General features: G+C 41.2%; 1 protein-coding gene across 1 annotated transcript; it reads left to right on the forward strand.

Moving 5' to 3' along the window:
* The first annotated feature begins 24,866 nt into the window (after positions 1-24,866).
* btg1 (B-cell translocation gene 1, anti-proliferative) lies at positions 24,867-32,257 on the forward strand. The gene is made up of 2 exons (XM_078242637.1): positions 24,867-25,329; positions 30,339-32,257. Exons 1-2 carry the CDS (start codon positions 25,185-25,187, stop codon positions 30,740-30,742), a joined length of 549 nt encoding a protein of 182 aa, XP_078098763.1. The 5' UTR covers positions 24,867-25,184; the 3' UTR covers positions 30,743-32,257.
* The last annotated feature ends 39,832 nt before the right edge of the window (positions 32,258-72,089 follow it).

A 72,089-nucleotide genomic window follows, 5' to 3' on the forward strand; every position in this document is an offset into this window, starting at 1 on the left:
TTTTAAAAGGTTGTGGGGCTTTCTGGCTGATTGGAGGCTAAAAATATTTTCATTGCACTTCAGGCTTGGACTGAAGCACCAATGTTTGTTTCTTTTGAATGAAGAAACTCAATGAAGAAAATGCAAAGTAGGCATAAAATGTAAAATCACACATTAGCGTACCCTTGGAAAGAAAGAGACACACGTGTAATAAGAAAGAGAAGCTAAATAAAGTGTGTGCAAGTGAGGATTTACTGCCTGTGATTTTTCAGTAGATTGTATTACCATTGCCTTATTCTCTCTATCCCTCTGTCACCACTACTGAGTGTAGTTCCATTTCTGTCTTTTCTGTGCAGTTGTATGTCCGTCCCTGTGTGTGTGTTCAGAGCGCTGGGTAACTCATCCAGGAGGAGCATGCCCAGCTCTATTCCCATCAATCCCAGGTCCATCTACTCTCCGTGCCCCAGGGGATCTGGTAAGAGCTTCTGCCAGAATGGGCACAACCACCTGCACTCTGCAGATACTCATCAAAGGTTTGATCTGCAGAATACTCAAAAAAACACCTCGGGTTATTGGTTAAGGTGTTGTAAACACCAACACAAAGCAACGTTTTGACTTGCTAGACATCAGATCAGATCATCAGATCATCAGAGTCTTGTTCAATGTGGTGTTTTGTTTTGTGAGAAAGAAATGTACTACACAGATCAGCGATATCCATATATTGGCGGATGTATCCATTGGTTGCCTGACAATCTCAAAGTACTGACAAGAATCCAGCATTAGCATTAGTGATGCCGATTGATCTATTTTGCCCTAGTTTCATATTTACCAGACAGATATGGGAGTGATATCACTCTTCTCATCTAATTTTTGGCAAGAAAGTGAATAAGCGCATTTCCCAAAATGTCAAACTATTCCTTTAATCTTCTTATTAGTTCTTGTAAGCCACACACAAACACCATAGCAGTGTAGTGCTATTTGTGGTCTTAACGCCCACTGCAGTTCTTTTCTTTTTTTTGTTGTTGCATCTTTTACCGTCAAAGTGCCAGGAAACAGTAGCACAAGGCAGTTGCTAATAATTGTGAAACATATATGTGTGCATCACGTTCATTTTTGTCTATTATGGTATTCATTTGAATGTCATAGTGACAAGAAGGTAATGCTGTAATTCCTTTGTCTGCACTAGCTGAGTTCCTGTGTGGCTCTGTAAATCCTTTTTTGTGTTTCTTTGCATTACATGTTTGGATCAATCTGTATGCATAGCTTTGATTGTTATCTGTGTGCACTCAGGAAAATTGTATTTTGTGTGTGTGTGTGTGTGTGTGTGTGTGTGTGTGTAGGTATTTGAAGTGGAAATCCCTTTTATAAGAGCCTCCCGGACAGTACAACTGGTGTGTGTATGTCTGTGTGTGTTTACTCATACTGGAATGATTAAAATGCTCTGACCATTCATCTCTCTGTCATATCTATCAAATATAACAAAGACACACAATCCCTTCTCTCGGTCTCTGTGGCTTTCCCATATGTCCGTTTGGTCAATATTTGTTTCTCTGCTTGCCATCTCTCACCTCTCCGTTTATTAATCTCCTGTCCTTTAAAATAGATGACATTTAATTATAAATGGATTAAGAATTCAGGTGACCATAGGGTATAGAAGAGGAAAGAAAATAGATCGAAGGCATCAAACATACCGTGACACAAGACGAATGAGCTCTGTGTAGGTTGTTTCCATTAAAGCCTAATGCAGACAAATTATGAAGAAAGATTGATTAGCTCTGGTCTGAATAGCGGTCACTGTAAATTCCATGGAGCCAGATGATTTCTTCCCAGAGCCAATGTGACTGAGACCAAGGCCTGTGTAGGACAGTGCGGTAGAATTACTGCCTGGTTTAAATTTGCTAGAGGAGCCTCTGGTAGCAAGAAGCCTCGATCATCTTGTTCTTCTTTTCATTTCCTCTTTTTTTCTCCCCTTCGCTGATTCAGATGCCGCATTAGAATTCCCATTCAAAGTAGGTCAGCGCCCCCTCTCTCTCTTTCTGTTCCCCATTCTCTCTCTGAGTCTCTCTACTTCTCTCTGTCTCCCTGGCAGAGTTCCCTATGTAATCCCTATCCAAAGCGCTTCTGTAAAAAGAAAGCTAGAGATGAGACTCTGGTGCTTTGATTCTACTTACTCCGCTTCAAGCTAATTTCTTCTTTCCCTTTGTGGCTTTCTTCACAGTCCTCCTCTTGATGTCTGCTTTGCTTTTCAGATCTCCCTAAAACCTTTCCTTTTTTCCTCTTTCTCTGTTCGTCAGACCGTCTTTTCTCCTCTTCACCCTGTCCTTGAGCTATCCATCACTGTCACTGAAATTATACATGAAGGTTGACTCAAACCTACATCTCTCTGATAGCTCGTATACAGCAGTTCATACTGTTTAGCTAATGCTCTTATTAATGTGGCACTTTGACAGGATCAGATGGCTGTTGCAGTGATTGAAAGTTAGTTATGGGGCTGTGTTTCTAACCACCCGGCTATCTTTTCATCCTATAGCTCTTTAGTATGTATAATTCAATGAATCTTGTGACCTTTACAATGACCGGGGCCACCTTGAAGCCAGTGTTGGACAGAAACACTACAGTAATGCACTGCGGAGTGCGGAGACTCCTTAAAGACAGCCAAGCGAGCTGTTTCCCCCTGTTTCTAGTGCTAAGCAAAGCTAACTGGCTGTTTGGTGTAGCTTCATAGTATCAATCAGATATGAGTGTGGTATCTTTCTTCCCATCAACTCTCGGCAAGAAAGCCATTATGTCTATTTTCTTAAAATGTCAAACCATTCCTTTAACCCTCCTGTTATCCTTGGGGTCAATATGACCCCAATCAATGTTTATGGTCTCTAAAAAAGTGCTTGTCATTAATTTTTTTGACAACTAGGTAAACATAAAATTAACATGATGATATTGTTGCAGTGTCCTGTATGCATTTTGTACGCATCGGTGTTGACCCCAGGCTGGTTTAGCTGTATAAAACATAGGAAATATGAACATTGTATGCATATTTGTTTAGGTTGTTTTGGCTGATATTAAGGTCACTATCACATACAATTTTAAAATCTTTAGGGCCCTAATCTGCAATAACCATACCCCACAACGTGAGGGAGGGGAAATATGGTTCCTGCGAGGACATTGATACTCCACACAACACAGGGGAGGGACAAACATAAAAGTTTGTACTGCAGCCTTTTCAAACCATTTCTCTTGGTGCTCTGTGGGCTCTCTCCTTATACTCTCTCCATTGAAAATGACCTCTAAGCTAAGTTTTTTTTTTTTGCCAATGAGGTTTTGTCACAGCTCTTCGACATAGAAAGTGACATGGAGGAGAATGTGTCTAAGAGTAAGGAATGTTGAGGAGGATCATGATTATGAGGCATCCTCCTCTGATGAGAATGAGACTATTGGGGTTGACTCTCCTGTTGTCTGTCAACCACCAGCAGATTCTGTTCTATCTTAGCCTCCAGTGGACACGTTACCCTTCCAAAAATGGAAAGTTATCATGGTCCCTCTCCCTACTTGAACTGTATTGGAATAATTGGAAAGACTTGGATGGGACCCACTTCCAAGGCTACATTGGGTTGCACATTTTGTCAAATGGTCAAAAGGTTAAACAACAGCAAAGGCAATATAAGACATTCAATGTTTCCTCCCGTGTCATACATTTTGTGACAAACTCCCAGTGATACACAATGTATGGGACAAGTGGGTCCAGCAATTGCTCATTCATTACAATCCAGGCCCCTACCATACTATGGATTATTACATGGCTTGGTAGCCAAGAGCCCATTTCCATTTTTTTCCAGATGGCAAGCAGCTTTTTGTTTACATTCAACATGATGGCCACCGAAGCGCAGCAATCCATTGATGCCGCTGTCGCTGCTACGTCACCCGGATTGTTGGTCTAATTGGTTGAAGGACTATCCAATGCACCCAGAGGCATTTGAGCGACGTCCGTTGGTGACGCCGCTTTGGAAATGGGCTGTGAATGAACCTTCCCCAGACGCACTCTCAGTTACAACTGAGAAGGGTCTGGTGTCAACCAGGCTAATGGCTTGGTTGAATTCTGTTATTTCTTGATAACAGACCGTTGTTAAGTATAACATACCGTTGCCATGCATAGCAGAGCGTTGCCATGGACGCAGTTCTGTTCACTCTGGAGGACAGCTATCAATCCGCTGAAAGAAGTCTGGATAATTTATCAGCTGTGGCAAAAAGTGGGGAAACTTGGATCAACTTCTGTCCTCCAATTCAAGCAATGACAGCAGATCTGGTGGGCGCCTATCGCTACATTTTTATATACGGTATATAATTTATATAATATGATCGCTTCGTAGTATCTTCAGCTGTAGGGACAACAAACGCTAATTAGTTAGCTTACATTGCAACATGTTTAACGTTACAGGTGTGCCAACTGCAGTGGCTGTGCAAAAAGGAAACAAGATGAATGAGGACATAAACATCAACATAAATATTCCCAAATAAGTCCCATTCACCTTGTCTTACTTCACCGTCAAACGGAAACGTTAAGTTTAATGTGAATTAGAGCAGCCGATAGCCCGCTAGCTCACTACAATGCTTCAGCTAATTCCTGCAGTGATTAAAATAGCAGCTGGGTAATTTGTCCACCTAGCTATAGCTAGCAATAGCACGGCAGCACCCCATAACAGCCCGACTCATAAAATATTCGGCTGCTACCACAGGGAAATCTAATGCGTGCCCGGACCGGTGGCTTTTGCCAGAAATGTATTCGCTGCAGGAGGGGGAGATACTGTGGTGTTGAGTGACAGACGCAGGATTCCAACCGTAGAAACGGAACAGACTATTTTCTTTAGCGGAAGCAATACAATCGTATTTAAATAAAAAAACTCCTTTTTAAATCAGTATTTTGTGTCAAATTATTGATTTATTTGGTAAGTAGCCATGTAATAAGCGGGACAATGTAAAGCGAGGCAGTTGTTATAGTGAATACAACCCCTTCAGGCACCCGATAATCCATTTTAATTACCAGGAACAAAAGCAAAACAGTCACTTCAAGGTGACGCTCTTCAAAGGGCCTGTCGCCATGGCAATAGCCATTGGCAGGACAGACCCCTGTGGCACACATCAGCCTGTGAGCCTCTGTCTGAGTGGCTAGGAGTGTTCAGATGCCATCAGATTTTGTGGTTAAAAACAAACAGGCCACTGTAAGTGAAACAGTATGAAATAGGCTATACTGTAATGTTTAACTTAGACTGACAAGTCACAGTTAAAAACAGACGCACAAGAGATTTCAAATATCCATAAAGAAATAAATGCATTTGGTCCATTGGTAATGTGACACATTTTCTTCACAGCCATCTCTTTGATGGTGAGCACAATTGCTCCCTGAAGGCAGCGGTACTACAAAACTAAGCTTTATCTTTTACAAACACATGCTGTCGTTTCTCTTTCCTACCGCCCCATATGGTTGGATTTTCTTGGTTGGCCAGACTAATGAAGGGTTGTGTGTTTGTGTGTGTGGTAATGTGTACAGGTACTATCATGCTCCTTTTATTATATAATCCATAAAAGAGCAGCTATCTTTCATAGACTCATATACCCATATAATTCCTGCAATTTGAAAAGTGTACGGTACTTTGTGCATACTGTAAAATACCTTTTAAAAGTAAAACTAGTTTTGATCTTTTGAACACAATAGCTAGAAAACAAGTTTGTTAATGAACACAAGAAATATCCTTTCAAGCAACTAACTTGTATCACTCTCTTATGGCACATTCCAGTGAAACTACATTATTTGTAATTGCTGGACTGTTGACCACACAGAACTATCCCGGAGTTAAACATTTACCAGATGACAGGTTAATGGTTGTTTTCCCAACATATCTCCAAAGTTAAACCTTTACCACATAATGGCAGCAATATTTTTTTTTATATATTCTTTTATTGCAACTTATAAATCCACAGGGGCCAGAAGTACACATGATAAACTCTGATATGCTTCTCTTCTTAGGAATGCCAAAGAATGGAGCTGCTAATAGAGAAAAAGTTGTTCTCATTTTTGATACAGTACAGAGAGTTTGACGAAAATGTGTATTTAATAGAGAACTCCTTAAATTGTGTATGTGTTATACAACATAGACATTCACTTGGATGTCTTACAGTAAAACACCAATTATTTGTTTACTTTCTCGTTTCCTTATCTAAGTATTAGATAATATGTCAAGTGTGGGCAGTTATATTCCTGATTAGCTGTTACATAATTAATTACACAATGAACTTATATTTAGGCCAATCCTTTTAAAGTTTTAGGACCTTGTGGGAGAATACTGTAAAGTCAGATTGGAAACTAGCGCTCCAGTGAAACAGTAAGTGTTTGCCTGTTTGGAAATATTGAAACACACTTGAATTCCCAGAATCAAAGAGCTTCTTGAGTCGATGCACTGGAATGCCACTGCCAATTACTATCAGCTGTCTCTCTTTTTCTCCACTTTAATTATCCACTTTTTGACACATGCTAAACCATACACACGTGCACCCTCACACTGACACAAACACACACTCATATTAGAGACAGCATGAACCTTTGCCTGCAAAATGTATAATTTTGATTATTCCAGTCATACTTACTGAGCTCAAATCCAAGTCCAGCAGCAAACAGTATGCTAATCTTCAAAGACCAGCTTTGTTATACATGAAGGGGGCATTTTACGCTCCACTAACCTGTCCCTGCCTTTACTTAATACCACATGGTAGGAAATACTGTCATAAATACAAAGGTCTCAGCTCTGGACGCAGGAACAAGGAACCCTGTTGTTGTGGGGCAAAGAGAGTTTTAGTCTAGACTGAACTTGTGTCTGGCTGCTGTGGCAGGTGTGTTTATGCTGTGAATGTAATGGTGTGTGTATGTAAGTGAGATTTTGTATGCAGCAAGCTTACAAATTAAGTTGTTGCAGGCTGTATTTATTACTAACCAGTCCTTCCTTTTCACCAGCAATTTTGCCCCAACTCCACCAACCACTGAACAATAACAAAACCCATTTGATAAGCCACTCAACCACGGCTAGACACTCACAGGCTCATGTATTACAGTGTCAAGATACATTACCACAATAACTATGTGGCTACTGAGATAATATGTCTCTTTAGCTCATTGTTTTTCAGATCATCTTCATGCAACATACACTTGTGGTGTGTGTCACACTTGGGAGGGTGTTAGAAGGACACAGACTGTGTAGAAAGGGGTCATTTTAAGATTTGAATTAAATGTGATCTCAGAGTTATGCGTGTGTTTTTGGCCTTAATAAAAGCTGCCCTGATTTTGATCCCAGCCTTACTAGGTTATTAGCCTGAGATAGCGTCACACACTCAGACAGAGCAATGTTCAACCCCTATTTTAATGACTCTAGGGACAGACATGCACACAAAAGCATGCATACTCTATATGCACGTACAGTACATATAATCACATATACATGTACGATTGAACAATAAACTACAGCACCCACAAACATGCAGAACACCCATACACATGCCGACAGTCTCCAGGTCAATGCTGGAAATGTTTCCCTACGAGGTCAAAGATTCAGTTGATGCAAATGATGCATGTCGACTAGAGCTGAACATAAATATGAGCAGACGCAGTTCGGACAGCTGCTGTAGCAAGAGCAGCGTGGCATGACACTGGCTGACAGGCATTGACCTGTACATGATACTCTGTGCCAAACCTGCCCTGTGTTTGCTTTTATTCATAACTCTACTGCCATTTGTATGCTAACCGTAAGGCTAATATGTCCCCTTTCTGCTCTCCGTATCTGCCTTCATTACCAGGCTATTAGACTTTCTTCTCCCTTTGATCTCACCTTTGTCCTTTTCTGTTCTCCTCCCCTAGAACTTGTTTAACAAGCCACTTACATTATTGTAGTTGTTTGCTGGCACTGCTGTGCATATCCCCTTTCACATCTAAAGCCCTTTCCATCTTTTTTTGCTATTTAGAATTAGCAATCACGAAGCAACCTTGACAGTTAATCATTCTTTTTGTCCACTGACTGATTTTACCACCAACATCTTTTTAAATGTATTCCGTTAAAAAATGAATATATTAAATAAACACTGTATCTTTTGTGTTGTGTATCTTCTTATCTGATGTTCGACCACCAATAACAATAGCAGAGGGTGGCCTGTTCGGATACCATCAGCAAATCCTCACAAAGGGCGGGTATGTCTTGCCTCCCAGGGCGTGCAGCATGCCAACGCCTGATCAACAGCCTTGCCATTGCAAGTAAAGAAGCCAATTAACTTTCTCTGTCACCTTCCAGCTAAGTGGAACCATTGCTGAAGGGTGTACAAATTGCAGCCATGAATCTAATTTCAGATGAACACACACCTCAGGCCCTTGAGAACAGCAAAAAAATCTAATCTGAAGAAACATAATGACTTGCACTTGCTGCCTAGTGTTTGGCTTGGCCCATCAAAATGGTGCAGGCTGGGCAGCTGCTCAGTGGGTGATGGAGAGAGTCTCAACCCAAAGCAGGTACTCGTTTAAACATTTTGGAAGATACACATCCAGTACAGTACAGAGGTTGGTCCATGAAATGTAAGGCTTGTGACTTTTAAGCTTAAGCATAAAACTTAATCACCAGCCTAGCTACATCAAATTTCCATAACTCACCTGGTTTGTTAGCTAATACGCTGAACTACTGTAGCTTATAGAGAACTTTTGTTCACGCTTCATGGTAGAGAGTTCAAAATACAAGGACGGGACTTAACTAGTTGTTGATCAAGAAATAGCTCCAACAAGTAGATGCTCATGAAATCACAATATCTTGTTCTTAAAGGCCCAGTGTGTAACGTGTTTAGTTGTTTATTATCAAAATCTGTGTTGCCCGTTCACAAACTTGTCCTTTTTCATGAATATTTACCATCACCATCAATTCCAAGTATTCCTTTTGGCTTGAAATTTTACATTTGCATTCGCATGAACTGGGGTAGACACTCCATATTCATGCGCTATCTTGAAATATGTTAGCCGGTAAGGGACATAAAGGACACACTGCTCCACTTTTCACGTTTTTGATGTCACATGATAAACTCACAGGTGCTGCTAATGCTGCTAATGGGTATCGCCGCTTCCTGGCCCTGGCAAGTTTGAAGAAGGAAACATGGAGGACCACACGTATTCAAAATCCAAATATTAGGAACAGGAGTCTTCTTCTTCGCCCAGAAAAAGAAAAATTATATTGAAAAGAGCAAGAGACTGGCTTTTTGAAGCGTGAAGGCTACCATAGCTGTAATATGTACTTTGAGCTGCGTGGCGCGAGAGAGTTGATTGCGATATATGATCTCAACGCTAGATGGGAAAAATTCCTACACACTGGACCTTTAAGTCTCTATTTCTAAATGTGTCAAAAGAATAGTTTTACATTTAGGAAAATTTGCTTTTTCACTTTCTTGTCATGTTTGTGTGTTATGTATAAAGCTAGAGCCAGGAGGTGCTTAGCACAGCTTAACATGAAAATTTGCAGCAGGAGAAAACAGCTAGCTGGGCTCTCTCCGAAGTTCAAAAATATGCCTACTAAAGCTTACTGATTCAGATGCTGTACAGTGTTTTTGTTATTCATCCACAAACAGAAATGTGAGTGTACAGCCATGCTAGCAGCTCTGTGAGGTTGTACTTAGGCCCACTGGTGCTTTGAGCTAAATGCTTATGTCAACTTGCTAACATTCTTACAATAAAAATTCTAACATGCTGATGTTTAGCAGGTTAGTGTTTACCACCTTGGTTTAGCATGTTAGTAACTGACAGTGTTAGCAACATTGCTAATAAGAGCCAAACAATGTACAGGTTAGGCTGATGGGAATGTCATTAGTTTTGCAGCTTATAAACCAAATTATTGGACTGGAAGTTAAATATTGTTGCCAGGCAATCAGCAGAGACGCTGCACAAGTGCTAGGAAAATGGATATCCTATTGTGTTGTCAAGAAATTGTTACAGCATGTGCAGTAACTCCCCCTGCATGAGATCCAGGGTGACTAAGAACATTTGAACTGCTGGAAGGTGTAATTTTACAAACACACTTCTCAAGATGTTGAATTCTTAAAACAGTATTTACTCTAGCAAGAGTTCAGAGGTGATCAATGGTTATGGCATTTATATGGCATTTATGTTTTTACTATTGCTTTCACTGCAGCTAAATGCCATCTGTGTCTCCTCTGACTCTCAAGGCCACACTTGCTGTCACCCTGACACAATATCACTTTCTCCTCTGCAGTTGTCTCACTAATTCTGCAATGACACCGGGTTGTTCTCACCATTACACAATCTTCACCTCACCCTTGTTCTCAAAGAATAAATTGACGGGAGCGTGGAAACACAACCCACAAGGCGCTTGCCTGCTGGGAAAATGACATCACTCCACTATTCTCCTTCTGTAGATGTGGAGGGGAGAGAGGAGAGATGCTGTGACATTCACACTTCCCTCGCTCATTTCCTCTCTAATCTTGACGGACATTTCACTCAAGCTCTTTGTGTCTTGATTTAGATTGTCTCTTTGTTGTCACTTTCTGCCACCTCTGTTTTCGTTCCCTCGTTTCTCTCAGTGCCCACTCTTCCCTGCATTTGCTCTATTTTCTACCTCACAGCCGCCGTCCTCTCTGCCTCCATCACCTGTACCCGCCTCCTGAAAACACTGACAGCAGAGAAAGAAGCTGCACAGGGCCAATTTCCTGAGTGCTGCTCACCACTGGCACTCATTTAATTACTGCAGAGACAGAGGTGGGAGGCAGGGCCTGTCAGAGCTTAAGCCTGAATCAGTGTAGTCCCTCACAACTCCTGCTGTCCTAGGGGATGGTGATGGGAGGGTGGTACCTGTCATATTCTATAGCTGCTATATGGGCCTTAGCTGACAACTACAGATTACCTTTCTTTGTTGCAGTCCTGAGAGGCTTGGTAGCCATATGGCCAGAATACAAGATGAATGCCTTGGAGTTTTTTAGTCTTTTAGCACACTCACTCACACACACACACACACACACACACACACACACACACACACACACACACACACACACACACACACACACCTGGACCATTTTTGTGGGTTTCTACTGGGATTAAAAATGGTGTCAAAGAGGAAGTGAAATATGTGTCAGTGCATCATGTGCAAGAATTTAGCATCAAAATGTGCCGGTAATTCATTCCCCATATGCTCTGAATCCATGTGTCTGTAATTTACCCAAATGAAAATGTGTATCCATGTTTGTATCCATTAGGTCCTACAAAAAAGTTTAGCATGGCTTAATTAAAGAATATTTTGTATTGTTCTTGTACAAATTGATTACTTTGCACTGGTGGCATGGTAAAATCGAGCACAAAAACAGGTCAGTAAAGGGGAAAAAAGTGTTTGTGTCTGTGTTTATGTGCTAAAGAAGACCTTAATCTATAATGTAAGTCATGGGGACAGAAATGTTAATGCCTGTTATAGGTGGGGGGCGGGGGGTGGATAGTAAGAAAATAAAAATGAAAATAAAATAAAAGCTTTACACAGAGAGAAGCTTATTAAAAAGCAGTTGTTGGGCTTTTTAGGATTTTTCAATCAACGTTTTAGTCTCAGGAGCCACATGACATTCATGAATATAGCCCCACATCCCGTTGTTGAGTCTGTACGCGATGACATTCATTCCCTCTGTGTGGTTTAATTTGTCCTCCCGCAGGAATGCTCTCTGTGACTGTTGTGCGTTTTAGCCCTGATGACTTGAGAGCAGAGTCGTTTCTGATGTTTGGATTGAACCCACACTCAGGAAGGGAGCACGATCTGTGGACATCTTCATAGCAACTGAGACCACATGTTCTCCCTATGAAAACACTAAAAACTGTGTTTGTTTCCTCTTTTAAAAAACATTTTAAATACAACAACACATAGTCTAGTTTTCAAGTATGTTGATGTTAAGCCGTGGTTTGACAGAGAAACTAAAGCTTCTGCTGTGTCTCTTTTTCTATTGTGAACTATTTGACATCAGAGTGGCCTGTTCACCTTGTCAGGGTTGGATCCAGCCTGTCAAGTCTTCACAATATTGTGTCATTGATGTTTCATGCTTGTTGCTCTGAGAAATTAAACAGGTTGAAGGAACCAGTAACGCCTCTTCAGTAGAGCTACACACTCTATACACACACACACACACACACACACACACACACACACACACACACACACACACACACACACGCACACACACACACACACACACACAGAGGTCCTGTTGGGCCAAGTCCCAGATTCAGCTCAACATGTCCTGACATAACTCCTCAACATAGCATCCTGTTAACTAGCAAGAACACAGCTTAAACTTGGGTTGAGTTCAGTATCACTTCTTCATACACATGCATGCTAAAGTCTATTTACAACTGGATATGAGAATATATCCGGACATATTGGATTTTTATACCTCCCAGAATCCTCCTATCTCTCCTTTTAGTTGCTAAGATCACAGTGTGGTCACGACCATTAAAGATGAAAGTGAAATCTGAGCTGAATTGCTTTATTCTCATTTACCACCCACTTTAACCCCAGCCGTCACACAGATTAACCATCAGTCTGGCAGGTCCTCTACATGTCCAGGCATTCCTCCTGACACTGAGTCAACCAGAAATAGCTTTAACTTTCATATGGTAAAGTATGATCGCCAAAGGGATTTATTTTTACGTGGTTGAAAACCCCCATATACGGTGGTAGTAACTTATGACAGCTTGTCTAGTTGTTATTTTAGTTTAAAGGATACAGTTGGTGATATTTTATATTTTTGTTATTGTCAGAAACTCTCATGAAAAGACTACCCATACAATGTGTTAGTCTGTCTCTACTTCCTAGTGAAGATGTAAATCTATAATAACAACAAATGTATGCTTTTATTTATTTCTTTGGTAAGTTGTTTCCTAAATCAGATGGATGGACTCTGTAGCAAAACGTTGCTAAAAAACAAAAATGAATTGTGTATTTATTGGGGACTATTTTCAAGGGACTATTGAGAGCTGAGCCAGAAGGCAAAGCTCTCAATCTACCGGTCAGTTTTTGTTCCTACCCTCACCTATGGTCATGAAGGCTGGGTCATGACCGAAAGAACAAGATCCAGGGTACAAGTGGCCGAAATGGGTTTCCTCAGGAGGGTAGCTGGCGTCTCCCTTAGAGATAGGGTGAGAAGCTCAGTTATCCGTGAGGAGCTCGGAGTAGAGCCGCTGCTCCTTCGCATCGAAAGGAGCCAGTTGAGGTGGTTCGGGCATCTGGTAAGGATGCCCCCTGGGCACCTCCCTAGGGAGGTGTTCCAGGCACGTCCAGCTGGGAGGAGGCCCCGGGGAAGACCCAGGACTAGGTGGAGGGATTATATCTCCAACCTGGCCTGGGAACGCCTCGGGATCCCCCAGTCGGAGCTGGTTAATGTGGCTCGGGAAAGGGAAGTTTGGGGTCCCCTGCTGGAGCTGCTACCCCCGCGACCCGACCCCGGATAAACGGACGAAGATGGATGGATGGATTAATACACATTTGGTGTACTAGTATTTACAGCAGGACAGTGTATGTGGGACTGACTCCAAATTGCAACACTGTGGTTCATTAATGTAATTATTTTCACCAACAATGGAGGCACAGAGGAATAAGCAATATCAGGCTTTAGCTACCCATACAGTACTAGTTTTGAGGATGATTTCATCATATGTTTTGTTGTTTTCGGAGGACTTGTTGACAGTAAGAAAAATATTGTTAAAAAAAAACCTTATCCTTTAAGTGTGTAAGGAGTGACAGAGTAGCAGTCAATTCTGATTGTCTTTTCCTGACAAGAGGCTTTGACAAACCACCAGACAGATTTTTATGCATGGATACTGTATCGTCCACAACACTGCATTTAGCTGAACAATGTTGCAGGAGCAGCTGCAACTTTGGAGTTCCTTTTAAATCAGGTATAGCTCCCTCTTATGATGCCTCCATGCTGACGTCTTTGCTTTCACTACTTTGATCCAAGTTAACGTTTGCCTGTCTCAGCTAAGAGGGTAATTCCGCAATCAATAACTGGTATTTTTTTTCCACACGTCATTGTTCAAAGTGCTCTCTGATATGCTGTGACAGGCAGCTGCTGGCTTAACAGCCCACAAAAGGGTCAAAAAGGTCTAAGGAAAGCCTACTGTATGCAGCTTTAATTATATGCTGTCACTAATTGTAGGTGAAGGAAAGCTACACTTCTTGCTGTCACGGTGTATAGGTGCATGAAATGACACTTTATTTGAGCAACCTGGTGTATAATCTATAATTTAGTAAAGAAATAGTTTGAATTGTATTTTTATTCACCCCATCTCATGGCCCATCCCTCATGGATGGGATTATTATAATCCCTTTCAATAAATGATTCAGTGATACTTTGCCCGGTCCTTTCAATAAATTCAAATTCAAATTCATGGGATTATAAAACACCTTAACAAAACATCAGTGTTTACAGTTATCATACAGGTTATACTGTAGCTTCTAACTGTCATAAATCAGTCATTATGCCAAAACAAATAGAAATAATACTAAATCACAGTAATAATCATCCACTCCTTACTGACACAATGTTTTCTTCCTTAACTCCCATGCATTCATGAAACAGCTTGTTAACTTGAAAGTCTTTCTTTTTTATCAAGTAAATAAGTATAATCATGAAGACCATTGCATTGTTTCTTAATAATTAGTGCAATGTGACGCAACACCAAAGGGAAAGGGTTCTGCAGAGTCCACTTCACATTTTTATAAATCTTATTATAGACAATAGAACATTTACTGTGTTCAATATTGTCATGGTAAACATACAAGTGCCCTGCATGCATGACTGCTATTGTCTACGAGTGTATGAGAGGCTCTATCTTAAGGACAAATTTGACCTTCGTAATGGTAGCAACAGAGAAACAGCATGGAAAATCCAACAAACACAAACCCAATAAGTCACAATAAGTAATCTTAGCTTCTAGATACGACAGCCCCTATTGCATGTTTGGAGTCTCTGCTTTTACTATATCTCTGCAGATCTGAAGGAGAGAGCTGTACGCTTTGGGTTCAGCCTGTCTGCACTAATGGCCGTGCCCTGTGTAACTATAGCTTGTGTCATGAATAGCAGCTGTCGATGAAATGACAGATTGCGTGGGCCCAGACTGGATTTGATCCCAAGCTGTTTGAGGCTGTTTAAAGCGTGAGTCATGTTGAGAGGTAGATAGCTCCGTCACTCTTGCTTTCTCTCTCTCTCTCTCTCTCTCTCTCTCTCTCTCTCTCTCTCTCGGTCTCTCTCGTTTGTAGTTCTGAGACAGGGTGGATCCAGGTTGGCAAGTTAAGACACAGTATACTGATGGGAGTCAATGATAAAACCTATCTGCATGTGTTATCATAAACGTTGAGAACACATAGCAGTGAAAAATGAACATGGTAACTCTGAAGGAACTTTGTTTTCTTCAGATCTTATAATTATAAGGTTATTCTGAAAAAGTTTCTTGGGAAAAGCTGAATGCAGAGTTTTTTAAGGACACGTGCAACATTTTGGGAAATGAGACTTAAATAAGAAGATTGACATTACTCTGATGTCTGTACTGTAAACATGAAGCTGCAACCAGTTAGCTTAGCTTAGCATAAAAAAGGGAAACGGGAGGAAACAGCTAGCCTGGCTCTGTCCCGAGGTAACAAAATCTGCCTTCCAGCACCCCTCAAGCTCACTAATCAACATGTTTTATCTCATTTTTTTTTATCAGGTTAAAAGAACTACACGTTGTGTGTTTTGTATTCTTAATATAGGGCCTCCATATTTATTTTCCACTGACTAGTTTACACAGTATACTCGTATAAGCGCATTTCCCAAAATGTCAAACTATTCCTAAAAATAAATATTGCTTTCTGTTGCATTGGTTGTAAATTTGAGCATGGGAACCTTTAAACACATTTAGTCAAGCCAGTGTAAAGCATGGTTACAATATACTTGAAAACTCAAACTTTCCTCACTATGGAATGGCACTTAAATACTTCCTTTGTAAGTATCCATGTCAGCAAAACTAAAAAAAAAAAAAATAGCAGGCTCTCTTCAACCAATCAGAATTAAATATTAACTTAGGGCATAATTTAATGTGTCAATCTAAGCTGAGCTGCAGCACACAGGATGCTATGGTCTAGTTCTTCACACAGCAGACTTACATTTAGTATGTGTGAAGACTGTCCCAGATAAAGTGAGAAGACCATGTATGTAATATTCATCGAAATGCTACATATTTATATCTCACACAAACCGTGCTGCAGTCAGACACTGTGTCTGCTCAGGCTGAATGTGGGGCTGTGTGTGCGTGTGTGTGTGTGTGTGTGTGTGTGTGTGTGTGTGTGTGTGTGTGTGTGTGTATAATGACTCAGCTGTAGGGCATTGAAACTTGGCCATTCCACCACGGAAAGTTAGTAAGTCACTGCACAAGACCAGTAACATGCCACATGCAAAATGCCACATACACACCAGCTAGTTGGCATGTGTGTGCTCTCTCTGCACTGATCATCCACACACAACATACAACATTTACAGAAATTATACACCCTTTAAATGGGGTTACATCTGTTTAAAGGCTCAAATGTTCGGGCAGAGGACTGAAGAAGTCACAGACTATGGTGCTAACAAACACTACCACAACCTGCCAGGAAAAGATGAAGCTGTTCAATCAATCTTAAGGGAATGCACCACCAGAAATTTGTTTTTGAGTATCAACTCTTGCAAGCAGCTCAGTGAGGCACAGTGGTGCTTTGAGCTAAATGCTAATGTCATTGTTATGATTCGGCTTTTAGGCCACAACTAATAGGAGACATACCATGATAAAGGTTTACAAAAATATACTTTATTAAACCAAATCAAATCAAATTAGACCATTAAGGCGTGGGGTGGGGTTGTCAGTATAGTAAGTGGTATAAGTGTGCATTAGTGATGGATGTGTGCATGTGAGTGTAAAGTGCAGACAAAGCATAAACATAAATAAACTAAGACAACATAACCAAACCAGAAGATAAAAGGGGAGAGCTGAAACAGCAGCAACCGCCAGACAGGCAGAGTGAGATCAGCGCTGCACTGCAGCCAGGCTAAAATAACCTGGGAACACTCAGGTGTTCCAGGTTACACTAATGATCCACCTGCAGAGTCAGCAGACAGCAAACACAAGACACCGCAGGGGTCGTCACAGTCAGCATGCTAACATACTCCCAATCAGTGGTGTAAGAAATATTCAGATCCTTTATTTAAGTAAAAGTACTAATACCACACTGTAGAAATACTCTGTTACAAGTAAAAGTCCTGCATTGAAAATGTTACGTAAGGAAAAGTATGTAAGTATCATCAGGAAAATATACTTAAAGTATTACAAGTACAGTAGCAGAAAAATCCTCACATTTTAGAAATGTGAAATTATCAAAACAGTTCTGTCAATAAACAAAGTGTTTGATCGTTTAATTATTTCAGCTGTACTTGTAGGCCTATATATTTTTGGGCAGTTTAATTTGAAAATCAAACATCGTATTTTATAAACAACATGTGTTTTATGTACAAAAATCTGAATTTGTAACTAGTAACTAAAGCTGTCAGATGGATGTAGTGGAGTAAAAAGTACAATATTTCTCTCTGAAATGTAGTGGAGTAGAAGTAGAAAGTGGCATGAAAAGAAAAGACTCAAGTAAAGTACAAGTACCTCACATTTGTACTTAAGTACAGTACTTGAGTAAATGTACTTAGTTCCATTCCACCACTGATCCGAATAACAATGCTAAAAGGCTGAAGCTTAGCAGGTATAACGTTTACCATGTTCCCAATCTAAGTTTAGCATGTTAGCATGCTAGCATTTGCTAACAGCTGATGTAAATGTCATTGGCTGCTAGTATTTGGTCATAAACCAAAGTAATAAATACAAATGAAGACCAGATGATGGTGCTATATTTAAGTAAGTAAGTAAGTAAAGTAAGTACAAATTTGTATAGCACTTATCACAGACAGATATGGAAAGTCAGGGGATCACCAAAGTTAAGGGAAATGTGAATACCTGTACCAAATTTCATAGCTAATACTTTTATTTTGACTACAAACTTTTCAGAGACACCTTTCAAGGCTACAGGCAGTGAGTATTTAAGCCTCAATAGATCAGCTTTTATTATTATGCAATGGCACAAGCTGAACATCCTTAAACGGCAATGTAGATCATCAGCAAATAAGTTATATGCAGCTAAGGTGTATCTTACATTATGGTCTTGCAGTTTGGAGCCCACGCGATTGGATCATGGCAAGGTTTGAACGTTTAACTGCTGGTAGGATACTTGTTACAATGACACCATGACACTCACACACACTTTGTGGCTTATATTTGAAGGTTGAGTTAAATTGGTTGGAGTTTGAAATCAAATGTATCACTTGAGCTGTTCAGTTCACTTTAGTGTTACCTGTGACTCGCAAACACATGTAGGTGTTGAAGGGAACATTTGGGAATCAGCTTTTAAAACTGGACACGACTGGCCATGGCAGGCCCTTCACTATCTCAAATGTCACTGCTATAAATACACGCAGACACACAGAGGCATACACACACACACTATACAGGGTTTGTATTGTTAAACTCATAGACGTGAAAAGACACAAAGTGTATGAGTCTTCTCTTCTTGTATGTGGCTTTAACATCCTGAAGAACTGAGTCACTTGGCATGGAGAGCATCAGGTATGAGTGGAAAAAGGAACTGAATAATTTGCACATCAATATGTACAGCTACAGACAAGTTTAATCATTCCAACTTAAAGCTGGTACATGCTGAACATTTTGTCTTGCCAAGTGCAGAACATGAATAACCCAATATGTTCTGGAGAGCTATGAGTGTGAAAAAGAATAATGGAATATAGCTACAGAAAAAAAGTCAGGGCAGCTTTGCTGGGAGGATCCATTTATTCTTAACCTCAAAATGAATTAGGTAAATAAAGAACGTTAAGCTGAATCAGATGTAGGAAAAAATATATTACAGGGAAGTCATTGTAGAAAAAAAAAGGATTCCTAAGGCATTCAGTATGCACGTTGCTCCATTTTTGTGAACGAGTCAAGGCTAAACCACAGCACACCAAGCAACAGTCCAGCGGTAAGGGAGGCTGGGACAGCTTCCTGCTTGAATTAACATAAGCAGAGAGAGAGAGAGAGAGAGAGAGAGAGAGAGAGAGTGTGAGTGAGTGAGTGAGTGAGTGAGTGAGTGAGCATCATGGAAAGTTTGTGGTTTTCTCAGATGAGTCTCTTCCTGATGACTGATGATCAAAGTGGGAAGGGCATAGAGAGTTTCCCCACCTTGTTTTTGTGAAAGGTGATTACCCCGTCTGAGCCACTCCCATACACTCACAGCACAGTGACATCACTCGTGTTTCAGACCTACGTTTCCATTTAGTATGCCGTTTTACATTCTTTGGGTGACATTTCACAAGTTGTTCTGTGTGAGAGTGAGAGTTATGTTGGTAATAAGCTGCTCTCTGCTCCCCAAACGTGGGGATATAATAATGATATTAGTATAGTAAAGTATTTATACTTTATAAAGTAGAATAATATAGAAATACTCAAGTAAAGCATGAACACCTCAAAACTGTACTTAAAGGTCCAATGTGTGGGAATTTCTCCCATCTAGCGTTGAGATCATATATCGCAATGAACTGTCTTGCGTCACGCAGTTCAAAGGAAGTATTACAGCTACAGTAGCCTTCACGCTTTTTTCAATATCCTTTTTCTTTTTCTGGGCGAAGAAGAAGACTCCTGTTCCTGAAACTTGCCGGGGCCGGGAAGCGACTATACCCATTAGCAGCATTAGCATCACCTGTGAGTTTATCTGTAAATGCGGAAGGCGGAGCAGTATGTCCTGTGTGTCCCTTACCGGCTAATGTATTTCAAGTTGGCGCATGAATATGGAGCGTCTACCCCAGTTCATGCAAACGCAAATGTAAAATTTCAAGCCAAAAGGAATACTTGGAATTGATGGTGGTGGTAAATATTAATGAAAAGAACAAGTTTGTGAATGGGCAACACAGATTTTGATAATGAACAACTAAACACGTTACACATTGGACCTAAATACTTAAATGTAAATGCTCATAGTTTCCACCACTGGCACTATATAATTGATGATTGAGGTATAATCAGGTTTTAGTGCAGTCGACGCAAACATGCAAAGGTTCAGGTAGTGAGAAATCCCAACTATTTAACTGCACAAAGGGACACACTGCTGACACTGAAAATGATCCTGCTCAACAATTATCTGTGAATGTGAAGGGAATGTTATTTAGATCTTTTATATGTGTTTATGAATGTTCTGGGAATGTCAAGGCGTTGTTTTGTCTCATGTCGGGATGAATGCAACCTGTTGGTTTAGCTTTTGTATGACCCGCAGATGTTGGTGTCTTTGCTGGTGTATGTGTGTGTGTGTGTGTGTGTGTGTGTGTGTGTATCTCTTTGTACCAAGCATGAGCATATACACCGTGTGTGTTCACCACCATGTTTGGAAAACTCTGCCCACGCTAGGGAGCAGCCAAGGTCTCTCTCTTCACTGCCGACCTGACATTCTTTCCTCCACTGTAGTTCACGTGCGGTTTCAAGATAAAGGCCTCCATTCATTAGTCTGACTGAGGGCCCAACCTAACGACAGGATACCCCACCCTTGTCTGGCAACAACCATGGCCATATTTTATCCGGTGGTGGCACTCACATTAAAAACAACCAGTGGTACAGGACATTTTCTGCAGTCTGTGTGTGTCTGTTTTAGGTACACATAGTCTCTGTCCACTGTTTGTCTTGTACTTTCAGTATCAAAACCACTAGGAAGGCTCTGGGGTTTTCCAGGTTTAATTACCCTTCACATGCTCGCTCTGCTCTTGCATCTACTTTTTTTCTCTTTCTCTTTTATGCTATTTGACTTTTATCTCCCCTGCCGAGCTGCCAAAACTCAATAACACACCCCTACACTCTGTCAGTAATGAGGCATTTGCCTGTTGTGTGTGGTACAGATGTGTGCTATCGTGCTTGCTTGCAAATCTCCTGCCCACTGCTGCTGCACTCCCAGGAGGGAAATACTGCAGGAGAAATGGGTCCAGAAGCTGACTTCCTTCAGCTGTTTGATGTTTGTGAAACATCTCCACACACTGCTGCCAACTTGTGTCACTTGAACATATTACGTTTAAAGTGATAATAAAAACCTGTCTTTTGAGAATCAAACACTCAACTCATGTTAAAATATGCACAGAGGCTTCACTTCTTCTAAAAACATCCTGAAAATGCACTTCTGGCTCTATCGTTAATAATTCTGTCTTGATTGCATGCCATTTAAGAAAACCAATTGTCTATAAACAATACAAGATACTATTGAGCTTACAGAGTTGTGTGTGAGGATAATGATAGATGTGCAATTACTGAAGACATATTTAGCCAAAAATATCAATGTTTGGAGCATGCAACAACATACTGATGGCGAGCAGAGAAGGGGATTCTGCTCATGGAATTATAGAGAGGTTTGTGTGGCTGTTTCTTTTTCTTTTTGGTTTACATGAATGTTAATAAATTAACTACTGAAGCCTTTTTTCCTACAAGTTGTAATAACAAAAAACATGATACGAAAGAACACCTTTCTGATATTCTCAAGTTGACTCAACTTTATTTATTGAACACAACACATCTGATCCAGAGTGCTTAACAGCACAAGCAGGAAACAGACCAAAAGAAAGGACACTAACAGTAGAAAAAACTACTAAATAAAATAAAGAAATAATAATATTAGTTTGTGTTGACCAACACATTTTTAAACGTGACTGAACCAATGCTATAACTTCATGAGGACTGACTGACTTCACTATGTCAGACTCAGCTACAACTCATTTGACGTTGCACTGCATTGGTTCACTGATACTTTGCCCGGACTTGAAAATATTTCACTCCACTGCTGTAAATATTAGAAGAGGAATGTGTGAGGAGTAATGTGAAAAGTCACAGCTTACATGTGAACATCTCTACATAAACCTAAACAGATGTGATTTGTAGAAAATGAAATTCTCAACAGTATTAATCCACATGTGCAAATGTAACAAATGGGGTATGTGTTTTCAAATGTACATTAGTAAAGCAGAGATGTCCAAGCCTTCTGTAGCACACCGAAACTCTCCATTATTTCAGAAAATAGCACGGCGGTGCGTAACTGTGGGTGAAACTGTGACTATGAATGTTTGGTGTGGGGGTTAACAGGTGTGAACTTGCCTGTGATTTGAGGATTTTCCTGTGCACATGAGAGGACCTTTATTGAACATGACCAGGGAGTGAGTCAGTTTTTGTGACAGCGGTTATGAAGAGACCATTGAAGGGTGGGACACTAATGCCAAATGTTACTACTGTTTTGCAGAATATAAAAAAAAAAATCCTATTTTAAAGAACCATTTATTATTTTTCCATATCGGATAAAACACAAACTGAACCGTAGCAAATAACAAACCTTTTAAATGTTACAATTATCTTCCTATATCTAAGAACTGTGTGGTGTATTTCCTTCTATATTATGTGACTGCACTTTGTTGGAAATAAACATGCACTTTTAAATTAAACAGTCCGATCATCATCTAATTATATATATATATATATATATATATATATATAAAAAATCAACTGATAGAATCAAAGCCAGGGGGATTTTATACAATAGACATGATGGACATATTTTCTTCTAAGAAATACCATCACAGTTTAAATATTTGACTGTGTCTGTCGACGGTTTTATCCAAATAATGTTAAAGTAACAACATGAATTCCTAAATTCCAACTGCTAGTTGGACATTATTTCCCATATTTTCAGTAGAAAAACCTACAGTGAAGTAGCAATCAAAAGGCACACTCTTATGCATCATGTCACTTTACTAAAGAGATCAAGACTCAAAATACTCTCAAGACAGTTGAGTGGTCAGAAAAGTGACAGCAGGTAAATAGGCTTACTGGAAAATATTAGAGTTGGCAGCGTGATTAAATCACTATCACACTGATGGTTATTGTGTGTGTTGCATACACACATGTCTACATTTCTGCACACCTTTAGGTCGGTAATTGAGCCAATCAATGTGGTCCGTGTCTGTTTGATTACATCATGATTGGAGCACTCAGCAGGTCATCGTGACTGTGTCTGCAACAACCAAAGCACAGAGGCCTGTACTTTTCCACTGATTCTAATGAGCACGTAGGGACTGGCCTCTGAAAAGAAAGGAGATTGCACTGCTTCCTGGCACAATGTTGCCTCCTCTGTGTTTGGCGTTGATCACACAAGATGTGCTTTTTCAGTTTATGGAGACTCTTCCTGTTTCATACAGTATGTGAATAAACACCCACAGAGCACAATCTTACACACACACACAAACGCACACACACGCACACACACACACACACACACACACACACACACACATGCACATACTGAGAAAGAGAGCAAGAAAGAACCAGGAAATGAGGTGATATGAACTAAGGTAATGTTAATGGTTTCTCTCTCTCTCATCCTGTCTCTGTCTTACAGACAAACACAAACACACACACACACACACACACACACACACCTGTTCTCTAGCCTGCCTACCATGGCCTGACCGTAAAATAAGCAGCAATTAAATCATGAATCCGATCCAAATTGAGATCTTGCAGTGTAAAAACTATTTTTATCACTTTAGTCCTCCTAACTAATACAGTAATTAATGTTTGACCCACACAGCTTGATCATCAATGCATTCTGATTATGGACAAGTGAAAGGGAAAAGGGAAAACTATGTATCGCCAAATACACAAGGATTTAGTGGTCATTTGTGGGCGAAAATTTAACCACTTCCTTAGCTAAATAAACCCTATTGGATTATTTGAAAAATAATGCATTGACACAAAGCTGAAAACAGGTCTTTCTTAGCTCCTGAACAGTTGACGGTTTGAAGTTACATGGTTTTTAATGGCAGCAACGACAAGGTAGGCTATATAGATTTGATTTTATACTCACATGCCCCTGAACTGGATAACTCAAGACTACATACTGAAGCATTACATGAGCTAAACAGTGTAATGTGTTTCTATTTTGGCTTCTTTGTCCTTGATAAGACACAGTGACAAGCTGAGATGAAAAGGAGGAATGGTATGGGGGATGGCATGAAACAAAGGCAGCTGGTCAGCATGTTAAACTCCTATAGGCCACCAGGCGACATGTTGGAATGTAGGTGAAGGAAAGCTACTGCAACCAAGAACCCTTCTTACATGTGTAAAGTCAAGTGAAGTCAATATTGGGGCAAGTCTTGTATATTCTGGAAGTTTATTCAAGCTCTGAGGTGCATTGTAACTACATGTTGTTTCTCCATGTTTAGTTTGTTAGTTAGTTAGCAGACTCCCAATCACGGGCGAAAAGACAATCAGAGATGTTCCTATACCATCGAGAAAAAAAATGGGTTTTTGATTAGGCAAATTAAATGTAAGTGCATAGGCCTACACTACATTTTCGGTCTCACGTTTCCATCTGTTGGTTACAGATTACATTTTAATAGAACACAAAATTAAAGTAGCATAGTTGTAGTTACTGCTCCAGCTTCCAACTTTCTTTGTTGTCGTTTGCTTTTGTTTCCTTTTCTGTTTTTTCTTTTTCTTCCTCCAGTATTTCCGACAGCCTGTGAACGCAGCGCGGTTTCATGCTGTGTATCTCTGTTTATTTTCAGAGCGGTGACGCGGATGTTGCACTCCTCCTATATGTGGCTCGTCAGACGGTGTCAGGACCAGGATTGGTGAGCTGTTGTTGCTGTAGCAGCTTGTGTCGGCCCTGTGGAGAGGGAGGGGGCGCTATAAAAACCCGCTCCCCCACTCTGTGAGCTTCACTCTGGAGGTGGAAAGTGAGTTCGGAGGGTTGGTCGACGTGGCACCAAGGGATCCAACCCCCCCCTGTATTTACCAACAACAGGCGTCTATTTCCCAACACTGTACCGTCCTAACACACGGACTCGCTCAGAGAAAATCTGTCCTCTACCTCGAAAAATAAATGCCAAGAAAAACAACACGAGAGCCAGCAGATAACGTTAAGGATCGCAGCTCTGAAGAAGTGGAGCGAAAGACCAACAGTCGGACAAACACGTAGAGAAAAACCGCAAAAGCGAACGGATCGTCGCCGTTGCCTTTCTCAATGCATACCCTTTGTGCCCGGGGAACGATGAAACCAGAGATCAACGCCGCCGTCGGATTTCTGTCGAGGTTTCTGCGGGTAAAAGGACACGTAAACGACCGACAGGTCCAAACATTCAACCAAAGCTTACAGGACATTTTGTCAGGTAAGGAAATCAGAAAATGATCCATTCGAGTCCACAAAATTACCGCTTTTAAATACTTTATATATTTTTAAGTACAACATCACACGTTTAGTTTGTTTTGTTGTAGCATTAAATGCTTAAATTCGGCTTTTAATTGGGTTAAGAATGATTCAGAAGAAGCCTTTCTTTGTTCTCGCGAGTATCACTAGCAGCACTACCAACGCGCACCACTGTTCGCGCAGGTCGGAGAGGGGAAAAACAACCAAGTATAAACCCAACGAGTGATATTAAGACGGTTTGTCGACGATTACATTGATACAATCGATTTTTTTCACCCACAAAGATACAAAACGAGGTAGTTGGCTTAGTTACTTTGTTATGAAGGAGGGGGGAAAAAAGAGGAGGGGGATGGAAAGAGGCTCGAACAAGGAAGTGCGCCTCGGTCGATAAAGCTCTCAGAGAACTGAGCAAAACAGCCCCCAGTGAGGCTGCTCAATTACGTAATGCATTTGACAAAATGGGTTTATAATGTAAACACGTCCAATGTCAAACCGTCAATCTAGTACTGGAACAAATAAAATAAATTTGTATATAGTTATAGCACAATATCTTTAATACAAAAACATCACAGTGTGCTACTTTTGTGCGTTCCCAATGGTAAGTTAGTGATCTTGTTACACTCGTTTTGGTATTTTTTTTTTTTTTTTTTGTTGGGACATATACATTTTGACCATGCAGTTAAATGGTGGAAATTGTTTTTTTATCACGTCTCCTTTTGATTGTAATGGCTTTAACTCAACACATTCACTATTTACAGTGAAATCAAATCACCCTTTGACGATTTATTTTGCAGGAAATTCGGCCGTAACGTCCTCCTAGCTTCACGTACATGCTTACTTCGAGTATTCTGAGTGTTTTTACAGTGCTGCGTCGGGGATTGTCTCATTTCCTCGTGTAAACACGTTCCAGCCACAGAGCTCTGAAGCTGCTATACATCTGCCTCACTCATCCACTAAGCCAGGGGTCTTCAACGTTTTTTAAGCCCAAGGACCCCTGAACTGAGAGAGACGGATCAGGGACTCCCTAATAAAATAAAGTTGCACATTAAACTGGGCCTACACTTACATGTGGGTGGCCTAAATACTTCATATACCTTTTTTTTAGTGCAAAGAATACAAAGCTATTAAGATAAAAAAAAACTGTTTGCATGATTGTATAAATCATGTTTTATTGTTAAATGTGGCACACTAACCTTCGATCTGTAGGTATAACTATCTGTGGACGACCACCTTACCTATAGGCTAGTAAGCCTATCATCAATGTGTTTTTTTTCCACAAATAGACTGATTTATATTTGCTTATAATAATAGGTTGGATTCATGTTAAGACATTTTAATTTTTGAAGGAACAATTTGGTGGCCCCCCCTGCAGTAACTCTGAGGACCCCCTGTACAGATCTCTGTACTAAGCAGATGACCTACATAAGGACCTCACTTGTATAAAAACACATCTTACTTTGTGGATTGTTACTATCAAAAGCACCAACTAGCAAGAATAATAGCTTTCACTAGCAAAAATAAAAGTACAGATTAGCAAAAATAATAGCTTTATCTAGCAAAAGCACTTAATAGCAAAGATAAAAACACTTACTAGCAGTAATATTGTTGTGGGGCGTAAATAGGAGCATTTGTATAATACAGATATAACTTTATTATTATATGATTTTCTTTAAAGAAGGTCAAAAAGAACAATACAATACCATTTTGTACCAAAAACAAACTGCAATTCATTGTAAGGGGCCATACAATTGCCTGTTACATTATGGTCGTTTTTTTTTTTTAAGGAATTGTTTTAACCAAATCTTGAGCAACATTTCACCATTTTGTTTGTAAACAAGACAAAAGTTGAATGGAGTCTGTGAGGCCTATGTGTGGGGGAGGGGTATTTTTCTGGTGTGTGCCTATAGGAGGGCATTAAAGGCGGAGGCAGCACAGCGTAATCGGCAAGGAAATGGAGGGGAAATCCATGTAACCCACCATATATTTACTGCACAAAAACATTAACTATTCCAAAGTGATGTAAATTATAAGGTTTAATCTGTCACATGGAAGACTCATAGGATTTTATAGTATTTTTAAACGGCTGTTTTTCAAATATAAATGATAATCTAATTAAAAGATTTTTTTTTATTTTTTAAACTGTCTCCTTTTGAGCACGAGGCAGAAACCAAAGTGAGTGTGTGGTAGTATCCTGTCGGGGCTCGTTGCTACTAAACTAGGCCAGCCAGAGCTCTTTTGTGCCTGGAAGCATCACAATCGCTCACTATTGTGTCTGCATGCTGAAAAGCTGGGTGCCTAGCTCTCGTTTGTGCAGAGCAAAGGGAAGGGGAACTTAGACCAAATGACCAACTTGAAATCACGATAGTTGTGTAATTGTAGTCAGAAGAGCTTAAATTTCCTCCTTGTTTGTCAGCAGCAGTGTGATTTGATGCTCTAACAGAATATGGCTTTGAGTGGGTAAATTCCCAACAAGCTAGAAGAGCAGGCCAAAACACAGAATCTCCTAATGTCTGTCTTGTGTTCGAGATCAGCTACAATGAATAAACAACCCTCTTAAGGTTAAACGCACACTCCTCTTCTTACTTTTCTGTTTCTCAATTCCTCTTCCTCCCATGTGCCCTGGTTTTTAAGAAGCTGAGCTACTTTCCCAGCTGCTCCAGGGTTTCGAAGGTAGCTGCTTTTGTGGCTCAGTCGAGGTTGAAAGATCATTCAGCCCCTTGTGCTCTTTCACAAGTGCCAGCCTCTCCATTAGCTCAGCAGTATACGGCCTTCTGTGATAAGACGCTGGGGGAGGCGGGGGGGGTTTATTATACCTTGGATGCATACAGGTGGCCTCCGAGCCCCCGGCCTGAATGCTGGCCTACTTCACTTACCCTGTTTTTCTTTGACCACAATGAAGTTGGATCCAATGGGAATTCAATATGGATGAGCCATGTTAGAGTAAATAAGGGGGAATGTGTGTTCCCTAAAGTGGGGAGGTACAGTAATGAAAAAATCTTAACGAGATTTAAAACTATCCTAGAAAGGGAATTAGGAAGTCCTCTTCATATGCCAAAAGTGAACTTGCAATGAAAGAGTGAGCCAGATTTTACTTCCTCAAACACCCCAAACCAGACAGTCAACCGTCTAATTTTCCTCTCACCGTCTTAACCACTAAAATGACTTCTGAGGAAAAATAAGGTCCTCTCCCTTTAAGAGGCGGGGCCCAGTGTCCCAGATGGCTGGCTGGGACTTCGACACTTTTGGTGTTTTTGTTCAGCCAGTCATGGGAGACTTTGTGACACTGACGACGGCCACGGGAGGGATTGTGCAATTCAATGGCCCTCTTTTTTTGTCACGTAGGCCCAGGGTGCTGCTAGCAGCCTGTTTATAGCTGCTTATCAGGCCTGTAACAGGTGGTGGTTTTTCTTTCCTTTCTTCTTGTAATGCACTCAACTACGCCCTGTACTTTATTGTAGATATTTACATTTGTAAGATATAATTATAATTCATAAGATATAGGCAAAATCTGACACTTGTATCCCTTGTGTTACTTTTGTAACCACAAGTTCCTGTGGATGTTTTACATGGTAACATAAAATGGATTACAGTAATTATAATTTTCTCAATATCTCTAAATTGGTAGCAAGTTACAGTTCATTCCTATTGCATAATAATATATTTTATAATATATCCTATGTTTTTATAACCCAAAAAAACAACACACGAGATCTAGTCCCCTTAATCATTAAGCCATGTTTTGTTTAACAAATTTGATTTGGAAACTACCCAAATGTACTGAACAGGCAGTAGGGGTGTCACAATTAAATCGATCAAAATGAACTTTCGATTATCGAAATCAGGATCTGCGATTTTCCCCATTATTTTTCTGCCTCCATCTCCGCCTACTTGCGCATGTCCAAAGAAAGGAAAACACAGCGCGCAGCTAAAGACGCAGCATAATGTTATCATACCGGTAGCCCGCAGCTGCACTTTTCCAAACACCATGGCCACTGCCGTATTCAGAGATGATGGAGAAACAACAGAACTGGAAAATCCTCCCGCTTTCCTAAAGTCACAGACATAGCAACATTTTGCCTTCCCCTGAGTTCTGTAAACAAACAAGTAACGGTAAAGTGTGTGGGCTCCGACGGGACTTCTTGGTGTATTCATGTGCATCTCCTTAAAGCTATAGTGCATAGTTTCCGCCGCCCCCATGAGGAATTCTAAGTAATGACAACAAAACTGTCGACACGTCCACAAGCCTACTGTGACCGCGCAACTCATTTGGCAATGGCTTGAATGTAACAGACGTTCATTAATATCCAAAAGCTTTAAACTCACGGTGCATTTAATTGCGCCTTGTAAACAGATAATTTCAAACAGTTGTTCTTCTGCCATCTAGCGAATCTTATTGTGACGGTGCCAAAAAATGTTCAATTAAATTGAATCATGACCTTAAAATTGAAAGTCGAATCGTGAACATTAAGAGAACTGTGACACCCCTAATGTTTTTGTTTAAGATTGAATTTATGTTAACCTCTAGAAAGATTTTAGTTAAATCATATTGGTATTATATAATACGGATCTATCACATATAGACCCTCCAAATACACTGAGTTTTTATTTCTTTTTAGAGATTTTCCAGTCTCTACATAAACTGTTTTTTCAGCCATATGTTTATGAAATCACACAGACTTATTTGACTCAAAGTTTAGTCTGTCTACTTTCTTTTTCGACTTTTTGTTCAACCTCAGTTCACTGCAGATCTCAGCTTCACAGCCATGATTGACGTCTGTAGTCAGCAAACAGCAACAGCAAAGCTACACAGCACGTAATTCTTTCCTATTTGGCCCCTCTCTTCTGGGCCTTTTTTCTGAGCATATGACCTGATTTTTGCCCACATTACATGTTATTACAAGCAGCCTGATGGTACTTGCTCCAAAGCTAAACTTTCTCTCTATCTTCTTTGTCTCTCCTCTTTCCTTGCAGAGCAATATAAGCACCACTGGTTCCCAGACAGGCCATGCAAAGGTTCAGGTTACAGGTGCATCCGTATCAACCACAAGATGGACCCACTGGTGGGGCAGGCAGGCCAGCGCATCGGCCTGACCATCCAGCAACTCTACCTGCTGCTGCCCAGTGAGCTCACACTTTGGGTGGACCCCTTCGAGGTGTCCTACCGTATCGGCGAGGATGGCTCCATCTGCGTCCTGTACGAGTCGCAGCCCTGCCCCGTAGGAATGCCGTCAATGGCCACCGCCAGCTCCCCCTCAGGAAACATCGGGACTGGGGGCCCCATGGTGGACAGTCACATCAGCTGCAAGGAGGAACTGATGGTGCTGGGCAGATCCAGTCCCTCCAAAGCCTACAATATGATGACTGTGTCCAGTTAAAGAGGCACGCCGTCACCCCGGCCTGCTTTTGTTCAGGGTCACACCGTGGCTGGTTGGGTCATATGACCAGATCAGGGTGAGCCTTTTGAAGCTAAGAATATGAAATGAAATGAAATGGTGAAAGAAGAAAAAAAACAAAAAAAAACAGAGGATGTGGCCTATCGTCCAGGTGATGGAAACCTTTTAGGTTTAATATTTTTTAACTCCCCCCCCCAAAATTATCTTTTCTGTTGTGTCATTGGATCAGCTGGGCACTCACTTGGAGAGGCTTTGTGGAAATGGAACTTTTGGGGCAGCTAAACCAACCAACCAGGAACCCCCATGGAGACTCTCCACCTACCCCTCCCTCCCCGTCCACCTGTAAACAACATGGTGGTCAGCTCCATCCTGAAGGGGCTTTCATTGACTTTGCACTTTCTTACTTGTGGTTACTATGGGTACATGTTCAACACGCCACCACAAAACACCAAAACCCAAATTGTAAGGATTTTTTTTTTTTAAATCAGGAACTACCCCTTGAATTAAAAAAAAAAAAATCCAGATGTTATTCAATTTGCTGTTTTCACTTATTTTGTTTTCTGGGCTGGGAGGAAGTTGAGGTTTAGACTGAGCCTTTTGCAATCCAAGCTCAAGGTAAAGAAACACCCAATGAGAGCATCTCTATTTTCTATAAGACCCCCTTTTTTGGACCACAGGGAATTAGTTTTCTTTATCTTGTAGCTGAGGAAAAAGGCTTTGGGTATTAATTTTTCCTCCCCCTTCTACCATCAACACCAAGCCTCAGAAATCCTAGATCTCAGCGTTCTCTCGGCCTGTATGTAAGTGCAAGTGAAATGTGTTGTGACACCTGCTGCCTGTGGATACCAGTGTGTCCTGTTGCACTGTCACCCTCCCATCACCCATGTATGTGTAGCTTTCCGGGGGAGGGCAGGGGATCCGTCTCCTCCCCCCTCCCCCTAGTTAATGAATGTTGTTGAAAATCACAATCAAGTTCCTGTGTTGTTAATTTTGCTCCCTTTCCTTCCATCACTTTGTCATCTCCTGCATCGCCAAAATTCAAAGTGTAGCAAAAAATGGGCCTATTTTACCCACGTTTTGGTCATGTGGCCCTGTTAGAATTGACGTTGAATGCACTTTGACGTGAGATTGTGTGGGATGTGTACTTTGTAGTGAAAATCGCCTGCATTCCATCCATTCGAATGTCATCTTTTCACAACCTTTTTATTGCCCTCCCCATTTTTAGCCATTTGTTCATACTGTAGCTCTCACGTTGGGATAGACAAATGTCTATTAAATCGGGAGGATGCAACTCTGGATTTCAAAAACTTTTTTTTTTTACACTGTATTTGTGAACATTTCAGAGCCGTTGATTTTAGGTGGAGAGTATTTTGGGTGGTATATTAGAAACATTCTGTCATCCGTTCATATGGCACTGTTCGCTCTGGCAGGATGCAGAGCTAAGCTGTTTCCCCCCCCCTGACACACACAGATGGTGATTTGTGTTGCTGATAAAAAGTTAGTCTGAAAGGTCTGGACTAAGTGATGACTGTGTGAGATTTTGGCCAAAGGGAGGTCTGGAGCACCGACTGTTTGAGAATTTATTTTAACTTCAGTTTAAAACAGGCCTTGTCAGCCTTCTATTTTTATTTAAATTAGCTATTTCCAAGGTCTTGTTAAAAGGAGAGACTTATCCATATGTGTGCATTGAAGGTGCATTGCCTTACGATGACCTCATTGTCATGAATTATGAGCCTTTTTTTAAAACGAATATCGGGCTTATTTGAGCCAGCCTGGCTCATTTGCTGCCTGGACCCTCATTGGAGGAGTCCATATTCCATCCTGGCAGCTTCAAACCACCCCCACTCCTCCTGTTGTGGGGGTTAGAGTGCCTCAATTGCCACATATCACCCCTCAGCTCAGACCTCCTGTTCAGCCAAGAGCAAGCTGCTAGCTGACCCCCTGTGGATGCAGGTAGACTTAATGTGACACATATCATCATCCATCACTGCGAGGAGCTGCGTAAGGAAGGCGGGGATGGGGAGCTGGTGTGAGAGAGGGGGGGCCAGGGCCGGACTCTTTTTGTTCAGGGCAGCTAAAATCCCTCCAGCCCCCTCTCTGGACTTATTCAACATCCCCCTACCAAGCCCTCGACCCTCCCTCAGCAGTGATGGATAAAAATAACCAGCACACGCGCTTGCCGTGCTTAAGCTGCACTAGGGGGGGCTAGTGAGAGTGGAAACATGGATCAAAGATGAAGAATTGAGGGTACTAGGCCACTGTTTTCTGTTTTCATCTCACTGGATTGTGCTGCACTCATTACTGAGTTTGAGTAGCAACTTTGTTTACATGCATATGAAAGGGTGTGATGGCTGTCTGACGTACCCCCACCTCACTCCTGTTTGTGGGGCCGAGTGGTTAACGGCAAGCTGGAACAGATGCTGGGGGCGGCTACGGGCTGCGTTTTGGGCCTTAGCCGCTGGCCGAATCTGTCACAGCAGGCTGGTTCACTGCTCATCACTAGACCGATGGGTGTTTAAGCTCCCGTAAGCCTGAGAGGATCATGGGTAATATAGCTATAGCCTTTGACGCACTGCAACCCCCTAACTCCCCCTACCCTGCTCACTGCTGATGCTCCCTTCAGCAATCTGAAAAGCAGTGACTCCATGTTGGCCAGATGGGAGAGGAGCTTGCCCAGAGCTTTGGTTTCCATGATGGACACCAGCTTTAAAATCTCACTGCTCCATTATAGCTTTTTTTTTAATGTCATGTGACAAGGTGTTATGAGATTGGTCTATATTTCAAACACGAGATGATTGTCTCGTCTTCACTTTTCTCTAGATGTATTTTATGGTCATCTTTCCACTCTGCCATCCCCATTTTCTCCTCTTTATCTTTTTTTAAGAGGATTTTTAGTCTGGTTATCTAACCCCCTTTTTAACAGACCTTGTTTTTTTAGAGCTACAAAAAAGCAAAAAAAAGAAATGAACCCAAATCCCCTTGGACACCTTCTCAACTGTACTACCACCACCCAAAATGGTTTTAAGTCCTAGGTAATATTGATTTATTGAAATGGCACCCATTCAGCTTGTGCGCACATAGGTTACAGAATTGTCGTGAGAGTGCTTTGAGTAGTCAGAGGTAAAATAGCACATAAAATGCACTAAATATGTCAAGTTGAAGTTGTGTGACACTTTTTTTTGAGACGCGAGGAGTCTCTCCTGGAATGTATTGCCAAACTCAGGCCTCGGACATTCAATAAATACCCTTGTGGAGAAGTTGTGCATGTTAAGACATGAAACAGGAAGGGAACAGCAGTTTTGTTGTATTTGTTGTTGTCGTCAAAATTGTCATGGATTAGTTTAATTATTGCCACTTTCACATTTGAGTTGTTTTACATATTGTAGAATGTATTGTGACTGTACAACATATGATAGAGTACATAACATTACACATGGGAAGTGCCAATAATTGCTATCCTGAGGTGTTTTTTAGATTTATTCCTTTTTTGTATTTCATCTTTTAACATGGATAACGCTTTTCGTAAGTGAAGCCATTTTGTGATGGGAGTGTTGGAAAGGACCAAAGTTGTTTTGGTAAAAAAAATTATTAGTTTCCATGATCTGTAATTGTAGACGTATCCTTTGTTTTTCTTTTCATTTTTTTTTTCTATTTACGTACAAAACCAGAAAATAGACAAAAAAATCTGAGCTTACCCAAGAAGAAAAGCTGTCTATCTTGTGATCTCATGTCAGTACACCTTTTATCGTGTTCAGTTTCTTTTCCTTGGGTATGTTGTGATGAACTGCTGTAAATTTGTACAGTTCATGTAAATTGATTGTGCGGAAGTTGTACAGATTTCTATATTTTGGAAGAAAAGTTTTTTTTCTCTGTAATAAAAGATTTCCTATCTTGGCATCATATCCCCTGTGAGCTGTCTCATTATTTACTCCGTATTATTAAATGACATGACTAAAGGCATGCATTAAACATTGAATTCAATGGTAGAGGCTTGTACTTTACATTTTATGGTTTACCTGAGGGAGGATCTTAAACTCTCTTCTTCCTCACGTACATTTGTCCCTCTTTTTTTCAAATATTTGAGGTGAATACTTTGTGTATTAAGAGATTTTAGGTCACACATTCTATAAGCACATTATCCTACTATACAGCTGATACTGGCTCAGTTTTATTTAGAAAATAAGAAGAAAAAAGGTAGTGCTCATATTGTGCCATAATTTATGTTTAAACAAGAAAATCTGAACTGGATGACTGTAGCTCCATATTTTGGGAGTAACTGGAACATTTCATAAGCCCTTCACTGCTTTCCCTTAAAAGGACTGTTGCTTGCCCCGATCAGCAAATCCAATCACTTCACGTCCAAATGCACATGTTTTCAGACATTTGGATCCAAACTCAGCCCTCCGTTCTCCGTCCAAATGGACCTGACAGTGCTTCCCCCTCTTCAATGATAGGATGTGACAGATGGTACCGTTAGCAAGGATTCTCTCAAAAATCTCAGGAAAAAAGTGATAACTCTGCCAGGGCACAGATATGCACAATAACGTGCACCCGAACCAGCTGACTCTGCAAAATGCAGTTTGGATTTAGACTGCAATCCTTTGCAGTCCCCCCAGGGTGCCAAGCAGCAGGGGGAGAAAGAAAACATTTGGCTCATTTTGCCACACAGACAAAGGAGGAAACGAGAAGAGCTGGTTTAGCAGGAGGCGATGGCGTGGTGGGGCGGAGGACACAGAGAGGGAGGGTGACTGGGCTTGTGTTTAAGTTGGGTTTTAACTCTTCAAACATAAGCATGATAAGCATGAGGCCTCAGCAGCTGGGGAGTATGGGTGTTGAGAGATATTGAATCATATTAAATAATTTTTTGGTGCAAATTCTCTACTGCTTGCTGCTAAACGTCCCTCTTTGATCCCTGTGGAAGCAGGTCAAAGATTCCCTGTATGGCCTGGTGTGGTTGCTTTTGTAGAAAAATATCATCTGGGTGGGGGAAGTGAATAAAGAACCATCCAATATTAACACAAAGCACAAGTGAGCCAGATTTAACAGGATTTTGCAATCCTCCCCGGGCATGGTTTTGCAATGACTCATTTGAGCAAGATGTTTTGACATGTTATTCATCTCTGAAAAATAAGAAGTGGATTGCAGTGGGTGTGCTTGTACCCAAACGTATCATTTTGATATAATAAATATTTGATAGCTGTTGGAACATGTGAGGTGATTTTTAACAAATATGGCTCTAAATGTTTTTTTAAAGGCTCAATTTATGCTTTAGGCCAGCCAAATTAAGGAAATGAACTTCACTACAATTTTACGTAAATGAAGAGATAGAAGACATCAGCATGAATTCTATTGCAGCATATGTCAGAATATCATCAAATTGCATTGGACTTTTAGCTTGGCACTGATGAAACATCAGTGTAATAATTTCTACCCTCCCACTCACATAGCAACAGAGGTCACCCTGTACAGATGGTTTGATTAGGTAGTAAGTTCTGGAAGGTGTGGCTGATTACCACGCAAAGATAAGGAGTGTACTGAGATTATTGTAGTCTGATGCTACAGTAATGGTATGGAATGATAAGTAAAGTCAGGCCACCTTAGTCTGTGTAAAGTTATTAACCTTAATCATTTAATATTAAAATGTTTTGACAACGCACCAACATGTCAGCTTACCCTGTACTCTGTCCTGAACCAAAGTTCTGTCCTCTGAGTCTGTGGCAACATTTATGTACACTGAGTCTGAACATTGTGCACAAGAAATATGTTGCTGTCTGAGAACAAAGGCCTGGTGAGTGACAATGTGAGCTTGGTGTGTCTGCTAACAGGGGGAGGCAGACATCTGGGACCCGCTTTATTGCCAGCAAGATGACAGAGTAGCCCTCCCGCAGAGAGTGTGTGTGTGTGTGTGTGTGTGTGTGTGTGGGTGTGTTTATGCTCCTCTGCCTAAAGGACAAAAGCTATGCCACAGCTGCATAAGTCACACAGCCCTTTTTGCAAATCCACCTCACACTGTGGACTTTGTGTGTAATTACTTCACTACCTCTCAAAGTCAGGTGTAGGACTGAAGAGGGTTTCCAGGCATCCCAAGCACAAAGAAAACTACTTTGATTTAGTTATTATATTATAAACTATTGAATGCAGAAACACAAAAATCAACACCAGACTGTTTTTTCACTGGGTTTTCACGTTATTAGTATCCTCGAGAGTGTGTGCGTCATTCAGAAAGCCAAGGACAAGTTGATTCCTCTCTGAAACAGATCCCTGCCCTGCCTTTGTGGGTCTCCAGAGTATAGAGGCTGTACCAGCTCTCTCCTTCCCCTCAGGGCACTATTCATCCTCAGCCCTGACATCTGCGTTGTCCCGCTGCACACGCCCTTCCCGCCAGCATCCATACAGGGACAATGAAGAAAATAGAAGACTGTGGGGACAAAGACGTCCAGCTAATGCTCACTAATGCTGGGTGGATTGACGGAGGGAGGGGTCTTTAGGGACGAGATTACTATAGTGTGACGGTGTATGATAACTGGGAATGGAGGTCTGAGAGTCCAAAATGGGGAGGAAGTTATTGTATTGTATTCAAACGACAATGTTAAAAACAACAGACAAAGCCAGAAATCCTGGTGTAATTATGGACTCAGACCTGAATTTCAACAGCCACATTAAGACAATAACAAAGTCAGCCTATTACCACCTTAAGAATATATCAAGAGTTAAAGGACTTATGTCTCAGCAGGATTTGGAAAAACCTGTCCATGCTTTTATGTTCAGTAGACTTGACTACTGTAACGGTGTCTTTACAGGTCTCCCTAAAAAATCAATCAGACAGCTGCAGCTGATTCAGAACGCTGCTGCTCGAGTCCTCACTAAGACCAAGAGAGTGGATCACATCACTCCAGTTCTGAAGTCTCTACACTGGTTTCCAGTGCCTCAAAGAATTGATTTTGCTGGTTTATAAATCACTAAACGGTTTAGGTCCAAAACATATTTCTGATCTGCTACTACACTATGACCCACCCAGACCTCTCAGGTCTTCTGGGACAGGTCTGCTTGCTGTCCCCAGAGTCAGAACTAAACAGGGGGAAGCAGCGTTCAGTTTTTATGCTCCACATATCTGGAACAAGATGATTGATGATTGTCATTAGAGATGATTCAGGACAGTTTGCTGTGCCACAAACAGGATTTTGGATGACAACATAGGCATGTACCAATCACTGAATAGATTTTGTTATTTAAGAATATTCTCAGATAAATTCACATTGAATCGTGAAATTCCTAAGATGAGTTTACGTTCTACACACATTTGACAATAAATAATTTTCAAGGGAATACATTATGATATTCACATTGGAAATTAAAGATAAACACGTTTTCTACCATGTCTTAATTATAAATGTTAAACCGGTGTGCTGTTAACTGACCTGCCTATATGTAGCCTAGGTTTTATATTCTATGCCTGCTCTGTCCAATCGATACCGTTTGATTAACTGCTCGTCGTCAAACATTTAAAAAACATTCTTCCGCTCCTGAAAGATTCGAACACGTCTCTTACCCTCCTAACCACTTGAGAGACCTCTGGAGCTGTCTTAAATAACTGGGAGAGTAGTGATTCTTAGCTTTAAGAAACTTGATAACTTGCTTTTATACTTAAGTTTGAAAGTAGGAGTACATTTCATGAATTCTCAGCACCTTAGACTAAAATGGCACTTTGAGTAGCTTGAAAAATACGGGCCCTGGTTTGGTTTGTAACAGAATTGGGTAGTTGTGACCAGTGAGAGCCACCATGACTAAACAGACAAACAAAAAAGCCCCACCGGGTAGAAACAAACACTATCAACAGAACAAGCAAGTTTAAAGAAATTTTAATGTGATCTCTGGAGAGAAAGATGCTGCGTGCATTGCAAATTGCCTCTCTGAATTATGTTTTGTATAATGCATGCAAAATATGTATTGTCTTTCGCTGCCTTGTATTTAGAGTAAAGATGTATTTTTTGACAACTGAGAGAAAGAAGTAAAGTTAGAACATGTGATTTGATTCGTGTCTCTGCAAGGTCTATCTTCAGCAACTTCCTCATGCCCTCTCTCCTTTCTTTCAACAAAAATAGATCATCTCATTACTCACCCTCTTTATCTCCCTCTTGGGTTATGTCTTCTCCCCAGATTCTTCTCATATCTTCACCCCCTCCGTTCCTTCCCTCCTTCATACCCTCTCCACCACCTCACCCTCTGTCTATCTTTATCCCTCCTTCTCCAAGCTGCTGGTGTCACCTATCAGCCCACATCAGAGGAGTTCATTCCAGAGTCTGGCATCGGGCCTTTTTGGGGTAAGGTGAGGGATCTCAGTGGGAATCATGTGGTAGAGTGTGTCTCCGTATGGACAGAACCCTTGTGTTTTCATGGCTTATATGTTAGTGTGTCTTTGAGAAAGTTCTGTAGTAGTTCTGTTCGTTTTCTGTATAGAGAGTGTTACATAAGTAGGGCCCTATGATTCGAGTGATGCGGAAAATGCGGACGGAATCACGGAATCTACACATGAAAACGGAATTCTCTTAAACACGCGGACTCGCACGTAATTTGCATATATTTTGTTGACATATTAAATAAACAATTTTTTTTCTCATTTTAGAGAAAGGTCTCTACCTAAACCGTGGCCAAATAGCATTGTTAAACATGTTGCCTAGTAACCATACGTCCTCACGTTCATGTTGAGTTTGTTGCGTGGGGAAAATGTCGAAGTGAGTGGCTCCTGATAAGCCAACAGTGGCGAAAAAATGAAGAAACTCTCAATTGACTGCTAAATACCGGGCTGAACAATACCCCAACGACTACTATGAGTCTGGACAACAACTGCTTTGTAAGTTTTGTCAACACACTGTCAACATACTGGACCCGCAAAGACACGTAACGTAACGACCTTTTGAAATCAAAAGTTCATCTCAAGAACAAAGCTAAATCCCTCCAGGTTACCACGGAGGCAAAAATCAATAGATGCAAGGCGTGAGTTTGTGGAAGATTTTGTTGCAATGTGTGCTGAAGCTGACATACCGCTTGAGAAAATGAAGAGGATACGTCCGTTTCTTTTTAAACAGAAAACGCCAGAAGCCTCAGGCAGACCCACCTGCCGCTGGTCTTTGACCAGCACATGCAAAAAGTGCTGCAAGAGATCCGTGGAAAGAAAAGACAACCGAGATCGTCGTGTCCTCAACATTGTTATAGATGAGCATCCAATTACCTTTTATTTAGGCAATTTTGAATGTGCTTTGCTGAATATATTAACAGTTTAAATAAAAAAACTGAATTGTGAGTTTGTGTCACTGAGTTTTTAAAGGTCAATACTGCTTAGAAGTGAAAAGAAAACAAGCAAATCTGAAAAATCCGAAAGGGCTAAAAATAAATCTGAAAAAAACGGAATTTGAAAAAAATAAAACGGAATTTGGAAAAAAATAAAACGGATTTCATAGGGCCCTACATAAGTGAATGATTGTTGGAGCACTTCCACACTGTTATCCCGAATTAGTTGACTTTACTAAAAAATAGCTTGGGAACCCGTTGCCTTAAACCGTTAATAACATCATCATTACTTAGAATTCCTCATGGGGGAGACAGAAACTACGCACTGTAGCTTTAAACATGCAACGAAACATAACAAATACAAAACATTAGGCTACTAATCACTACTAAAGAAATAATTTGTTGATATCAACATTGTTTATATTCCTTTATAACAGTATAACTTTAAGAATAATGTAATAAATTCATTTATTCCAATAAAAAAAGGATAACAATACACATACAACATTGTAATTTTCCAATGTATTTTACAGCATGGAAAGTTTCAGTCAGGTGATAGAGTTATGGACTTCCCATCTGTGAATATAGCACTGAACACCTTCTCACTGCCCCAGAAGTCACTATGGCTCCCAGATGCCCCAATGAGCATTTCGGTAAGAAACAAGCTGCTTTGTACAAACCACATAAAATGTTCAACAATTTAAGTCAGTTCACTTTCAGATTCTGGGTCAAATTTGGAGGAATTCAGTGATTATGGTAAGCAATTTTGTGCCAAATTGCAAAAAGACATTTTTATATTATTATTTTGTTACAGCTCTGATTCACACTTTTGATTGGCTTCTTTCTCCATAGCAGCTGTGGCTGCTGAGGCTCAAGAGAATCATAGTGGTTAAAACCATCACCCATACCCAACATGATTTCTCAGAAATCAAGCTGAAATAATTCCAACTAACACTAACTCAAATCTGTTGTATTGTTAAAGCAGTATTAATTCTTTTTTTGGGTGCTTGGAGGCTGCGGAGCAATCAGTGAACACAACATATTATCTCATAAAGTTGCTACGGCTAACATGTTAGCAAGCACTTGCCTTTTTACACATCCAGCACACACAGAGCAACATTAACATTCTTTTTTTTTTGTGGTGTTTTTGGCCACCAGACGAAGGTCATCTGGAACCAGCAGCTACTCCCACTTCCAAACTCTTTTAGAGAAACAAATTGAAACTGTGTTTATGTTTTTAGAGTCTGTCCCACATTATGTTTCTAACCAGGAGCAGTGATATCAACAAACTCTGCGTCCTAATGATAAGCTAACAGGCTAACCACCACTGATGTCTTCATGCATTTGTATTCTCCCACATATGGTTATCTGAAAGTCAGCGGTCAGACATGGAGGCAACATATTCCTGTGGTCAGCCTCTCCCAACCAGTAGGCAACGCTCTCAGTGGGAGAGAAAGAGAGAGAAACCCAGCCAGCTAAATATAGCCGAGCATTGGGGCTCAGCAAGAGGCTCTCTGCATGAGGTCTGGCCACACACACAGAGGTGCAAGTATGTATACATGCACGCACACGCATGCACGTACAACACACACATGCCCGACTTGATTTGTTTCATTTGAAGCCTGCGTTAAGGGGACAGTGGCGGTCACTATCAATCACATGCTCTTTATAGTGTGTACACAGTTAATTCAAACACACAGGTCTGGATTGAAGGTCACTTGTATCAGTGGTCATCGGCTTTCTTCTGAGAGGCGTTAGGACAGCAGCCATTTCACAAACACCAGAACATGAGGTTCACATCCTTAAATTCTTAACAGTTTTTGATCTCAAGCTGCTTCTGCATTACAGAGCGTAGATCCATTTTTGAAGACTGTAATTCTGATGTAAATCATCAGAATTCAGCTTAATAACTTTAACATGATTTATCAGCTCACCCGCAATATAATATAATGAGAAATAAACAAAACACAGTTTTGCGTCTTTCATTCGAAAGCACGTGTTCATTTAAAGCCCCTGCTGCTTGTAAACACGACGCAGCCGGCTAACCTCCAACCACATGATCAGCCTGCTGTGCCTTACTCGTTTCACTCTACGATTGGTGGAGATGTTGGCTACGTTTCTGGTGGTTTGGTTTTCTCAGAAACTGACAGGAAAAAGACAAGAGAACACAATGCCTCAGCTGTTTCCTGTTTATGTTAATAGTAAGATGTAATTTGTTCGCAAGAGGCAACACCGAGAGATAAGGAGATACAATGAGGAGATAAAGGTGGTGGTTTAGCGAAGGGAATTGGGAAGGATGAGATCAGGAATTAGAGTGAATTAGAGATTAGACACAGGAATAAATTGGAAGATCGAGAAACCATGGGGCAAATGTGGAGCACAAGACGGATATAAATATGGCGTGAATAACAGAAAGAGCATGTGAAAGAGAATATTATTATTTTTTAAAGAGAAAGAGTTTGATTGAGAACTGAGTGGAAATATACTGAGACTGCAAGAAAGAAACAGCTGACAGGAAGATCTGTGCCTCTTATCTCCACCACTATGAACACAGCTGTGTGAGAACACACACACACACACACACACACACGCACACACACACACACACAAACTTTGTCAAACGGCTTCAAAACACCCACTGTCAAGACTAAACAGTCAGCAGCATCCACGTGTTAGCGCAAACACACAGATGTAAAATGTACAGACTGTACTAACCAAACTTAATTTGGCACAAATCATAAGCATGCACAAAGGCACATACACACTCATTTGGATAACCACACACACACTGGCCTTGCAGCTCTACCACAACAAGGAGATAGTCAAAACACACTTTTGAGCTTATGAAGAGAGACCTCTAGTCAATACACTCATAACTCACACAAGAACTCACACACTGATCATCTTACATCTTATCATATTATTCCATTTTCAAAGTGGGATTTTTACCAAATAATGATTAGCCTTTATGAGCACGAGGCTTAAAATAGAAACAGTTTCCAGAAGTGATGCCACGGGACTATTGTGTTTACTCCAAACATTACTAAGTTTAACTGGTACACACTGAGTAGGCTTGTGTCTCCGGGTGATACTCTGATTGCTGTGGCAGTGAGATATGGATGATAAAGCAGCGGCAAAACATTTAACGTGCAAACACAGCCGTGACCTACATAAGACCGGCAGCTTAATGAGTAACTGTATCAGACTAATTTCCCTACGGGATTAATATGTTACTCATTACACATAAAGCACTTCACCATGAAAGATACACAACATGGAATTGGATTATCAATTACGGTTATGCATGGTAAACCTAATTCTATGAGCACAGGTGGAGCCCTGTTTAGAGCTCTGAAGTTTGTATGCACTTTTTAAGCCAATCAGGATGTTCCTTTTCCCTTTTTTGCCGAGGGTGATTTATTAAGTATGATCTCATCTACACCATTGGCTACTGATGCTGCCCAATTCCTGTCTCATCTTTTAAGCTAGCCTCTGCATCACTAGCCTACAAACATTCAACTTATTTTCTTTTCAATTTAATGTGATACATCCCAACATCTGACACCCTATCGGCTGTTGAGTTAGCCAGCCGGTGTGGCTAGCGCCCCTGTTAGTCTAGCCGTACTGTCAACTTTTCGCTGGTAATGGTTTTCTTTTGGACTAATGTCTTGTCCCTACCTTAAACAGCCCTGCGTTAAAGCAACACAAGGGGCTGCATTGGTGGGAGGGTGTGTTGCTTCAGGCACCATTGAGACAATTAAATTCTATCCAGGAATGTCAAGTTTTAGTAACAGATCCATGAACTTGAAAGCTCATCAGATGCCTAAACCCTTTACAGGATTTGAGTTCATTTTAGATTAATCATTGCAATAATTGTATCTTCCGTTAACAGGTAAACAGTTCAAATATGATGTTGAATCCACCAGTGTGTGTGCACTTGCAAGTATTTGATTGGCCACCGCAGCATTTTGCTGGATGACGTCATGCTCATTGAAATGAATGAGGCTGCTTTTTTTCATGCAGGGCTACTGTCAGTCTGAATGTGGCTTTAGCCACAGAAGCACTGTCAAAATCTTGTATAGTTTATGAAAATAAATTACTAACTTTGAGCAGTTAAGCAGCTTAGAATATGGATGGGTGATCCCCTGGTGTTGGGTTTTCAGCATTTCAGGAAAAAAGGCATATACATGTATGAGAAATTACATAGAGCAATGAAATCCAGTGGACCAGAAGCTAACCCAGAAGTTGGGTACAGCCTGCGTGTGTGATATTGCCTATGTGGAGAATATATCTGGGATATCGTCCAGTTATATATGGGACAGCATGGAGAAGGATGCAGAGAGTGGGTTAATAAAGGTCAGATAGAAGGAGGTGTATTTCATGTTGGTGTATACAGTCCATTATCAGCTCCTCCTGCTACTTTGGACTTTCAGCAGTGACTGTAAACCATTTGAGGGGTTGCCAATTTAGAGTTATCAAGCTTTTCAGAGGTATGAGACAGACAGAGCAGCTGGAGGACACTGGCTGCAAATCAGAGCCCAGCAGAGAGAAAAAGAAAGACAGTGTGGGAATAATACGATGATAAAGTGAGACAGGGAGAAGCCACAGGGAAGGGATTTTTCTCTTTATTCATTTTAACAGTAGGAAATATTGGAGACACCCACTCGTTTTACTGATGTGCACTGATGAGGTGAATCCATTTGCTCTTATTGAGTTCACTTATTAAAATGATATCACAGATGGGGTAGAAATAGAAAAGGACTCCTATTGTAAGGTTAGAAACAAGTAATATGTGGAACCGCAGCTCACCCAATGTTTCTTCTAACTTTTAATACAATCCAAAAAGAGAGTCGCACAAGGAAGGGAAAGTGGGTGATAGACAGAGACACAAATATGTAGACAATACATCAGTCATTAGAGGGCTGAGGAGGATGCACGCACGCACACACACACACACACACACACACACACACACACACACACACACACACACACACACACATACCACCCCCAGCAGCTGTTTGGGTGTGATGGGAGGAGATATGTGCTAAAACCCCTCCGCCTGCACTCGGACCAGTTCTAGTAGGATTTAGCGCAGGCTCGGCTGGAATGGGTTGGACTCATGCCACGCATTCCAGTGTCGTCTGTTGGCCTATACTTGTGTCGGTGGAAAGCATGTACAGTACACCCACACACTAAAACTCACACAATTTCACGGCGGAGGAGGAAGCCATCTTGCTGTTCCTTGCTCAGACAGTAAATAAAGACTTGAGAGGAGCACATGGTGAAGATACACGTAGGCGAGCGCATGCAAGCGGGCATGCCCACATCACATGCCCTCACATGCTGCTTTACTCATCAAAGGCTAGTGAAGCTGTGTATGTTGAATTGTACATGCAGGTACATGTGGATAGATCACACACACTGAGATAAATATAAGCTGATTTGCACACATGCATGCTCCCGTAATGTAAGTAAACCCAGTTCACAGTGTGCTCCACTGGTCTATATCACAGTAGGAACATGATTTAGAGTGTGGGTAGTGGGATTCAACTCGTAATACCCCTCATAAGGGAAACATCTGCTACCCTTTATATTCCAGTCCTCTCTTCTTTTTTTATCTCCCTCCCTATCTCTCCTGTGCACTCCTCCTCACTCTATCTCTCTGTGAAGATGTGTCTCTCCTTCTTTCCCCTCATCTCTTTCCTTTCTTCTGTGTCCTCTCAGCGTGCCCCCAGCTTTCAGCTTCTCGATGACCCCCCCGCCACAGCTGGGGTTGTTTTTGAACCGTCGAGTGCAGCAGCGCCCGACAACAACTGGGCCGCATTTCTGTTAAAAGCCACTCCACTCCCTGCAAAGAAGTGCTGACCTCTCCAAACAGCATAAGTGTCTCCCCCCGGTCTTCTTGTTTCTCGCTGTTTCTTCCCCACATATTTCTATTTCTATTTCTACATGACTATTGGTACTGACATGGACAATGGGCTTAAACAGCTGTTGTTCACATGCCACATCCTGCCATAGCTCACTTTGCCAAAACACAGAAATCCAGGGTGCACCCAAATGACCCCAGAAAGGACACAGCAGATTTTGGTTTTCTTGGAAATGTCAAATACAGACCACTGTAGCCATCTGAGAGAGCTGACGTAGCAAACAAGCTACTAGAAAAATGACAAAATGAAGTTAAAAGAGAATTATTTGTACATAGATTTATATACTGTATCAAATGCCCTTTCTGCTTTCTTTTCTATCTACTCCTTATTTCGACCATGAAGGACATTCTGGATCAATGACAATTATTAAATTATCCAATGAAAATAACTGTGCACACTGACTTAGTCCGCAGTTTGAGGCAGAATATAAATGCTCCTCTTTCAGTTGGTACTTTATTTCTGTTTGTCTCCATTCCCTGCTCTTCCTCCTTGCTTTCTAAGGATTAAAATAAAAACGTTACACTGTGTAGAGCCACCATGTAAACTGCAGTGGCTTGCTGCGACATGAAGCAGTCTTTGACTGTGGCTGCATATGCTTGGCCTACTTTTTGATTCCATTAAATTATTGGGTGGGTGGGAGGAAAGGCTGCGCTATCTTTTAAGTATTAGCAAACTGGATTTCAGATGATGTTTATGAGTGTGTATTTATATGTGTGTGTGTGTGTGTGTGTGTGTGTGTGTGTGTGTGTGTGTGTGTGTGTGTGTGTGTCTTGCAAATGCTTGATTACAGGACTCTGTGTGTGTGCAATAGAATAATATGTATTTATCATGGTTATTACATGTAGTACTTGCTTGTTTCCAAAACATCCACATTCATCACTATGTGATAAACAAAATTAAGTAAAGCATGAAAAAGAATCAAGATAAGTTATTTGGAGCAGTGAAACCTGCGGCAACATGTCAGGATAGAGCGAGTGACAGTGACTGTGGACTCTGTAGCTTTGTTGTTTGATTTTGCTCTTTGTGGCAAGAGCCATTCAGTGTATTTGCATTCTGTGAGCACGCCTTTATTTGAACATTTCCACTGGTACGCCAACAGGATTTGTTGCATGTTGAAATCAGAAGAGCCACTGGCTACTGGCTACCTGATGGATTACTTCTTTTATTGTATAAAAAAAACCACTCAAAGCACTTTTGGTTTAAACATGCTGAATATTTGCTCCATTTACTTGTTTTTTTACAACAAAAGTTATGTTTACATTCAGTGTTTGTTATCAAAACACATTGTGTTTATCCTTCTAAAAGTGTCAAATGCATTTCCTTCCTCTTAAAACATTTGCAAAGGAGACTTTCTGAATATTTTATATCCTGCATCCACGTTTGCTAACTTTACAGTCGTCTTTTTCACTGCCTTCGGCTGTGGACCGCTGTGCTTCTTTGCAAGGATACCTTAAAGGTGCCCTGTGGAGATGTCTTAAAAACAAACAAAGTTATGCTTTCAGTTCCTCGCTAAAACGCAGCGTGCGTATCCTTGAGGTCTAACAAATGTGTCGAGTGCATTTCCTTCCTCAGCGCTACTAGAGGTCTAAAACTCCACCGGGAACCTTAAAATAAAAAAATTCAGGGATATGTAATGTTAAAGCGCTCTTGTTGTGACACTACACATTTATCAAAACAGACATGACATAAATATCAGAAATAATTCTTGTTGTGGCGTATGTGAATAAGTAAAAGCCCTTTATATCATCACTTAAAGGCACATTTTCATCATGTCTTGGTTGTGTCTGGAAATGAAGAGGAAGGTGAGTAACAGTAAAATACAAAGGGCATGAACAGTTGGTTTGTGTTGTTGAACCGGTTGTGATGAATAAGACTGGAGAACTGAAACCTTTTTGTGTTGGAAAATAAGATCAGACACAGCTACAGCTACTCATGCCTTCAATTCAAATCAAGTCTGTCAGGAGAGATGAAACGTGACCAAGAGCATGATTCTCTTCAAATGTTCAATGCCCTGCGTATTTCACAATGAGCTTGTGTGAGTAAGAGAGAGTTTGTGTGCACATGCCAAGCAACACGTTTGATGTGTTTGGGTGTGTGTGCACATCTCCTTCTCCTGGGAACCAGAGTCTGAAGCTAACCAAGCGTTTGCCAGCACGGAACAAACCTGCTCAACTAATTTCAACCGAGGTATGAGGGTGTTTTTACAAGATTGTTTTTTTCCCCCATATTTCAATATGGGAGCCAAACAAAGGAAGGCCCACATGGTTCCTGCCAACAATAAAACCTGTTCAAAGAGAAATACTAAACTGCATCCCCCACACCTCACCAAGGACATCTTTGATGTAATCCAAAACAATGTTTATCTTGCCTCTGTGTACTACAGCTTTGTGTATGTCTTATCCCTATACGCTGCACTGATAGGTGTCTGTGTATTGTTGCTGGGTGTGTGCCACACGGAAGGGAGGAGACAGCAGACAACAGCAATTAATACTGTATACATTGGTGTGTGTTTTTAACCAGTAGTCTATCTATATTATTCAGATATTTCTTTAAGTACCAAATAAGGACATTAAGGCCCCAAACAGCATGTGTTTCAGATTTACGCCTCCAGTGCCAGCAGATGCTCACATTATGCGTGAGTGTGTACATTGCAGACGAGCAGGCAACTGTGCACATAAGTGCATCGTGCATGTGAACAATGCCACCAGTTGCTATGGGGTGAAGCTCCCTGGTTGCCTGCCAGCGTGCAGGGAGGGACTGACCACGGTACAATGGAGGGTGTGAGCTGACCAAGGCGGAGGGGGGAGGGAAACACAGGAGGAGGCGGAGGAAGAGAAGGAGGAGGTGGCGAGGCTAAGGGGGTGGTAAGCAGAGATAAACCCAGACAGATGGGGCAGACAATGAGGCATAGACACCCACCCTGCATGTCAACAACACCCCTCGGCCTCCTTCAAACTTGCTATTCCTTTATCTCTCCCCATGTGCCAAAGTTTCTTAACATTCTCGCTTTAGTCTGTTTTGCTCCATTTCCCAGCTTAAGGTTGATAAAAATAGCGTCATATTTTGCAATTAGTTCTACGTTTTTGCCACGAGGACTTTTTTGTTCACATGCAAACAAATCAAACTTTCTTCCTCTTTCTGTTTGGTCACTGACCCTCCTCCTTTTCCTCTCTTCTTCTTTATTGTTCCCTGATTTGATAAGAAGAAACCTCCTATACAGCTGCACTGGGGGATGTGCACGAGTGATTATAGATAGTACGGCCAGGCATAGCTGTCACCTGTTGTGCTGAAACCCCCTTGTTTGGAAAGCTGATCCCATCTCCCGTTTCTCGGGTTTCCACAAAGCTGTCAGAGAGTCGTGAAGCTCTGTGTCTCCTTCCATCCGTCTCTCATCCATCTCTCACGGCCCTCGATCACAAAGAAAGGTCGGCTTTCATCAGTTTGTTCTCTGTTAAGGCCTCAGCGGCTTTTGAACACCTCTTTGGAGAATGTTTTAGTTCAGACATCTGCATGAATATGGACAGGATTTGCCAACAAACAAATGTTACACCCCTTTCCTATTAAACCCCAGCAGAATAACTGTTTTTGTGGGTTGCAGTTACATAACAACAACTCGCCAGATTACTTTTATCCCCCAGAAATGAGCTTTAAAATGTTTGCTCCTTCCTGTTTGCAGTAAAATACTGCATGAAAACATATGCGTGACAGGACTGCAGATAAGTGATACATTGTTCTTTGTTTCCCAGTGTTTGTGAGGTTTATTTTGGCTATGATTGCTGAGGACTGCATTCAAATAATTGATAGAAAAAAAATTAACATACTGCAATAATGATCCAACAAGACAATGTCAAGTGATTGACAGTGATTTCCAAAACACACCCATAGCAATTTAGAGAATCTCATAATCATGTGCAATCATCTCTCAGGAAATGTTTTGTGACACATGAACAGCACATCTACAACCATGTGAGAATGAGAAGGTGGGCACTTTGCATACATGTACACTGCCACATCTGTGGGAAGGTCTCACACACACACACACACACACACACACACACACACACACACACACACACACACACACACACACACACACACACAGTGTGATTCTTTGAGGATGAGTTGGTGAGCAGACAGGAAGTCCACACGCTACCATTCCACATGAATAGAACGCTGCTCCCAGAGCAGAGAAATAACGAGGGCTTTATATATAACTGTGACCTCTGACCTGCCAGTTTACCAGTGAAAAAAAGCAGCTTCATCAGTGTGTCACAACAATGACACAACAAAAACAATAGAATAGTGTCCCATGGGAAATTAACGGAGGGGTATTTACCCTAAAAATAAGGACACAGCTGAGGAGTAGTACACTTTGGACACAAATATTATAGATTAGGGTCTGATCTACATGGTTTTGTTATTTTTTCTTACTATTTAAATTAATGTTTGTTTGCAAACCAAAAAAAACTAGAAGAAAATAAGTAACTTTTAAGTTAAAAAATATAGATAGTTTTCAGAATGAGTGTGAAAGTTCACTCTTGACCTTGGAAATAGTAGTTTGACAAAATAATCTTAACTTGAAGTCCACTCAGGTCCACTAAATAGCATTTTCCAGAGCTTTCAGCCCATAATCTGTGGAAGGAGATTATTCAGACTCCAGAAATTGACAATGAAGTCTGTAACATGTGGTTGAAATCTCCCTAAAAAGTGGACACTGAGTTAAGATTATTTTACAAGAGTAGTTTTCCGTTGTTGAAAGAGCATACACAGTACATACGCACATTTCACGTCATTTTAAGTTTGCTGTTTGTTCCTTCTATTTCTTGTCATGACAACTGATTTCACACCTAACCTGTCATCATGCGGCCATTCTGCATTAGACGTGACTCATGTCCAGTCATATCCTGCTGACAACCACTTACAGTGTAGTCAGTTGTTGGAGGTGTAGAATACAATGTATTTTATATTATTTGTACACACTTTAGATTTATTTTACGCCTGCAGTTTGGTCTTGGAAAATGTATGAATCTAAATTCAGATAACTAAACTCTGATATAACCCGCCAAACACCTGTTCATTATACAAATGTGTCTGTGTGTATTTGGGGGTGTGTAGCTGAATGGTTATGTATGATGCAACATCTGTATCCTGTACCATGTTGTGTAATGGCAAAGATAACGATGATGGTGAGGTTTCCCAGCGTGCCCTGAAATGGCCTCCCCACAGCAACAGGTGCTGGTATGTGTGACAGTGTGTACTTGTGTGTACTTGTGTGTTGATGTGTCTGAGTGTGTTTGTGTGTATGTGCTCCCTCTAATCATCTATTTTCATGATTTACTGCCACAAAAATAGAGCCAATGGTGAAACAATTTTGGCCATATATGGGAATATTGCCATATTCCCATAAATGGGGACCTTGTTTACAGATTTCTCACTAGATTTATATTTAGTGACATTTTATTAAGTTTTATTGTGCATCTATAGTCATTATTTCACTCAACCAACTTGTAGGCCGTGTAGTAACATAACCAGCTCCACTAGTGTATCACTGTGTCATGACCAGAGTCTGAAATGAACTTTTCCACTGTCTGCCACTGTGGCAGGGAAGTATTTCTTTGTCTGCTTCTCACATTATGAGATTCAATTAATGTTAAAAATATGGACACAAAAACCATTACATGCATTGTCAATTCACAGTGAAGGGTACCTAACTAGAACAGTTTGAGTTTCTCAGAGAGTTGGAGCTGAATGCACCATAAGTTTACAAGGTGCACCTGAATGAACCATAAAGTCCCGTCGTTGCCCAAACGCTGTTGTCATTCCTCGCTTCCTTGCTTACATAACTCACAGGGAAGGCCAAATGTTGCCTGTTCTGTTGTTTCTCCGTCATCTCTGACTCTGGCAGTGGCCATGGTGTCTGGAAAAGTGCAGCTGCCGGCTACCGGTGAGCTAACATTACTCTATGTCTTTAGCTGCATACCTTCCGTTATGTGTGTTGTTTTTTTCTTCGGCCGCACGCTACGCAAGTAAGCAGGGGTGGAGAGTCACTGTCAATCAAAATGAAAAAAGGTTCTGCGGCTAATGGATGCAGATTTAGACAACTTTATTTATTCTTAGGGCATAAACGTTGCCTAGCTGTTACAAGCAACTTTTGCAAGTGTAGCTCTATCAAATCAAATGTCAAATGTCTTTCTGTTGTGAATTTTTCCTGTTCACCAAAGTGGCAGATGGCCTGACGATTTTACCCGCCACTGCCAACAATTTACCTGCATTTAGCGGGTACAGGGTGCTAATTTCAGATCTCGGTCATGGCTGCAATGAGACTCATATGTCTCTCCAAAACAATATTATACTGGTCCATAAATCCATAAACGGTGATAAATCAGAAATCAAAATAAGTCAAACACTTATCCTGTTCATGATAAGAAATAAAAAAATCGTGTCAATATCCATCCTTGCTGAGAGATAAAGAAAATACAGCTTATACCTGAACCTATTTCTTTGTCTGCTCCACTTGCCATTTGCTTTAGGTCTTTTTTTGGCTTCAGGATATTGAGCACAATTTTGAAAACCTTTATTGCAGTTGTGCGAAGAAAAACATTATTTTTGTAATAAAGATCCATTTTACTTCAATACTCAAGTCAATACTTTGCAACTTAGCGAGGTTAAATGTGAGATGAGGCCTCTCAGAAAAGTTGTGGAACAGGTTTGGAGCATTTAAGGAGAGCTTCTTTTTTTTACAGCTAATAGTGCAGTAGAAGCGCTACAAATCAATTCTGACAGCGAAGCAGGGCACTCCCTGGAATGAAAAAGGCAAATAACCAGAGGGTAGGAGAGGAAGGAGAGCATGTCAGTGTCTGTATGTGTGTAAATGTGTGTTTAGCAAGAGAGAGAGGCTTCCTGGAAGTAAGGGAAGTTAAAGTGGCCTCACCCAATGGTAACCATAGATTGGATCTACCATGGGACACACACATTCCTCCTCATTCTTCCTCAGTAATCAGTGCACTTCCCACTCCACAATGAACACTTCATGATAGCTTTAAAAAGTGTTTCTGTGTGACAGATATCGTGCGACTGGTCCAGTAATTCAGCAGCTTCTCCACTCTCTCCCTGTTATCTGTGTGTATTCATGAAGCCATTACTTGTAATCACGGTTCACCTATAATCGCTGACCATTTCTTCCGCCAGTGCATTTTTCTTTCTCTTAGACAAATTCCAGGGTGATTATCTTTCATTACAGCCCAATTCTCAAAGAAGAAGAAATATGCATCAGGCCCAATTAGTCCTCGAGGTCATGGAAACTTGCTTTCTTGTTGCTTATCGAACAAAAGAATGGAGGAGGAGGAGGGTAAATGGTTCTCTCTCTCTTGTCTCGCTTTCCAAGAAAAGTCTGCCAGTTAACAGCGGGCCAATCAGAAGGCTGGGCTTTAGGTTTCAGGACAAAGATCAAAAAGTTAGGCTACCAATAAGTAGGCAGACACTTGACACATGTCTAAATGTGTTCAGAACTCCAGTGTCAATGCAGATGTGACTGAACAGTTGGGCCTAGCCTGATAAAAGAGGGTTAAGAAGCATGCTTTGTGTGTGTGTGTGTGTGTGTGTGTGTGTGTGTGTGTGTGTGTGTGTGTGTGTGTGTGTGTGTGTGTGTGTGTGTGTGTGTCAGTGTTAATGCAACCTTGTCCCGAGCTATGGCAGGAAAGCAGATCCGCTGAAAAGAATTGGAGGAAATGCACAATACACTCCCCACAGACACATACACACACACACACACACACACACACACACACAGATATGCTGTGAAAGGATTATACATTCACACAGTACATCTCCCTACACAGGCTGAACACAAGCCACTCACAAAGCTCTGTATGCCTGTGACAACTTGAATCATCTCGCTTGTCAGTCAGAAACAGAACATACACACACGCAAACACACAATAATGTGGAAACTGGAGTTCCAGCTGTCCAAAGTAGGGCACCGCAGTGCCCATCACTCAAGGGCGTCACAGCAGGAGAGCTTTCATTGAAAAGTGCTGGGCAATTACCGGCAAAGAAGTCGTTGTCCACTTCTGTGTTCCTGTGCGAGGCCAGCTTCCCAGACACACTGAAGGGTCATTATCTGTGCATGAATGGAGATGACGCCACCTGCAGCCACTGCAGGCTGAAATACCCTACCAGTCACCTCTGCGAGGGATGTTTGCATCACCCGGGTGAACCGCAACATTACCGGCTATATTTACCGTCACTAATGGACGCGATATTAGGTTTTGTTCTGTGGAAAACGGGCAAATTTGTGATGGATTTATTGCGTTCACAGGTGGACATTTGAAACGCTGATGGTTATTTTTGGTTCGGTTGATTGGTAATGAGAGATGGTCATTGAAATATTTGGATATTATTATATATTTGCACTAGTTTTCCTAAGTTTGCATGTGCAGATAGGTTGCTCTGTGGATGACAATGTCAGTTTGGCGGTCACGGTACACCACTTTGGCCCAAACTTAAATCTCTCAGTAATTTATGGATGAAATTTGATTCAGGCTTTCATGTTCCCTTCAGAATGAATTGTAATCACTTTGGTGATCCTCTGACTTTAACTCTAGCACCATCATCAGGTAAAAATGTAATTTGTCTAATACCTGCTAAACTTATTTCTATCAGCCTCTGCTGTACTTGTGTTTAGTGCTAATTAGCAAATGCTAAACTAAGAGGGTAAACATTGTAAACATTATACCTGTTAAACATCCGCATGCTAGCAATGTGATTGCTGATGTTAGTTCAAAGCAGCACGGTGCCTAAGTACAGCATCACAGAGCTGCTAGCATGGCTTCAGACTCTTAAGTACGTTTTATGGCTGTGCGTAGAATCGATGGCTTACACCCGCAGACCCCTCTGCGTCTACGCCGGACGTAGCCTGACGTGCACCTCTCAAAAAATGTAACTACACGTCGCAGCGACGTACGTTGCTCGGCTGTGGCTGCGTAGCGTTGCATTTCCCCTGACTCATTTCCTCCGTAAACAACATGAAATCAAGGAGAGAGTTATCTTTTCCTGCTACAGATTTCCCACCTTGGTCAGAAAACACAGGGGAGACGCTTTGTTTCTCTCACTATGACTCTAGAGTCGCTACTCGCTCACCTTCCCCACATCTAACTCATTTCAGCTATTTTAATTGAGGCTGGCTCCACAGACTTGAATGCTGTTGATGAGACACGTGAGCATGTTAATGCAAGAGGCAGGTTGTTTTTTTTTCAAGTTTGGCTTCAGACACAAGGTTTTCAGTCTGTCAAAGAGAGAAGTTAACAAAGACAGCAAAACAACAACAACAAAAGAGAAAGAGAAATAATAGTGTGAGGGAGGATACCAACACCTGCGTTTCTGAACCTTTGGAAAGTACCCCCCTCCTACACACACACACACACACACACACACACACACACACACACACACACACACACACACACACACACACACAGAGAAACACACACACACTCCTGTGAAGAAAAGTGTTATGTTCTTTCCCTTTTATCACCATAGATACTCAGTTGAAGTTCTCCAAAGGGCCCTCGCAACCCACAGAGTAGCCAGTCTTTACCATTCTGCGTAACCGCCGGCAACAATACATACACTTGTTTGGCCGATTTGTTTTGTAGGTCTCCTTTGTGTATTAGCATGAAGAGAGAGAGAGAGTAGGGGTGAGGCGGGCTACAAGGGGGTCTGGGGTGTTTTCTATGCTGGGTTTGGACACTTTCTCGGGGCAGCGTGGGCAAAAACGGAGGGGCACATCTGAAGCTCAGCCAGAAAGAGGCCTAAAGCGACAGTCAATGTGTGTGTGTGTGTGTGTGTGTGTGTGTGTGTGTGTGTGTCGGCATATCTCTATGTCTATGTCTGTACCCATTTGTCTGGGTTGATAATCAGAGCCTGTTCTTTTATTTTGAACCTCTCTTTTGTCCTCTAAATCCAATCCCAATGTCTTTCTCTCTTTGAACTGACCTATAATCCCCCTATCCTTCAATACCACACAAGCCCATTGTCCCAGACACTACAAACTGAATAACACACACACACACACACACACACACACACACACACACACACACACACACACAGTCTTGCAGCCTGCTTCATTGTCCTGCCTCTGCTGTCCTATCCTAATGCTGTATTGGACTCATGCCTATGTAAACAAGCTTCCTGTCTGTCTGTCTGTCAGTCTTTCTGCATCCATTCATGTCACTGTGATCACTCTTTTCACTTTATTATGCCGCTCTCCATCTCTCCTCCTCCTCAGTCTTTATGTCCGACTTTTCTCCCACTCCTCTCTCCGTTCATGCTCTTGTGCTCTCTAAGCTGGGCTGAGCAATTAGTTAATGTACCCTCCACCCCAGGGGTGATTCTGGCACAGCCGACTGGCCGAGTGCTGGTCTGCGTCTGCGAGTGTGTGTGGCTTTGGCACGGCCACTGAGTGGGGTTGCTGTGCTAACAGCGGCCCATCCAGAGTGTTTTGGCACTGGCAGCATTTTGGACAGCCCTCACCTCTTCTCTCTGCACATTCACTCAACCATAGTAGCCAGGCCTCTGTCTGGGGCTCTAGTAAACAGCCTTTTAATTACCATAGGGAAAGCCCCAAATGCCCAAGAGATCCACATTGATACACATTTTTGGCCTGTACTGATTGATTGTACTGTGTGTGTGTTTTTTTTTACTGTACTTGTAGCCCAGTAAATGGCTATTTATTTATTTTTGGTTATGTATCCTAGTTGTGTTGAGGAAATATTTCAAAAACAAATGCATGATCAGACCAGATTCATAGTTGCAGCTACCAGTGTTGTGTAAACTCTCTCTAATTCAGAGATTAACATCGTCTTAAGGGCCATTTCAACATATACATTTACTATATTAGTAAAGTAACATGCAGAGGCAAGCTGTAAATGCTTTGCAAAATGTAAATGTACGCATTTCATTTCATTTCTTGATGTTCCTTGATACTCTGTTGCTTTTTACTTTGCAGGTCTTGGATGTATATTGTAATTGTCATTATACTACTGCTTATACTCCCTTTGTTAAAGTACTTACTTATCTGAATCAAGGGTCTAATAATAGATAATGTCACATGTTGAACATAGCACAAGACTCCTGGGACAAACTTGTTATTTTTAGTTATATAACTAAATAACACACCAATAGAGAATAGAGGGCTCTCACAGCAGTTATTTTATTGACGCATTATGTGAAACAACTTAACGTGATCAAAATGTAAACTAAAGGTTCATACAAGATTTCAGAATTCTATCAACACATTGATAAAATTACCCAACATCTGTGACGTGCTTGCTTGCTTTATTGTTTTGGTGTTTCCTAATGCATCGCATATTACGCATTTATAAAAAAAATATTCTCAAATTTGGCGTGGTGCAGTTTAATCTCAGCCCCACTTTGGTGCCTTTCAAGCCATGTTTGGTCCTGTGAGGGTGTAAAGGGCAGGTGTGCGCGTTATTGGAACCCTCTGTACTTTTTTAAAGGCTTTGAAGGACACCCAGCATGTATATCCACTCGGTAAAAACAACAAAGGGAAAGGCTGCGTCACAAAGGGACACCAGCGTGGACGAGATCGAGGTTGTTATTTTCATCAGTGTTGGGCAAGTTACTTTTAAAAAGTAATTAGTTACAGTTACTAGTTACCTCTTCCAAAAAGTAACTAAATTAGTTACTACAATACAAATTATGAAAGTAACAAGTTACTTCAGAAAGTAACTATTGCGTTACTTTCAAGTACATTTTTAAATGCTCAAATGTGACCCCACCTCCACCCTTCTTTAACGGAACTTAAAATATATGTGCATGTTCAATTATTTATATTATAATGAAATGGACACTTAATACAATACGTTATTAACAGAAACAATGTACACAAATCTAAACTATTTTAATGTTTCTGTGGGACAAAGTGAGTCTAGCCTCCAATCAAATACCTGTAGATATTATGTTTATATAGTGGATCATTACAAATAACACAATACCTCAACAGGCCACAACTGGGCAAAATTAAATTATGCTTGTTAAGCACTATACCAAAAATAAATAACAAATATATACACTCTTTGTAGTGCAAATAACGTAAGTGGCCTGATGTTTATACTTGTGCGCTGGTGTGTGCATGTGTGACCATGGTGGAAATCTGTAGCAGGAAAAGTTAACCCTCTCCTTGATTTCATAACGCCATACCTGTCTCTCTCTCGTTGACTGACTCGCTTGTGTTGTTTGTTGTGTGTCTGACTATGCGTGCTTTCGAACACCCGCCCAACTCTACCTCTGATTGGAGAGACTCAGAGATCTAGTTGGTCTGATGAAAAAAACAGCTTCAGATATAGAGGGTTTTCACCGACGTCACGTTCTGGGCGGTAACCTGGATGCGCGGCCATATTGGAGGCACTCGGTATAAACAACTGAATGGAGTAATGGAGTATTGTGCACTTTGGATACTTTAATACTTTATGTCTAAACAACAGAAGAGCTCATCAAAACGCGTCCAAGATGCAAAGGCATGGAAGGACTTGGACCACAAAGAAGGCGCAATACTTTGAGGAATTACAGTTTACTGGCGGTGCAGATCCTTACAAGTTGGCTCCCTCTTCTTGGATCCATGGCGACCCGGTGATTCTTCTTTCAGTTGCATATCTCGATATAGTCAACTACCTGGTTTTCTCGCCGAGCCCATACACAGCGGAAGTCCTTCAATCCTACAAAAGTTTGGAGGCTTATAACCAGATGGTGTGTGGATGGGTGAGGGAGACAGTACCAAGTCATTAATGACCAATGTGTTGTGAAGGCCAAAGTAAGTAATGCAATAACATCTTTAATCAACCTAACCTTAACTGTATGATATCATTGTGATACTCAAGGTGTAGCCAAGTGACTCTCAATGGTTGTTTTTTTCATTTCAAAGACCGAACAAGACAGAGTTTTCCCTCGTAGATCCTGGTTGAGCTTCCAACCACAAGCGCCTCCTTTCTTCTGATAACTTCTGGCATTCCTCTCCCTGGTTTTTAATAACTTTTGGAAGTCGATAATATTCCAAATGTTTTTCTCGGTCTGACCTATTGGTACAACCTAAAACACGGCAATAATTAACCATTTTCCTTGACGCCGTTCGGAATCTACTTCAGTGCCTGTGCTTTGTTGTGATGCGGAGTACCTCCAACATGGTGACTTCGGGTCTGATGACACGCCTGATGACGCGTCGTGAAAACCCTCTATAGTAACGCGCCACATTTTTTGGCAGTAACGGTAACGGCGTTATTAAGATGGGAAGAGTAATCAATTAGATTACTCGTTACTGAAAAAAAGTAACGCCGTTAGTAACGCCGTTATTTATAACACCTTTATTCCTATCACTGATTTTGATACATAGCATTGTGATCATCTTGCTTTTCTCTAGTGATCGGTGTCATGTGCTACAGCATTGCAAAAGCTACTCTTCTAAAGAAAGGGTGTTATAAATATACTAACTAAAGCCATCAGATAAATAAAAAAGTAAAAATGTTTATTTGACTCTAATGTATTCTCAGTCTCATAAAGCAGAAATACGATTAAAATATGAGTACTTCAAAATGATATTTCATCACAGTAGTGGAATAAGGACACTGTTTATTTCCATGCCTGAGTGCATTGACCTGCTACCGAAAAAATAAATGGTGGCTTCAAAATTACATATTTTGTTTTATCCAGGAGCCCACATTGTATTAGAAAAACTGAGGTAGATCACCATATTGTAACTGTACGTGTATGAATGTACTGAGTGAAGACTGAGTGAGAGTATGACCCTGGCTGCCTTGTATGATGCATAATGCATGTGTGTTTTTGTGTGTTGTGTTTTTCTCCATCCGTGCCGATGAGGCATCTGCTGTGGTCCAGGAGGTGACAGAGAGGTAGCAGCAACCTGAGCCAGGCTGGCTGATGACAGTCTCTGTCCATATGCCTGCTCTGAGGACACACACTCTCCTGGCAGGACACTCTCCCACACACTGGACTCTTCGGTACACACACACACATGCACGCACACACACACACACACACACACACACACACACACACAGTCAAACACTCATAAACAAACACTCAAGCTGCACCACGCTTGTGGTGCCACATCATCCGTGCAGGAGTGTGAAGGGAACTAAAGGGTAGCGGAGGTAGCGGTGTGTGCGCAGCCAAATCACCACATAATGGACTGTTCCGGGACCATCCAACCTGCCGACCATATGGGCTCAACACATCAGTGAAGCTAAGGAGCCAACACACAAATATAAGATCATACAAGTACATACAGACGTGTAAAGATAAGTCCATTTTTATGTTAAGTACACACTCTTCTACCACCTTATAGCAAATGTTATATAGGCATATGAAGTCAAACTTAAAATAGTAAAGCTTTCGTAATTCTAATGACGTAATTTGCATTATTTTTAATGCAATTACAGCTGGTCATGTTTTAAACTTTTCTTATTGTCAAAAAACAAACATTAAAAGACCTAAACCAACTACTAGCAACCATTGTCTGTGTATCCAAAGCCTGGTATAACTTAATCCTCTATGCCATAGAGCTCCATTCTCCAAAAACTCAAAACTCAAAACTAAAAACCAGTGAATCACACTGTTTTCCGCAGCTGAAAATAGTCCCCACCAAACACACTATTTACTCTTGTTGAATAACATTTGGTAAATACTACAGTACCCAGCTGTTTTAGGAAATTTAGCCTGTTTTTTTTAAATGAAAGGGCTTAAAAAAAGAAAAACATGGAAAAGCAGTCGTCATAACCACAAAGACATACGCTCGGTCACGGTGGGGCCTAAAGCTTGGTGATGTAGTGACTAACTGCTGTAGCTGCCAAGCTACCTTTAATCTTGCTAGTCAGTAACAATAGCTCTCGGAGCTTCATTTTAATTTCTCTCTACTGTTTTGCTTACTCCCAAGTGGCATTTTGTTCCCCATTGCACACTATTTCATTCAATTAAAAAAGGTTAGCTTAGCTTGGTTGCTAACAGGATAATGAGGTCTGTGGGGTAACAGTATTTTTATCAGTCACTTAGGATCATGACTGTAAACAAGTATTTAACTATTTACTTATGTTGTAACCATAATTCTCTATATTATGTAAATATGACTTTCTGATGCTAAAATGTGTTACTGAACTTTGCTAAATGACTTGATCTTACAACACATACTCAAGTGTTGCAGTTCTTTACGGCAGCTGAACAATTTCTTGTGGTGGTTTTCTGGATGCACATTACAGCAGAAACAGGTGTTCCTACCATTGTCCTTTCATCGCTGACAGCCTTTGTTCTGCGGGTGGTATCATCTGTGGAGGGAGAGTTGCATCTCCCGGTAATGTTTTTCATCAGCTACAGCTGTATCGGACGCTCTCCATTGATGTGAAAATGAGGGTCGCCAAGTAGCTCCTTCATCCATATTAGTGAGACAGAGAGGAGGAGCGCTGCTCATTATTCTGGCTCAGGTGGGAGAGCCTGTGTGTGTGTGTGTGTGTGTGTGTGTGTGTGTGTGTGTGTGTGTGTGTGTGTGTGTGTCAGAGAGCGCAAAGCATGAAGTTTTCCCCCCAAGTCCCACTATGAGGATTGATGGCCCAATTATGGGAGGTTTTAACCCCTGACTGAGAGATTGAACCATCACAGTGCAAAATTGCCATAGCGATATAAGAAAATTCTTGTCATCGGTGCAGAGATTGCATTGTGGTTAAAAGAAAATGCATAATATGTAAACAAATATATATTTTTAGCCACGCTAGGGATGGCAATGTCAGTCGGTCCACCACTTTGGTCCAGACTGAAATATCTCAACAATCACTGGATGGATTGCCATGAAGTTCTGTGCAGGCAGCCATGGCTCCCAAACAATGAAACAATCAGAGACAAGTGTATGTAAATGTATTGTTTACTGGGCCAAAAACAGCACATGTTCATTTTATCTTTACAAAAGCTCTACTCTAATGCCTGTGCTGATTTTCCTTAGCTGAGTATTCTGACAAAAATAGTGCATGTTCATGCATAAATAAAGTTTTCTGCTGCAACCTTTCCTCCATTTGGGATCTTTGCTGCAAACACAACTATTCCAGCTGCTTTTAGAAAATCTATACACTTTTAAGATTGAATATGAGATTAAATAATAAAAATGTACTTAGATACTTAGATGTTTTGTTTTGTTACCAGCAGCCCCCTCCTTTGTCTTCAAATCCCTCATCTCAATGTTTTTTTTTTAAAGAACACAAGCCTTTTTTCAGCATTTCTGAACTTGTGTTTTAGAGCACATATACAATGCAGGACGACAGAACTGTGCTATAGCAGAGAGGTGTTTAGCAGTAATGTTTGCGCATGTCAAATTACTTTTTTTTTTTATGCCTTTGGATTTCAACCCTATTTTCAACCCATTTACATAATTCTTGAATTCCTCTGACTCTTGGAAAGTGCTGAGGTTTACAAATAGAAAGAAGAGATGGAATTTAAATGTCCTCTATACGTAATCATAAAGCAGATTGAAGTGTGCCGACTCCTAACTGGTTGGATCTAGTTTGTTCTTTTCACGCGCTGAGGATGCTCCGGCAAGCAAGCTAAACAACAAATCCTTCAAGTGAAGCAAAAAATAAATTCTGTGAAAGGAAGTAGAAAGCCAAATGATGGAATATCATAAATCCTCAGTGATTCTGTGTCGCCTTTCGATAATGGATGCTGCTGAGGGTGGCAACTTTGATTATGGGTTTGTTCTGGATATTCAAATGAGTGTTCATGAGCAGCTGAATACACTTGTGACCTTGTCTATTTGCTGGCATGTCTGTGTCCACACCATACATCCTTCACCCCCTATAGAGATATAAATCTTTCATAAGCACCCTCACCTCGCCACATATAGCACATACCACCACAAGCCGCACACATGAACTGTAACATTTTATCTTAATGGCATGGTATGATTGATGATGAGTGCATCCTTTAATTATTCTGTCCTCCTATAATTACTCCATCTCAGTGGTTACAGTTATCCCTCTCATAAATTTCAGAGCATGTTGCGCCCAATGCAAGGAGGCAGTGGAATACAGGGAATACACTCTAGTTGGCACATGAAATAAAACAAAGGGAGAAGAACAATCTTTATTATAGTGTACTATTTTACTGTAACTGTCTTGTGGTTTATAAGTATCAAATTTAAACCCAGGGTAAATAAAGGCCCCTTCAACAAACAAGCAAATTATAGAAAAATACAGCTGCTAAATGGACTTTGTGGTAAGTGTTTTTTCTCAACTGCTGTTTCCATGGTCAAAAATGAACTTTGACCATCAGCTTTTATGTCAGCATGGACGATAAGTTGTGGAAGTACTCTGGGGGAAACACGAAATTTGAACATTTACTATTCTAACATCTTGGGAGTGGAATCATGTCACAAAAACAGCCATTGCCCAAAGGGAGGAAGTGGGGCCTTGTGACTCACATTACAAGAAGTGGATAAGTGCCTCAGGCTAAAAGTCACTTTTCAAGGTATAATAGCTGAGGTTAACAAAAAGCAGGGGGGGCCACACCCTTTCAGGTGGGCTCTCTCATGTGCTAATATTGCGGCATTAGAGCCTCCGGGGGGGGATTCAGGTATCAGATGCATTTACAGTTGAAAAACACCAACCAGACACTCATTAGGGATTGTATTGTTTCTAATAGTGTAAACACAACATGGACACATTATGAACTTACAAATGGTCTCTGACAACTCCTGAGGGAAATATCTGGCTCTTCAGATGCTAAATGCTGTTTACCAGCTATAGTTGCTGGCTTTGTCTGGTGGTAGGCAGAGAGGATACAGTGGTTTTATCAGAGCTCTTCTGCGTAAAAATGACAGCATCTAGAAATGTGGTTGATGACAGCTGGGAAACTGAACCAAAACAGTTACAACAAGCGACCCCTTTTACATAGTAATTTAATAATTGATTAGAGCAGCATTAAGGGTTTTCTTTGTAGACTTTAAACAGGACAACATTCAGTGAGCTGCTGCAAACCTGTTCAGTTTGTATTCCTGCTATCTCTCTGATTAATGCTTAGCTGTTATTTACAGTTTGAAGCAACTGCTCCCGCGCTCAGCATTATGTAATGGCTCAAGTGAAGGCTGCTATTTGATAGACTTATGTAAACAGCTCTCCTGCCGCTCTCTGGGTGACTCATTCCTGCTCAAACCTGCGCTTTGTGGGTGGCTGTGTGTTATTTAGTGTGTTCTTATGTCATGAGTGCACCAACGACCTCGGATGACGCTCGAGAAAATGTACAATCACTGCACCGTCGTCTGCACCCATGTAACCATAAAATGACAAACGCACACATGCAGACGGAGACCCTTGACCCTTGACATGTGGTGTAATTGGTTTTCCAGAGGCGATAGATGAACTGAAGAGCAAGACAAGGTTTCCTAAATTCACTTTTGATACAATGAAAGACAACTAGAACCTGATTCAGCATTTTACTTTGCATCCATCTCCTCTCTCCTCGTCTTTGTCTCAGCCTGTGCTAATGACAGTCTGTCCTCTGACAATGTTGTCATTCATGAGGAGAAGAGACGTGAACATTAAAAGACGTAAAGTGGGCGTACAGCTTGTTCAGCTGCTCCCAACTGGTCAAAAACTCAATTAATGCAGGTTTATTTTGCATGATCATAAAATGGTTTAAAGGCTGTAACTCTCGCTAATATTAAGCTTAGTTTAAAACCTGTATGATTCTCTATGATCCAAATGTTTCTTGCAACATTGGACTTCTTATTGTAAAGCTGCCTTGTTACCTGAGCGATCAACTGGGTGGGTACAAACGTTAATAATAATAATAATAATAATAATAATAATAAAAGAATGATGGCCAAAATTGCAAACATAAGACCCAGGTGTATACATTTTCTTTCAAGTCCTTGTTTAACAATCCTAACATCCTTGCCAGCTGGGGCCTCTATATTGTATGAATAAGCCATGGATGTATTCCTTTCCCCTTTTTGTTAAAACTTAGACCTGCCTAACATTTAACTGCAACAGCATCCATCTTATGACCTGATTTCCCATCATGTCAGCAGCCATTTTGTAGATGCTGCTGTTTGTAAGGCCAGACAAGCCACAGATGTCACTGTTGTGTTAATTGCTTTAATTATTATCTGACACACAGTCACACACATACTGTAAACACAATGCCTCTGTTTAGTTCTGGTTCATCCATATTACTGAGACCTAATGGATTTTCTCACCATCTTTAATCTCTCTCTCTCTCTCTGCATGAACACACACACATGCCATCACCTAAAGTGTGTATCTGACAGCCCTGCGATTACAGCACATTGCATCAGACTGCTGTTTGTGCCACGCTCTGCAATTCATAGACATCTCCTCCCTCTCTCTGCCACCCTGATACTGAATTGCTCCAAAATAATCGGCAACATTCCTTCCTTGTCTGTCAATCAATCGTAATCGAAGAATAACATGTATGTTTTGTGGGAAAGTGCTTCGGAATAAATCTAAACAAAACATAGATTATACATGCCATCTTTAATACGCAGTCAGTTTATGTGATGCTTACAAAAGCAGAGACATCCAACATTAGGACTAAGTGACATCAAGTCTAGACGCGATGAAGGTCAGTAAACAATGTTTGATTGCCAAAATTATCTACCAGATGAGCTCCTCAATGTTTCACAGCTATTATATGAATTGGATTTAATCTACTTTTGTGTAGCTCAGTTAAAGGAGTAGCAGACTTGGGAAATTTGCTGCATAACCATTGCTTAGTCCTAGTGCAGCGCTGCCTGGAAGGAGATGTTGGGGGCTTAAAACACCAATAAACCCCCAAAGCGGAGAATGGTAACTGGTTGGTAAGTGAAAAAGAGTTTATTTGAACAAAAACGTCTCTAGCAAGAGCAGGGGTGGCAGGGAGCTGGCCGGCTGGAGATGTCCTCGGAGGCACAGTGGAAAAACAGGCGTGGGAACTCAGGAACAGGATTGGCAGTGTGGCACACAAAGACAACTGGTAAGTTGACGGGACACAGGCAGAGATCCGAGAGTGCGAGAGAAAACTCAGATTGGACAGATAGTCTAGCTAGCTGTCTGGATTTACCCCGCAGAGATCTGAGGAGCAGTTAACCATAGTAAATCCACTGGAGTTAAAAATTCCAACACAAAGAAAGCACAAGGAAACAGACATCGCAAAAAGACATGCATCCGGCAGAATTTCCTGCGGCACCAGCGCAATCCCTGAAGTGGAACGTTGTGGATATAGACATCGGCTGCCTGGAGTAGCCATACACGCCCCCTGCCACACACACACCCTGCAGAGAGGAGAGGAGAAAAAAGCCACCAACAAAACCAGAACCAAACACAGAATCATAGCATTTGCTTTCTTGCCAAATGTTAGATGTAAAGATACCACTCTCATATATGCACACTCAATATGAAGCTAGAGCCAGAAGACAGTTAGCTTAGCTTAGCATAAAGACTAAACAGTGAGAACCAGAGGCCATCTTGCGATGGGATGGGGGGGGGGGGGAGAGATCTGTCTCTGCATGCAGACTTGGCTTGGTTTGTCAAAAAAACATTTCAACATTTGGCTAAGGAGTCCAAAGAAATTATCTTTTTAAAAAAAGAATAATCTCTTTACGAGGGGAGTTTTGTATTGTGTACTCCTACATTTTTGTCCCCTTTACCCTGAAGTAGTGAGCAGACAGACAGACGGAGAACACAGTGGTAGTGGCTGATCATTGCATTATTCATGCTCATGCAATGGCCTCAAGCTCAGTCCGTATGGTGAGCTAGACCATGCAGCACAGTAGGGTAATGTAGCCATAATAAAGAAGCAAACAATAAGCACTAAACAAGTGCATTCAGACACAGGAAATCATGTGCACACTCCTCTTTCACTGCCAGCGTCAATTCAGAAACACTTGCAGTCTAACATCTCCACATCCCACTCATGACCCTGTCTTTCCCCCCCCCTCCCCTTTTTCCCTTCTTCACTCCACTGAGCTTTTGAAGCACGTTCCCTTTTCATCCCTCCTCCTAGCTCTAAAAGGTTGATCTGTGACTGAGCTTGTTGCGTCTTTTATTGGCGTCTCGCAGCAGCCCGGGGACAAAGGGCAGCTGAAATGCCACAATGTCTCTGTATTCTGCCTGTGCGCAGATGCAAACGCATGAAAAGAAGACTGACATTTAATCATTCGCGCTGAAAAGCTGAAATACAGTAGAGGATGGATAGAGGCAGACAAGGAGGATGAGGATGAAGGAGGGGGTGGATGGGGGCTTATTCTGTAATTGATTATGCTAAATCATAAGCTAAAGGAGAGGCTAAACAGCAGATAACCAGGGGAGAGACAGAACCCTCTGTGGAGGGTTTCACCATCTGATCTTGATTCGTTTTTCGTTGTTTTTTTCCTTCCACATGCATCTTTCAGTTCACAACTTTACTCATTCCTTTGTGTGCTTCAGAAGCAATCCTGTCTCAGCCTATAGGGCAAAGGTCAGTTAGCCGCCACCTCTTAAATCCACTGTGTGTGTATTTGAGTAGGTGTGTGTGTATGTGACAGTGTATGTTAATCCTGTATCCATATCTACTAATCTGTCTCTGCTGTCTGTCTGATCCCTGACTCCCCACACATCTAATCTCAACATCCTTCCGCCCACCAAACACTCTGCTACTGTGTGTGTGTGTTTGTTTGTTTGTTTGTTGGTGTGCGTGTGTGCTTTCGGGATTAATATGTCAAATTCTTGTTGAGAGTAATAAGTTCCATATACTAAATGAGAGTCTTTCATTTCATTACCAGTCACAATGGATATCTGGTACTATCTCTCCCGGCTCTGAAAGGGTTAAAATAGGATCCTTTTAAAACACAAATCAATGCACCAATGAGCCTCTGAGGACATTTCACCATTACTGTACCTCACCATCAGCAATGACCTCTATCTCTTTGGGAAATTTTTGGTGATCTGATTTGGTAAATCAGTGGTGTAGTCTAATGTATTGTAGTGGGTATACTGTACTATATATATATGCACACACTATAAAATATTTTACTACCTTTCGATCAATTTGTCTTTCATCAGTTTTTCCAGCCAAATTCATTTACAATTCCCATTTTAGTTATAAAGAAAGACATCGCCTTGCTTCTCCCTAATTGGAAGAGGGGGTGTTTTGAATAAATGTGGGACACAAAATCAATGGAGCTTAGATCAGGCCGCTGCTCTAGCTTCGGCAAATGTAAATGTCACACAACTGGCCCGCTCGCTGCTATGGAAACTAAAGGGCGTCCGAAGGTCGCCTCACTTCAAGAAAGCACTAATACATGCATGCTATGGGCTGTTGTAGGCCCACCTGGAGATGAAAGGATGCAAACAGGGGAGGAGATAGGGATGTGGGGGGGGGGGATGATCGGGCAGATGGATACAGTACGCTCACTCGCACAATATCCCAAGAGAGCTCACAGCATCGCAGACTGTGTTTTTGTGGATTCACTGAGCGTGTCCTAAAAGACAATCCCATCTTTAGCCTGACTGCACACCCACACCTCTGCTCATCCTCTGTCTGGAGCAAAAGAAGATTGGAATATTCTCAACTCAGCATGTTGGGATTTTTTTTCTTAATACCGCTACCCATGGCGGAGAAGCTAGAGACCCCGGATCAGCTCATGGAGCACAATAAAATGTTAGCCTGAGCCAAGAGTTGGAACGCAGACAGCATTATACAAGTCAAGAGCAATTCTTAGAGTTTCATTACAAAAAAAAGTCACTTACTTTAGGGGAGAAAGAAAAACAAAAAATGAAGAACAAAATCAATATAAATCAATATACAGGTATGACAGTATTGAAGGAAACATTTTAGTTGGAATTTGGAGTCATAAAATAATGTCTTGCCTCCAACACACGCCCTTTTGACCCTTTCTATCTCCATCACCATGAATACTGAAGAGGAAGATAAGAAATCTGCCCATTCAATACATTCCAGACATTTACAGTGGCATGTGCACTTTATGAAGATGTATTGGTTGCCGTCTGTGCTTGTGAGTGTGTGTGTGTGTGTGTGTGTGTGTGTGTGTGTGTGTATATAAGTGTGTGTATGCTGTTGTGGGCTCATACTGTAGGTACTGTACCTTTACTGTTATTTATGCATGTAAGAGAGCATTGAATCAATCCATCTGCATTATGTCGTGCATAGATGTGTTGTAAAATTAAAATGGATCTGACCCTGAGGTCTATTGTCCCAGTGCTATCTTTACATGCCCTTGACTAAAATGGTTCACTAAATCACAAGCACAGACACAGTAATGCACCCAGAGAGAGAGAGAGAGAGAGAGAGAGAGAGAGAGAGAGAGAGAAAAGAAGAGGGAACGTTTAAATGTGTTTCCATCCAACTGTCACTCTCACTGTAAAAAATAAAATCAGATGGGCAGGCTTCCTGAATAACTGAAAACATTGTTTTATTTCAAATTTGATTGGTGTTGGGAAAGTAAGTATTGTTTTGTAATGTTAGTACTCCTTTGTCTACTCATTCACTATGTCTTACATAATAAACACTTAATATATTACTGTATAGATAGTAGTAAAATAAATATTTTGGAATCAGTGTCATTATTTTGAGCCATTACTGACTTGGCTTTGCTCTCAACTTGAGTGACAAGCTAACTTTACCGTAAGGCAGTGGCATTTCACAAAGTCAACAAGCAGCCTTGCCTTTACAACTTGATTTTTCCATCTCTGTTGGTGAATCCAACGTCCCTTCTCACATTACTTGGTGTCATAATTATTGGCTAGTTTTTTCCATTTTGCATTACCAAAGAGAACAACGTTAGCCTAGTTTACTGAGGTCAGCAGGACATGCACTGTGTCAGATGGACATTGCATTTCAGGAAAATGGCGTTTATATATCACATAAACAGATGGAAACCTACATAATGACAAAAAGACAGAGTTTTCCTTCAGCCGGTGGTCCTCTTAGCTCTGTGTGCGAATCCTCTCACAACACCCATAAGACCCATACGCTATAGTCGCTGTCTTTAATTACTTATTAATTTGTCTTTCTGTCTCGGGATACCTCTCCTCATCCTCCCGACTCTGCTCCAGCAGACAAGGACGGGTGAGGACGATGGGATCCTGTGGTCCGCACAGGGATTTCATTATGGCTTCCTTCCAGAGGAATGAAACAGCAGCAAACAAGGACTTACACAAGGACAAACAACATTACAGGCTGTGCTGGAGCGTTTCACGCTGGATTTTTTGGGGGGTGACAATATCACACATGCTGCCGTGCCTGGGTGGAGGTGGATACTGTGTGCTGTGAAACACCTTTTAGAGTACAATGTGTGCGCGTGTGTGCCATTATGTTGGTCGTGTGGGACCCCAGCTCCATCACTAATGTATGCCTGTCTGCAACCTCCCCCACTTCAGACACACAACACACTTACACACACACACACACACACACACACACTGGAATGAGGTCAGATAGTGTCATGAACGTCTCTGCTGTGTGTCCTCTAGCACTTGTGTGTGTGTGTGTGTGTGTGTGTGTGTGTGTGTGTGTGTGTGTGTGTGTGTGTGTGTGTGTGTGTCCTATCCAATCTAAGTGTGGACATGGGCATCAGTGTGTGTGTGCGCGCCTGTGTGTGTTGGTGAGGTTACTGTCAGGGCATGGGTGGTCACCGCAGTGTGTTGTCTGATTGGCTGATTGGAGGAGTTGTTTTTGTTGTATCGCTGTGCCCAGTGAAGAGGAACAGACCCCCTGCAGACTGTAGCCTCCACACCAGACAGTCATCACACACTAACGCACACATATACACACACACACACACACACATACACACACACACACACACACACACACACACACACACACACACACACACACACACACACACACACACAGCTATTCTCCATGCTTTGTCAGGCCTTGTTACTATGCAGACACACTCCCACTCTCCTACTTTGGCGGGCTCACTTCTGGGACAGAAGTATGGTGTTCTTAACAAATTGACAGATGTAGGGCATGAACGGGGCAACTGACTAAAAAGCTGAAATATTATGCCAATTCGGAGGTTTTGCATCCTGCTCAGCAGTTAAAAAAATAACAGTGACCTGTATTTTTCTTCCATTCTCTTTTAAGCTTTCAGGCTCTCAAAAAGCTACTTTGTTACTATTTGTAACATCTCAACAATGCCACAGACCTTGCCAGCAATATTTACACACGCAAAAAACAAACCTTGACAAAATGTAAATTGAGTAGCGAAAAAACATGAGCCGTCTAACCATCTAGGGAAACACAGAAAGACAGCGAAGGATGGATGCATAAAAAAGAAAGATGCGTGAATAATCTTGTTTGGGGACCAAATTATTATCATTATACACTATGTGGGCAGAAAAGTGTGTGTGTACTTGTGTGGACAGTGGGTGTGCATCTATGCTCTTGCATGCATGCATGCAAATAAGAGTCAGATTGCAATTGTGAATACAGGAGAAGACTGCTTTGGATGTTGAAGGGCCAGGCTATGATGCTAATTGTATGATCATGCATGCATAACATATTTCGATTCTCAGTATGTGATAATGATGTGGATTTTAGTCATGGAAAGTGTGTGCAATTCTGTGTCACATCTGAGGGTGAACATTACCCTCCCTCTGTGTACAGGATGATGTGATGATTACTGCTTTGTATATATTTTGTGTGTCAGCATGCACATTTAAGATAAATGCCTCTTATTTGTAATAAATAATAATTTGAGATAAGGTGTTAATTGGGTATGTCCCCTAGGCAACAGTGTAATTGCCAAATTTCCCAGGATGTACAACAAATTGAAAAAAAAAAAAAAAAAAAAAAGAAATTAATAGAAAAAGGTTTAGATCTGGACAAGAAAATTAAGTGTATTTTCAATTAATTTAAATCTGAATTTCTATTAAATCAAATATGATTTCATTTCTGTTCACTTGTATTAGTTCAGTGCAAACTGTAGATAATAGGATATGCAAGGTCAAGGTCGGTTTTGAATGATTGAAATCGGCCTTGATTACTGGCTGTAAATTATTTAATGCAATCCCATTTTCATTGTAGCTTCATGC

This window comes from Sander vitreus, chromosome 23 (genome assembly GCF_031162955.1).
Source record: "Sander vitreus isolate 19-12246 chromosome 23, sanVit1, whole genome shotgun sequence".
NCBI lineage: Eukaryota > Metazoa > Chordata > Actinopteri > Perciformes > Percidae > Sander > Sander vitreus.

Coding starts and splice junctions, on each gene's coding strand:
- btg1 (XM_078242637.1), top strand. CDS start 25,185: ATGCATACCCTTTGTGCCCGGGGAACGATGAAACCAGAGATCAACGCC. Junction 25,330..30,338: donor CTTACAGGACATTTTGTCAG/GTAAGGAAATCA, acceptor CTTTCCTTGCAG/AGCAATATAAGCACCACTGG.